This window comes from Aegilops tauschii, chromosome 3, assembly GCF_002575655.3.
Source record: "Aegilops tauschii subsp. strangulata cultivar AL8/78 chromosome 3, Aet v6.0, whole genome shotgun sequence".
NCBI classification, from domain to species: domain Eukaryota; kingdom Viridiplantae; phylum Streptophyta; class Magnoliopsida; order Poales; family Poaceae; genus Aegilops; species Aegilops tauschii.
Window position 1 is genome coordinate 527,435,538 of NC_053037.3, and position 72,089 is coordinate 527,507,626.

Here is a 72,089-nt window from a genome sequence, read left to right on the forward strand (position 1 = left end):
CACCGCCCTGGTGCTCTCGGCGCGGTGTGGTCAATGTGGTCAAGGAACGGCTTCCATCGGACGTGGACTGTACGTGGAGAGGCTGACAGCTGGGTCCACAGCCGCAACAAGGAAGTCCCTCCTTATTACGCGCAAAATAATTATTCCTCCACCTGACAGCGGGGACCCACTGGACGGGCCACCGTATTTTGCAAAAAAACGTTTCCCCTGACTGCTGGGACCCACCAGCTACATCTTCGCACGCAAGGAAGTGCGTCCGGGCAAAAAAAGATTCGCCCCCTGACTGCTGGGACCCACCGGGTACATCTTCGCACGCAAGGAAGTGCCTGACAGTCGGGACCCACCTGGTTGAAGCGTACGTAGCGTTGTCATTCTGGTCGCGAACGTGTATGTACATACTGGTCGGTGTAGAGGGGCGCACGTGTCGTAGTAGAGGCGCGCACGTAGCATGTACACGTACGTACAGCGGCCAGTGTGCAAGAAAGAAAATACGGCCACGTACGTACATACGGGCAGGGTCTCGAACGCCTACTCGCGCATACGTACGGCCAGGGCTCGTGTACATGGCTGGGTCGGAACGTAGAAACAGCATCGTCGTCGTGTTCATGGGGAGCCAATGGCTGGGTCGGAACGGAATGTGTCGTCGTGTTCATCGGGAGGGCTTGGATGGAACAGCCGATGGAAACGAGGCCTGGCGTACCGCATAACGGAGGAAACGACCTTGTGTTCAACCGGCCACGTTCGAAACGGGATCCTGTTCATCGGGAGGGGTCTGGCGTACCGCAAAAATGGAGGAAGCGGACCTCCTACGGTCGAAACGGGGGTCCTGTTGATCGAGAGGGGTGTGGCATACCGCAAAACAGAGAAAACAGACTTGTGTTGGAGCGCTATGGTTGAAACGGCGGTCCTGTTCATCGGGAGGGTTGTGGCGTACCACAAAACGGGACTCCACGGGATACTGTTCATCTCCACCGTTGACCCCCTCCAGCCTCCACGGGCTACTGTTCATCCACCGTCGACCTCCTCCAGCCTCCACCTGCGACTGTTCATCCACGGGCTCCTATTTATCTAGCCTCCACTGCGTGCTACTCCACCGGCTACTGTTCAACCAGCCCTCTCCACGGGCTCCTGTTCAACCACCCCTCCACGGACTACTGTTCATCCAGCCCTCCACCGTCTACTGTTCATCCAGCCCTCCACGGGGTGGTCCTATTCATCCTGCCCTCCACGGGGTCGTGTTCATCCAGCCCCAACCGGCTCGATCGATCGGGGTCCTGTTCATCCAGAGGCAACACCACGGGGTCCTGTTCATCCACCCCCACCGGGAACTGTTCATCCAACCCCCCCCCCCAGCAACGCTCACTGTTCATCTAGAGGCAGCATCGATCGGCTTCAGTTAGCAGCAGTAGCGAAGGAATCGCTCGATCGGGTTCAGTTAACAGCCATCGATCGATCGCTCGGGTTCAGTAACGCGTAGCCTGCAGTCCAATCGCTCGGGTTCAGTTAGAGCCCAACGCCTCGCTTGGGTTTAGTTAGAGCCCAATGCCTCGCACCCACGCGTGTGCGTGTATGAGAGAAACGCGTCTCGCTCGGCCCCGACCACCCACCGTAACCGGGAACACCCCGATATTTTCCTCGCCCTCGCTTCTACCACGGTTTTTCCGTCATGGACGGCCCAAAGAATGTCATGCAGTTGCGTCTCCGGCCCGCCCAGGACGAAAAGCCCATTTTCTGTCATGATTTTGTGTCATAGAAGTAGGACCCCACCACATCTATGATGATACTGGGTTTTGTAACAATTATCGTCATAGAAGTGTCATAAGTATGACATGAAAAAAATTCGTTCGGCCCAAAATGTCACGGATGTGTCTTTTTTTGTAGTGAACTTGAAGGGAATACAAATCCTACCTTTAGGTCCTCGTTGGGTTCTACACTCTTATTTGTCGAGAAAGGCTACAACTGATCCCCTATACTTGTGGGTTATCAAGACCTTTTTCTGGCGATTCACAAAAAAAGACCTTTTTCTGGCGCTGTTGCAAGGGAGCAATAGCGTGGGGTGAATATTCTCGTGTGTGCTTGTTTGATTTATCACTAAGTAGATTTTATTTGTTGTTCTAAGTTGTTCTCTATCTTTAGTTATGGGTATGGAACATGAAATACCAAAAAAAATAGGTGTACTTGCTACTCATGGAGATGGGGAACCTCCTAAAACCCTCGATGCTCATTATGTGAAAGATATTATGCACTACTTTAATAATCCTGAGAAAACCCCATTCAATTATATAATGGGAGACGCGTTGGATCAACGTGAATACTTTAGGGATTATCGCTTGACTAAAAAGGTAACTATTATGGGATCAAATTCATATGTTGCATTGGTATGCTCGGGAACTATGCTTAAGATATGATTATACTTGTTGCTCTAGGATGAAGGCTCCACACCTTCCCTTTTCATGTAAATTTAATGATAATCAAACATTGGCTTCTTATGCTAATGGTATTTATGATTACTATGATGTGGAATGAATAGAAGAATTTGTTGCTTTTAAGGGTGCTTATGAAATTGAATCTTTGTTTGAAAAGTATGAAGCTTTTGATGATGATGTTTATAGACCTGAAAATTTTGGTATACTTAAATATTGCTATGATAATTATGAATATAATGCCGATATTAATTCAATTATTGAGAAAGTCTCCGCTGTCCAAGAAGAGACTAATATTTTGCAGGAATCTATGGAAGAAGAAATTGAGGATACTGTGAGCTCATTAGATGAAAAAGATGATGAGGAGAGCGAAGAACAAAAGGAGGAAGAGCGGATCGATCACCTGTGCCCACCTTCTAATGAGAGTAACTCTTCAACTCATACATTGTTTAATTTCCCTTCGTGCTTACCGAAGGATGATTGCTATGATACCTTTGATTTGTTTGAAATATCCCTTTTTCATGAACTTGATGCTTGTTATGCTTGTGGCCATGATGTCAATATGAATTATGCTTATGGAGATGAACTTGCTATCGTTCCTTATGTTAAGAATGAAGTTTCTATTGCACCCACGCATGATAGTCCTATTATCTTTTTGAATTCTCCCAACTACACTATATCGAAGAAGTTTGCGCTTATTAAGGACTATATTGATGCGTTGTGTTCTACTATTGCACATGATGATTTTGATAAATATAATATGCATGTGCTTGCTGCTCCTACTTGCAATTATTATGAGAGAGGAACTACATCTCTGCCTCTATATTTCCAATACGATAAAATTGCAAGAAACTGTTTATACTATGCATTGGCCTTTACTTTGTGTGCATGAATTGTTCTTTTATGACATGCCGATGCATAGGAAGAGAGTTAGACTTTGTCATTACATGATATATGTTACTTTGTGCTCACTACTAAATTACAAATCATTGTTAATTAAAATTGGCTTTGATATCCCTTGGGATCCGGGTGGATCCATTACTTGATCACTATATGCCTAGCTTAATGGCTTTAAAGAAAGCGCTGCCAGGGAGACAACCCGTAAGTTTTAGAGAGTCATTTATTTCTATTGAGTGCTTTTATAAAGTTTAAAAACAAAAAATAAAGAGTGGAACCTAAAACTTTTTCAAAAAGAAAACTGAAAGTGAGAGAGACGAGCATTGTTAAAGTGGGAGCATGCCTTGAACTTTGTTCATGCCCATGGAAACATTGTGAATCTTAATTAAAGAAACTTTTCAACAAAAATAATTATCCCCTTTTATAAATCCATTGTATTATAAAAATAATGTGCCAAGATTTGCCTTTAGGATGATTAGATTGCTTGTTTGGTTTGTGCGGTACAAAAAACAGAAACTTTGGCTGCAGTGCGTTATTTTATGTTTTTTTACTGGAAAGTCAAACGCTTCTGAAACTTTTTGCACGGTACTTCTATACAAATTTTTTATCTTTTCCTAATTTTTCAGAATTGGTGGATTTATAGAAGTATGGTAGATGTTCAGATTGCTACAGACTGTCCTATTTAAGACAGATTCTGTTTTTGATGCATTGTTTTGCTAGTTTTGATGAAACTATCGATTTTATCGGTGGTATAAGCCATAGAGAAGTTAAAATACAGTAGATACAATGAAAAAACAAAATATGAATGGGTTTGCAACAGTACTTAAAGTGGTGATTTGTTTTATTATACTAACAGATCTCACGAGGGTTTTTGTTAAGTTTTGTGTGATTGCAGTTTTCAAGTTTTGGGTGAGATCACGATGGAAGAAGGAATAAGGAGCGGCAAGAGCCTAAGCTTGGGGATGCCCGAGGCACCCCAGGGTAATATTCCAGTACTCCCAAGCAACTAAGCTTGGGGATGCCCCGGAAGGCATTCCCTATTTCTTCTAACGATCATCGGTAATTTTACTTGGAGCTATATTTTTATTCGTCACATGATATGCGTAAATCTTGGAGCATCTTTTGTGTTCATTTTCCTTTTTTATTTTATGCACCATGCTGGTATGAGATAGTCTTTGGTTGATTTATAGAATGCTTCATGCACTTCACTTATATCTTTTGAGTGTGGCTTTATAGAACGCTTCATGTGCTTCAGTTATATCATTTGAAGTTTGGATTTCCTGTTTCCCTACACACAGAAAACCGCCTTATAGAATGCTCTTTTGCATCACTTATATTTGTTAGAGCGTGGGCATATCTTCTGTAGAAAGAATTAAACTCTCTAGCTTCACTTATATCTATTTAGAGAGTCAACAGGAATTGGTCATTCACATGGTTAGTCATAAAATCCTACATAAAACTTGTAGATCACTGAATATGATATGTTTGCTTCCTTGCAATAGTTTTGCGATATAAAGATGGTGATATTAGAGTCATGCTAGTGAGTAATTGTGGATTGGTAAGAATACTTGTGTTAAAGTTTGTGATTCCCGTAGCATGCACGTATGGTGAACCATTATGTAACGAAGTCGGAGCATGATTTATTTTTTGAGTGGCGGTCGGGGACGAGCGATGGTCTTTTCCGACTTCATCACATAACGGTTCACCATGCATGCATGCTACGGGAATCACAAACTTTAACACAAGTATTTCTCAAATTCACAACTACTTACTAGCATGACTCTAATATCACCATCTTCATATCTCAAAACAATCATAAGGAATCAAACTTCTCATAGTATTCAATGCACTTTATATGAAAGTTTTTATTATATTCCTCTTGGATGCCTATCATATTAGGACTAAATTTATAACCAAAGAAAATTACCATGCTGTTTAGAGACTCTCAAAATAATATAAGTGAAGCACGAGAGTTCATCAATTTCTATAAAATAAAACCACCACCGTGCTCTAAAAAGATATAAGTGAAGCACTAGAGCAATATTGCCTAGCTCAAAAGATATAAGCGAAGCACAAAGAGTATTCTAATAAATCATGATTCAAGCGTGTCTCTATCAAAAGGCGTGTACAGCAAGGATGATTGTGGCAAACTAAAAATCAAAGAATCAAATCATACAAGACGCTCCAAGCAAAACACATATCATGTGGTGAACAAAAATATAGCCTCAAGTGAAGTTACCAATAGACGAAGACGAAAGAGGGGATGCCTTCCGGGGCATCCCCAAGCTTAGGCTTTTGGTTGTCCTTGAATATTACCTTGGGGTGCCTTGGGCATCCCCAAGCTTAGGCTCTTGCCACTCTTTATTCCATAGTCCATCAAATCCTTACCCAAAACTTGAAAACTTCACAACACAAAACTCAACAGAAAATCTCATAAGCTCCGTTAGTATAAGAAAATAAATCACCATTTAGGTACTGTTGTGAACTCATTCTTTATTTATATTGGTGTAATATATATTGTATTCCAACTTTCCATGGTTCATACCCCCTCCCCCCAATACTAGCCATAGATTCATCAAAATAAGCAAACAACACATAGAAAACAAAATCTGTCAAAAATAGAACAGTCTGTAGAAATCTGTAACTCTCGAATACTTATGCAACTCCAAAAATTCCGACAAATTAGGACAATCTGGGCAATTTTTTTACCAATCCGGTGCAAAAAGAATCAGATCAAAAGCACGCTTTGGTGAATTATGAAAATTATTTTCCTGGGCACATAAGTTTCTGTTTCTCAGCAGGAACAAAACAACTATCACCGTAAGCTATCCCAAACGTCTTACTTGGCACAAACACTAATTAAAACACAAAACCACATCTAACCAGAGGCTAGATGAAATATTTATTGCAAAACAGAACCTAAAAAGAAAAAAGAAAAATAAAATCAGGTTGCCTCCCAACAAGCGCTATTGTTTAACGCCCTTAGCTAGGCATAAAACACGAATAGATCTAAGTATTATCATCTCCCCCTTTTGGGAAGCAAGTAGAAAGTTTGTTATCCATGGCATTTATCTTTCTATTTTGTGAAAGCACATGGCCATTGATGGTAGAAGAAAGATTAAGCACATTGCGAAAATTTGCATCTAAACTAGCCTTCATCTCCTTGATTATTTCATTTTGATAAAAACACATAATAGTGGTTGATTCAATATCCTTTTCCTTGGGGTGCCCAAATATGGTTTTCATCTTCTCATAAGTATCGATGGCATCCCCTCCAAGAAAACCATTTTGAAATTCAGAGTCCAAAACTTGCTTAAAAGAAGGAGGTAGGCCAATATAAAAGCTTTTTAAATAAATCTCGATCTGATATTGGGGCACATAGCTAGCTCGAATACACAACAGCCTATCCCAATCATCTTTCAAAGATTCTTCAAGCAAATAACGAAAAAATTTGGGATCATGTTCATCAAAATTGAAATCTTCCTTAACCACCCCGGTAAGTCTTTCCATAGCATCATTATTTATGAGGTCAGAAAGGACAGAGGGGTCATCCAAAGTACTTGAACCTGGGAGAAAACCCTTACCCTTCTAGAGTCGGCCATGGAGGTAAAGACAAACAGAAAATAGGCGAAGAAAAAGGCAAATCTTTTTGGAAACAGTTTTAGAAGTGGGGGAGAGGAAAACGAGAGGCGAATGGCAAATAATGTAATGCGAGGGATGAGATTTTATGATGGGTACTCGGTATGTCTTGGCTTGGCGTAGATCTCCCCGGCAACGGTGCCAGAAATTCTTCCTGCTACTTCTTGAGCTTGCGTTGGTTTTTCCCTTGAAGAGAAAATGGTGATGCAGCAAAGTAGAGTAAGTATTTCCCTCAGCTTTTGAGAACAAAGGTATCAATCCAGTAGGAGACAATGCGCAAGTCACCGAATACCTGCACAAACAAACACCAACTTGCAACCAACGCGATAAAGGGGTTGTCAATCCCTTCACGGTTATTTGCAAAGTGAGATCTGACAGAGATAGATAAATGGTAAAGTATTATTTTTGGTATTTTTGGTTTATGGAACGGAAAGTAAAAGATTGCAAAGGAAGTAAATCGGAAACTAAAATTGTAGACCGGAGATGGAAAATGGACCCGGGGGCTATAGGTTTCACTAGAGACTTCTCTCAAGATACAAAATATTACGGTGGGTGAACAAATTACTGTCGAGCAATAGATAGAAAAGCGCAAAGTTATGATGATATCTAAGGCAATGATCATGAATTTAGGCATCACGTCCGTATCAAGTAGACCGACTCCTGCCTGCATCTACTACTATTACTCCACACATCGACCGACTCCTGCCTGCATCTAGAGTATTAAGTTCATGAAGAATAGAATAACGCATTAAGTAAGATGACATGATGTAGCGGGATAAACTCAAGCAATATGATGAAAACCCCATCTTGTTATCCTCGATCGCAATAATACAATACGTGTCGGTTCCCCTTCTGTCACTGGGATCGAGCACCGCAAGACTGAACCCAAAGCTAAGCACTTCTCCCATTGCAAGAAAAAACAATCTAGTTGGCCAAACCAAATCGATAGTTCGGAGAGACTTGCAAAGATATCAAAATCATGCATATAAGAATTCAGAGAAGATTCAAATTATATTCATAGATAAGCTGATCATAAATCCACAATTCATCGAATCTCGGCAAACACACCGCAAAAGAGTATTACATCAAATAGATCTCCAAGAACATCGAGGAGAACATGGTATTGAGAATCAAAGAGAGAGAAGAAGACATCTAGCTACTAGCTATGGACCCGTAGGTCTGAGGTAAACTACTCACGCTTCACCGGAGAGGCATTGGTGTTGATGTAGAAGCCCTCCATGATCGAATCCCCCTCCGGCAGGACGCCAGAAAAGGCCCCTAGATGGGATCTCACGGGTACAGAAGGTTGCGGCGGTGGAAAAGTGTTTTCGTGGCTCTCGTGGTAGGTTTTAGGATATTAGAGAATATATATAGGCGGAAGAAATAGGTCGGTGGAGTCACGAGGGGCCCACAAGGGTGGGGGCGTGCCCTCCGTCCTTGTGGCTGCCTCGTGGCTTCTCTGACTTGCACTCCAAGTCCTCTGGATGTCTTCTGGTCCAAGAAAAATCATTGTGAAAGTTTTATTCCGTTTGGACTCCGTTTGATATTCCTTTTCTGCGAAACTCTAAAACAAGGAAAAAAACAGAAAATGGCATTGGGCTCTAGGTTAATAGGTTAGTCGCAAAAATAATATAAACTAGCATATTAATGCATATAAAACATCCAAAACGGATAATACAATAGCATGGAACAATCAAAAATTATAGATACGTTGGAAACATATCAAGCATCCCCAAGCTTAATTCCTGCTCGTCCTCGAGTAGGTAAATGATAAAAACAGAATTTTTGATGTGGAATGCTACCTAACATATTTACCATGTAATTTGCTTTATTGTGGCATGAATGTTCAGAGCCGTATGATTCAAAACAAATGTTTAATATTGACATAAAAACAATAATACTTCAAGCATACTAACAAGATAATTATGTCTTCTCAAAATAACATGGACCAAGAAAGCTTATCCCTACAAAATCATATAGTCTGGCTATACTCCATCTTCATCACACAAAATATTTAAATCATGCACAACCCCGATGACAAGCCAAGCAATAGTTTTATACTTTTGATGTTCTCAAACTTTTTCAACTTTCACGCTATACATGAGCGTGAGCCATGGACATAACACTATAGGTGGAATAGACGATGGTTGTGGAGAAGACAAAAAGGAGATAGTCTCACATCAACTAGGCGTATCAACGGGCTATGGAGATGCCCATTAATAGATATCAATGTGAGTGAGTAGGGATTGCCATGCAACGGATGCACTAGAGCTATAAGTTTATCAAAGCTCAAAAAAACTAAGTGGGTGTGCACCCAAATTGCTTGTTCACGAAGACATAGGGCAATTTGAGGAATCCCATCATTGGAATATACAAGCCAAGTTCTATAATGAAAAATTCCCACTAGTATATGAAAGTGATAACATAGGAGATTCTCTATCATGAAGATCATGGTGCTACTTTGAAGCACAAATGTGGTAAAAGGATAGTAGCATTGCCCCTTCTCTCTTTTCTCTCATTTATTTTTTTATTTTTTTATTTGGGCCTTCTCTCATTTTTTGGCCTCTTTTTATTCATCTGGAGTCTCATCCCGACTTGTGGGGGAATCATATATAGTCTCCATCATCCTTTCCTCACATGGGACAATGCTCTAATAATGAAGATCATCACACTTTTATTTACTTGCAACTCAATAATTACGACTCGATACTTAGAAAAAAAATATGATCTATATAGATGCCTCCGGCGGTGTACCGGGATGTGCAATGAATCAAGAGTGACATGTATGAAAGAATTATGAATGGTGGCTTTGCCACAAATACAATGTCGACTACATGATCATGCAAAGCAATATGACAATGATGGAGCATGTCATAACAAACGGAATGGTGGAAAGTTGCATGGCAATATATCTCGAGATGGCTATGGAAATGCCATAATAGGTAGGTATGATGGCTGTTTTGAGGAAGGTATATGGTGGGTTTATGGTACCGGCGAAAGTTGCGCGGCACAAGAGAGGCTAGCAGTGGTGGAAGGGTGAGAGTGCGTATAATCCATGGACTCAACATTAGTCATAAAGAACTCATATACTTATTGCAAAAATCTATTAGTTATCGAAACGAAGTACTACGCGCATGCTCCTAGGGGGATAGATTGGTAGGAAAAGACCATCGCTCCTCCCCGGACCGTCACTCATAAGGAAGACAATCAATAAATAAATCATGCTCCGACTTCATCACATAACGGTTCACCATGCGTGCATGCTACGGGAATCACAAACTTTAACACAAGTATTTCTCAAATTCACAACTACTTACTAGCATGAATCTAATATGACCATCTTCATATCTCAAAACAATCATAAGGAATCAATCTTCTCATGGTATTCAATGCACTTTATATGAAAGTTTTTATTATATTCCTCTTGGATGCCTATCATATTAGGACTAAATTTATAACCAAAGCAAATTACCATGTTGTTTAGAGACTCTCAAAATAATATAAGTGGAGCACGAGATTTCATCAATTTCTATAAAATAAAACCACCACCGTGCTCTAAAAAGATATAAGTGAAGCACTAGAGCAATATTGCCTAGCTCAAAAGATATAAGTGAAGCACAAAGAGTATTCTAATAAATCACGATTCACGCGTGTCTCTCTCAAAAGGTGTGTAAAGCAAGGATGACTGTGGCAAACTAAAAAGCAAAGAATCAAATCATACAAGACGCTCCAAGCAAAACACATATCATGTGGTGAATAAAAATACAGCCTCAAGTAAAGTTACCGATAGACGAAGACGAAAGAGGGGATGCCTTCCGGGGCATCCCCAAGCTTAGGCTTTTGGTTGTCTTGAATATTACCTTGGGGTGCCTTGGGCATTCCCAAGCTTAGTCTCTTGCCACTCTTTATTCCATAGTCCATCAAATCCTTACCCAAAACTTGAAAACTTCACAACACAAAACTCAACAGAAAATATCATAAGCTCCGTTAGTATAAGAAAATAAATCACCATTTAGGTACTGTTGTGAACTCATTCTTTATTTATATTGGTGTAATATCTACTGTATTCCAACTTTCCATGGTTCATACCCCCCGATACTAGTCATAGATTCATCAAAATAAGCAAACAACACATAGAAAACAGAATCTGTCAAAAATAGAACAGTCTAAAGAAATCTGTAACTCTCGAATACTTATGCAACTCCAAAAATTCCAAAAAAAATTAGGACAATCTGGGCATTTTTTTACCAATCCGGTGCAAAAAGAATCAGATCAAAAGCATGCTTCTAAGAATTATGAAAATTATTTTCCTGGGCGCATAAGTTTTTGTTTCTCAGCAGGAATAAAACAACTATCACCGTAAGCTATCCCAAAGGTCTTACTTGGCCAAACACTAATTAAAACACAAAACCACATCTAACCAGAGTCTAGATGAAATATTTATTGCAAAACAGAACCTAAAAAGCAAAAACAAAAATAAAATCGGGTTGCCTCCCAACAAACGCTATTGTTTAACGCCCTTAGCTAGGCATAAAACACGAATAGATCTAAGTATTATGATTTCCCCCTTTTGGGAAGCAAAGAGAAAGTTTATTATCCATGGCATTTATCTTTATATTTTGTGAAAGCACATGGCCATTGATGGTAGAAGAAAGATTAAGCACATTGCAAAAATTTGCATCTAAACTAGCCTTCATCTCTTTGATTATTTCATTTTGATAAAAACACATAATAGTGGTTGATTCAATATCCTTTTCCTTGGGGTGCCCAAATATGGTTTTCATCTTCTCATAAGTATCGATGGCATCCCCTCCAAGAAAACCATTTTCAAATATAGAGTCCAAAACTTGCTTAAACGAAGGAGGTAGACCAATATAAAAGCTTTTTAAATAAATCTCGATCTGATATTGGGGCACATAGCTAGCTCGAATCCTCAACAGCCTATCCCAAGCATCTTTCAAAGATTCATCAAGCAAATAACGAAAAAATCCGGGATCATCTTCATCAAAATTGAAATCTTCCTTAACCACCCCGGTAAGTCTTTCCATAGCATCATTATTTATGAGCTTAGAAAGGATAGAGGGGTCATCCAAAGTACTTGAACCTAGGAGACAACCCTTACCCTTCTAGAGTCGGCCATAGAGGTAAAGACGAACAGAAAAGAGGCGAAGAAAATGGCAAATCTTTTCGAAAATCATTTTAGAAGTGGGGGAGAGGAAAACGAGAGGCGAATGGAAAATAATGTAATGCAAGAGATGAGAGTTTATGATGGGTACTTGGTATGTCTTGGCTTGGCATAGATCTCCCAGGCAACGGCGCCAGAAATTCTTCCTGCTACTTCTTGAGCTTGCGTTGATTTTTCCCTTGCAGAGGAAAGGGTGATGCAGCAAAGTAAAGTAAGTATTTCCCTCTGCTTTTGAGAACCAAGGTATCAATCCAGTAGGAGACAACGCGCAAGTCACCGAATACCTGCACAAACAAACACCAACTTGCAACCAACGTGATAAAGGGGTTGTCAATCCCTTCATGGTTATTTGCAAAGTGAGATCTGACAGAGATAGATAAACGGTAAAGTAATATTTTTGGTATTTTTGGTTTATGGAACGGAAAGTAAAAGATTGCAAAGGAAGTAAATCGGAAACTCAAATTGTAGATCGGAGATGGAAAACAGACCCCGGGGGCCATAGGTTTCACTAGAGGCTTCTCTCAAGATAGAAAATATTACGGTGGGTGAACAAATTACTGCCGAGCAATTAATAGAAAAGCGCAAAGTTATGATGATATCTAAGGCAATGATCATGACTTTAGGAGCCCTCCGTGATCAAATCCCCCTCCGACAAGACGCCAGAAAAGGCGCCTAGATGGGATCTCACGGGCATAGAATGTTGTGGCGGTGGAAAAGTGTTTTCGTGGCCCTCCTGGTAGGTTTTGGGATATTTGAGAATATATAGGCAGAAGAAATAGGTCGGTGGCGTCACGAGGGGCCCACAAGAGTGGGGGCGCTCCCTACCCCCCTGGGCGCGCCCTCCGTCCTTATGGTTGCCTCGTGGCTTCTCTGACTTGCACTCCAAGTCCTCTGGATGTCTTCTGGTCCAAGAAAAATCATCGCGAAAGTTTCATTCCATTTGGACTCTGTTTGATATTCCTTTTCTGTGAAACTCTAAAACAAAGAAAAAACAGAAACTGGCACTGGACTCTAGGTTAATAGGTTAGTCCCAAAAATAATATAAAATAGCATATTAATGCATATAAAACATCCAAAACAGATAATATAATAGCATGGAACAATTAAAAAATTATAGATACGTTGGAGACATATCAAGGGCCCAGAGAATATCTCCTTATTAGAGGGGGAAATCCCTTCTTGGTCAACCATGTCTCGTGGCATGTCTCATGACTCACCCAAAAGCTACCTTTTATAACTACCCAGTTACGGAGTAGCGTTTGATAAACCCTGAGTGAGTCGATCTTCATCATGAGAACATGCGAGCACCTCAGGTCTAGGACATGGCATATACATCGTACTTGAGACTAACAGATGACAATACCTTACTTTGCCTCAAAGTTGGTCTGTCCGGCTCATTGATTTCCATCCCTGAGTCCAAACTATGGTTTAGCATCTCTATGCGCATGACTTGTGAAACATAGTCATCAACTAAATCATATACTAGCCAACAAGTCACATACTTATTGATACATATAATTGATGGTGTTAAAGGACAATAGAAATGACTCATGAATACATAGGGAAATATAATCATCACATGATCACCTCAAGGGCATATCTCCAACAAAAAGGATGATCCATCTTGTTTAGGTTGTGGGAGACACTTGGAGGTATGACAAGGGGAGGAAAAGGGTACACCGTTGAGAGGTTAGCACCGACCGGGTGAGGGCACTAGGACTATCAGTGTAGATCCTGGTAGATGCTTCGGTTGGGTATCGCGACTAGCCAGAAGAACTGGGAGGGAAATAGCAGACCGATTTTGTCCAGGTTTGGGCCCTCACGGTTGAGGTAATACCCTATCCTGCTTGTGTATATTGATTGGATGGGGTACAAAGAGTACGAGGTAGATCAAGATGATCATAGGTGTACCGAAGGGTAGAGAATAATGTGTGTCTATCAACTAGCCCTGCCTTGGCTCATAAAGGATGCCAAGGGCTAGGGTTTACAGAGTCCTAGTCAACCTATGGTAGTTGAGCAGTCCAACATTGGTTTGACCTCCTTGTCTTGCACGACAAGATTGTTGATTCATTCCTTCTGGAGGGCCCAAGGTCCGTACTAGAGTCCGGGGTTGTATATCAGCATAGCACTACTAGAACGTGAACAACGGCCAAATCATATTATCCCTAACGTGTGAATGGCCCATCTGTGCCTCCGGATCAGTGATGACACCTTAATGAGTGACCGTCTCAAAACCGTTGAGTGATGACAAGCAAGTATTGACTGGTGTCTCGTCATTGATGTCCAGGCCGACCGATCAATGATGACATATAGGAGTATTTGGTTTAGCAGCTTCGGGCTGCACTGCTAGCCGCTAGCAAGGCCTTAAGCTGCTAAAGCACAAGACTTGTACACCACACATACACAAGCACATCCACCTTCATTTTCATAAAGCATTGCATGTCATACATATTGGTGTCCACATGTTAGAGATATCCTAGTCACCAAACAAGTGAAACAAAAAATTATATATGCTTCTAAGAAAACAGTCGATGACAAAGAAATATTGGCGTCGACATTAATGAAATTCCTATCTTAGTGAGCAATTTTCACTCCGAGGAATCCAACAACTGACTTTTCACTTCTCCAATTTGTGGTTGCGAGAATGGAAAATTATGTCAACGAATCAAAGGGGAAGGGGAGGGGACGACTTCCCCAAAATTTTAACAAATATAAATTTTGTTTAAGAGTCAACAATGCATAATAAATAGCACCTTGATAAAAGTAGTGAATCTAGAGTAAGAGGCAAACTTACAATTGTTTCAAAAATCGCCAAGAAGGCCTAACTCAAACTGCGGTCATTGTTCAATTTGGCTGAAACATTTTGTGTAGTGCACCTAAATAGTATAACGTCCCCTATGCTACATTTTAGTAGCACTGCACAAAAAAATCTTACAAAAGAAGTGTTTTATGCATTACACGGAAAGGTCACAACAAGAACAATGTTTGTCCATAAGCATGTTTTGCACAAAAGATATAACGTGTTTATTTGCTATAGCTGATAGCCAAATACATAGTAATAAAAGTGATAGTACAAAGTGTACTATTAATGTGAAGACAAAAAACAAGTACAATGCAAAGTAGGTATTACTTGTCTGAGATATCATCCAAGCAATATCATATGCTAGTTTGTTTAAGCTATGTATGAAATCATGTGGACAAAATTACTAAAACATATATTTTTAGCTTTTTATCATTGGTGAAATGAATAAAACCTTCATACTCATGCCTTTCATCATCAGTGATATGAATAAAACATTCATGGCCATGCCTTTAAAGTTCTAGATCTAGCATTAATGTGCACAAATAACATGCTAACTTGTAGAATAAACTAACATACAAATTAATAGCACTACAATAATGACTCTCCACAAGATGCATAGCACACTTTTCATTTGAACGCTAATCGAAAGGATTAGAGCTCACTAATACGTCTCCAATGTATCTATAATTTTTGATTGTTCCATGCTATTATATTATCTGTTTTGGATGTTTTATATGCATTAATACGCTATTTTATATCATTTTTTGGGACTAACCTATTAACCTAGTGCCAAGTGTCAGTTGTTGTTTTTTCCTTGTTTTTGTCATTTACAGAAAATCAATACCAAATGGAATAAAACTTTAAGATGATTTTTCTTGGACCAGAAGACACCCACGAAGCTTCGGGAGGAGGCCAGAAGACCCACAAGGGAGGCCACAAGCCCTAGGGGCGCGCCCTCCAGGCTCGTGGGCCCCTCGTGGCTCTTCTAACCCTAATTCTAGCTCCATAAATACCAAAATATTCCGCGTACATCAGAAGCATCCACAAAAATACTTTTCCACCGTCGCAAGCTTCTGTTTTCATGAGATCCCATCTTGGGGCCTTTTCTGGCACTCTGCTAGAGGGCAATCCGATCACGGAGGGCCTCTACACCAACCTTGCTGCCCTTCCGACGATGTGTGAGTAGTTTACCACAAACCTACAGGTCCATAGCTAGTAGCTAGATGGCTTCTTCTCTCTCTTTGATCTTCAATACAATGTTCTCCTCGATGTGTTGGAGATCTATTCGATGTAATCTTCTTTTGCGGTGTGTTTGTTGAGATCTAATTAATTGTGGGTTTATGATCAGATTATCTATTAATATCATTTGAGTCTTCTCTGAACTCTTTTATGCATGATTAAGATAGCTTTGTATTTCTCTCTGATTTATTGATTTGGTTTGGCCAATTAGATTGATCTTTCTTGCAATGCGAGAGGTGCTTTGTGATGGGTTCAATCTTCTGGTGTCCTCACCCTGTGACAGTAGGGGTAGCGAGGCGCATATTTGTATTGTTGCTATTAAGGATAAAAAGATGGGGGTTTTACCATATGGATTGGATCTATCCCTCTATATCATGTCATCTTGCTTAAAGCGTTACTCTGTTCTTGTTAACTTAATACACTAGATGCATGCTGAATAGCGGTCGATGTGTGGAGTAATCGTAGTAGATGCAGGCAGGAGTCGGTCCACTTGTTACGGACGTGATGCCTATATTCATGATCATGCATTGCCTTGGATATCATCATAACTATGCGCTTTTCTATCAATTGCTCAACTGTAATTTGTTTCTTTCAAGAGAGAAGCCTCTAGTGAAACCAATAGCCCCCCGGGGTCTATTTCTATCATATTATTTTCAGATCTATAAAATCAAAAATACCTTGCTTCAATTTATTTATATTTACTTTATTTTACACTTTCACTTATCTTTTATACCTATCTCTATCAGATCTCACTCTTGCTAGTGACCGTGAAGGGATTGACAACCCCTTTTTCGCGTTGTGTGCAAGTGTTTGTTAGTTTGTGTAGGTGCATCTATTGGGGACTTGTGTGTTCCTCCTACTGGATTGATACCTTGGTTCTTAACTGAGGGAGATACTTATCTCTACTTTGCTGCATCACCCTTTCCTCTTCAAGGGAAAATCAATGCAAGCTCAAGAAGTAGCATGAAAAATTTCTGGCGCTGTTGCCGGGGAGGATCTACATCAAGCCTACCAGGTACCTATCATAAACTCTCATATCTTGCACTTACATTATTCGCCATTTGCCCCATTTTCCTCTCCCCCCACTTCTAAAACGTTCTCATAAAAACACAAAAATATTTGCCTTTTTATTTTCCTTCTTTTCGTTCATCTTTTCACTTGCCTTTTGTTTGCTTGTGTGCTAGATTGCTTGCTTTGTCACGATGTCTCAAGAAACTACCAAGTTGTGTGATTTTTCCAACACTAATAATAATGATTTTATTAGTACTCCGATTGCTCCCGCCACTAGTGCGGAATCTTATGAAATTAATGCCACTTTGTTGAATCTTGTTATGAAAGAACAATTGTCTGGTAGTCCTAATGAAGATGCTGCATCCCATCTAAATACTTTCGTTGAGTTATGTGATATGCAAAATAAAAAGATGTGGATAATGATATTGTTAAATTGAAGCTATTTCCGTTCTCACTACGAGATCGTGCTAAAACTTGGTATTCATCTTTGCCTAAAAATAGTATTGATTCATGGGATAAGTGTAAAGATGCTTTTATTTCCAATTATTTTCCTCCCGCTAAGATCATCTCCCTTAGGAGCGATATAATGAATTTTAAGCAACTTGATCATGGACATGTTGCACAATCTTGGGAGAGGATGAAATTGATGATAAGAAATTGCCCTACGCATGGTTTGAGTTTATGGATAATCATACAAAAATCTTGTGCTGGATTGAATTTTGCTTCTAAAAATCTTTTAGATTCCGCCGCAGGTGGTACTTTTATGGAAATCACATTAGGATAAGCTACTAAACTCCTAAATAATATTATGGCAAATTACTCTCAATGGCATACCAAAAGATCTTCTACTAGTAAAAAAAGTGCATGCGATTGAAGAAATTAATACTTTGAGTGGAAAGATGGATGAACTTATGAAATTGCTTGCTAATAAGAGTGCTTCTATTGATCCTAATGATATGCCTTTGTCTACTTTGATTGAGAATAATAATGAATCTGGATGTGAATTATGTTGGTACGAAGAATTTTGGTAATAACGCTTATAGTGGTAATTTTAATCCTAGGTCGTTTCCTAGTAATTCCTCTAATAATTATGGTAATTCCTACAAAAATTATTATGGAAATTATAATAACATACCCTCTGATCTTGAGAATAATATTAAGGATTTTATAAATTCCCAAAAGATTTTCAATACTATGGTAGAAGAAAAATTGCGTAAGATTGATGATTTGGCTAGAAACGTTGATAGAGTTTCTCATGAGGTTGATTCTTTCAAGATTAGATCTATGCCACCCAAGCATGATATTAATGAGTATTTAAAATCTATTCGAATCTCTATTAATCAAAGTAAAGAAAGAACTGCAAGGATGCGTGCTAAGAGAGATTGGTTTGAAAAAGCGTGTTCTTCTAGTTTTTGTGATAATAATGATGAAGATCTTAAAGTGATTGGTGTGACTCCTACTGAATATTTGTTTGCTAATATCAAACTTGATAAAGAAGGCACTGGAGATGAGTCGACTTCAGCTAGAAGGCGTCCCAATAATTTGGAGGGTGGTGATCTTAATGAAAAAATTGATAAAAGTGGGATTGGAGAGGTCAAAACTTTAAGTAGTGATGAACACACTCTTTTGGATTTCAAGGATTTTAATTATGATAATTGTTCTTTGATTGATTGTATTTCCTTGTTGCAATCCATGCTTAATTCACCTCATGCTTATAATCAAAATAAAGCTTTTACTAAACATATGATGATGCTATGATGAAATCTTTTGAAGAAAAACTTGAGTTGGAAGTTTCAATCCCTAGAAACCTTTGTGATGAATGGGAACCTACTATTAAAATTAATATTAAAGATTACGAGTGTTATGCTTTATGTGATTTGGGTGCTAGCGTTTCAACTATTCCAAAAACATTATGTTATGTGCTAGGTTTCCATAAACTTGATGATTGTTCTTTGAATTTGCATCTATCGGATTCCTCTATTAAGAAACCTATGGGAAGGATTAATGATGTTCTTATTGTTTCAAATAGTAATTATGTGCCCATATATTTTATTGTGCTTGATGTAGATTGCAATCCTACATGCCCTATTATTCTTGGTAGACCTTTCCTTAGAACGATTGCTGCAATTATTGATATGAAAGAAGGAAACATTAGATTTCAATTTCCATTAAAAAAGGGCATGGAACACTTCCCAAGAAAGAAAATTAAGTTGACATATGAATCTATTATGAGGGCTACTTATGGGTTGAATACCAAAGATGACAAGACCTAGATCTATGCAATATGCCTAGCTAGGGGCTTTAAACAATAGTGCTTGTTGGGAGGCAACCCAATTTTATTTTTTCTGTTTTTTGTTTTTCTTCTATTCTTGAATAAATATTCAATATTGCTTCTGTAATAATTGTGTTTTAGTGTTTTAATTAGGCTTTTTGGCAAGTAAGATCTTTGGGATAGTCTGTGGTGATAGTTGATTTGATTTTGCTAAAAACAGAAACTTTTGCATTCAGTTACAGAATTTTGAAAATTCACAGAAGCAATGAAAATTCTGAGATTTTTACACGGTATTGATATACAAATTGCCCAGGTTGTCCTAATTTTCATAATTTTACGAGTTACAGAAGTATACAAAGTTTTCAAATTGCTACAAACTATTCTGTTTTTCACAGATTCTGTTTTCTTTGTGTTGTTCTCTTATTCGATGAATCTATGGGTAGTATTGGGGGTATGAACCATTGAGAAGTTGGAATACAGTAGATATAACAACAATATAAATTTAGAATGAGTTCACAACAGTACCTAAGTGGTGATTTGCTTTTATTATACTAACGGAGCTCACGAGTTTTTTGCTGGATTTTGTGTTGTGAAGTTTTCAAGTTTTGAGTAAAATTTTGATGGACTACGGAATAAGGAGTAGCAAGAGCCTAAGCTTGGGGATGACTAAGGGACCCCAAGGTAATATTCAAGGAGAACCAAGCTCTAAGCTTGGGGATGCCCCGGATGGCGTCCCCTCTTTTGTCTTCAATCCATCGGTAAAATTTCTTGAGGCTATATTTTTATTCACCACATGATATTTATTTTGCTTGGAGCGTCTTGTGATATATGAGTCTTTGCATTATTTTATTTTTAGTTTGCCACAATTATCCTTGTTGTTCACACCTTTTGAGAGGGACACACATTAATCGTGAATTTATTAGAATACTCTATATGCTTCACTTATATCTTTTGAGCTAGGTAGTTGCTCTAGTGCTTCACTTATAACTTTTTAGAGCACGGCGGTGGTTTTATTTTGAAGAAATTGATGAACTCTCATGATTCACTTATATTATTTTGAGAGTCTTAAAAATGGTATGGAAATTTTCTTAGGTTATGAATTTGGTCCTAATATGATGGGTATTCAAGAGGGATATAATAAAAACTTTCATGAAGATCACTGAATATATGGGAAGTTTGATTCCTTGCAATTGTTTTGAGATATAAAGATGGTGATATTAGTCATGCTAGTTGGTAATTGTGGGTTAATAGAAATACTTGTCCACGTATGGTCTCTAGTTATGCGATTAAGTTGGAGCATGATTTATTTTTGATTGTCTTCCTTATGACTGGCGGTCGGGGACGAGTGATGGTCTTTTCCTACCAATCTATCCCCCTTGGAGCATGCGTATTAGTACTTTGTTTCGAGGGTTAATAAAAATTTTTGATAAGTATGTGAGTTCTTTATGATTAATGTTGAGTCCATGGATTATACGCACTCACCCTTCCACCTTTCCTAGCCACTCTAGTACGGCGTAACTTTCGCCGGTACTTTAAGCCACATTATACCTTTCCTCAAAACAGCCACCATACCTACCTATTATGGCATTTCCATAGCCATTCTGAGATATATTTCCATGCAACTTCCACCGTTCCGTTTTACTATGACACACACCATCATTGTCGTATTGCTTTTCATGATCATACATGAGGCATTCATATAGAGTCGTATTCTTGTTCTAAGTATCGAGTTGTAAGTAAATAAAAGTGTGATGATCATCATTATTAGAGCATTGTCTCATGTGAGGAAAGTATGATGGAGACTATGATTCCCCCACAAGTCGGGACGAGACTCCGGACTTAAAATAAAAAAAAGAGGCCAAAGATCCCAAAATAAAAATAATAAATAAATAAAGAGGCCAAAGAGCCCAAAAGAAAAAATGAGAGAAAATGAGAGAAGGGGCAATGTTACTATCCTTTTTCCACACTTGTGCTTCAAAGTAGCACCATGTTCTTCAGGATAGAGAATTTCCTATGTTGTCACTTCCATATATTGCTAGGGGAAATTTTTATTATAGAACTTGGCTTGTATATTCCAATGATGGGCTTCCTCAAATTGCCCTAGGTCTTCGAGAGTAAGCAAGTTGGATGACACCCACTTAGTTTTCTTTTGAGCTTTCATACACTTATAGCTCTAGTGCATCTGTTGCATGGCAATCCCTACTCACTCGCATCGATATCAATTGATAGGCATCTCCATAGCCTATTCATTTGCATAGTTGATGTGAGACTTTCTCCTTTTTGTCTTCTCCACACAACCTCCACCATCATATTCTATTCCACCTATAGTGCTATATCCATGGCTCACGCTCATGTAATGCATGCAGGTTGAAAAAGCTTTAGAACATTAAAAGTATGAAACAATTGCTTGGCTTGTCATCGGGGTTGTGCATGATAAATACTTTGAGTGATGAAGATAGAGCATGACAATATTATATGATTTTGTAGGGATGACTTTCTTTAGCCATGATTTTTTGAAAAGTTATGATTGCTTTATTAGTATGCTTGAAGTATTATTGTTTTTATGTCAATATTAAACTTTTGTTTTGGCTCTTATGGATCTGAGTATTCATACCACAATAAGAAAGATTACTTGATAAACATGTTAGGTAGCATTCCACATCAAAAATTCTGTTTTTATCATTTACCTACTCGAGGACGAGTAGGAATTAAGCTTGCGGATGTTTGATACGTCCCCAATGTTTCTATAATTTTTTATTGTTTCATGCTATTATATTATCCATCTTGGATGTTTTATATGCATTAATATACTATTTTATATCATTTTTCAGGACTACCCTATTAACCTAGTGCCAAGTGCCAGTTGCTGTTTTTTCCTTGTTTTTGTCCATTACAGAAAATCAATACCAAATAGAGTCCAAACAAAATAAAACTTTACGATGATTTTTCTTGGACCAGAAGACACCCACGAAGCTTCGGGAGGAGGCCAGAAGACGCACGAGGAGGCCACAAGCCCTAGGGGCGCTCCCCCCAGGCTTCTGGGCCCCTCGTGGCTCTTCTAACCCTAATTCCAGCTCCATAAATACCCAAATATTCCCCGTACATCAGAATCGTCCACAAAAATACTTTCCCACCGCCGCAAGCTTCTGTTCTCGTGAGATCACATCTTGGGGCCTTTTCTGGCACTCTGCCGGAGGGGGATGCGGTCACGGAGGGCCTCTACACCAACCTTGCCGCCCTTCCGATGGTGTCTGAGTGGTTACCACAGACCTACGGTCCATAGCTAGTAGCTAGATGGATTACTCTCTCTCTCTCTCTTTGATCTTCAATACAATGTTCTCCTCGATGTTCTTGGAGATCTATTCGATATAATCTTCTTTTGCGGTGTGTTTGTTGAGACCCAATGAATTGTGGGTTTATGATCAGTTATATATGAATATTATTTGAGTCTTCTCTGAACTCTTTTATGCATGATCAAGGTAGCTTTGTATTTCTCTCCGATTTATTGACTTGGTTTGGCCAACTAGATTGATCTTTATTGCAATGGGAGAGGTGCTTTATGATGGGTTCAATTTTGCGGTGTCCTCACCCAGTGAAAGTAGGGGTAGCGAGGCACGTATTTGTATTGTTGCCATTAAGGATAAAAAGATGGGGTTTTTACCATATTGATCTGATCTATGCCTCTACATCGTGTCATGTTGCTTAAAGCGTTACTCCATTTTTGTTAACTTAATACACTAGATGCATACTGGATAGCGGTCGATGTGTGGAGTAATAGTAGTAGATGCAGCCAGGAGTCGGTCTACTTGTTACGGACGTGATGCCTATATTCATTATCATTGCCTTGGATATCATCATAACTATGTGTTTTTCTATCAATTGCTCAACAGTAATTTGTTTATCCACCGTATGTTTCTTTCAAGAGAGAAGCCTCTAGTGAAACCTATGGCCCCCGGGTCTATTTCTATCATATTATTTTCAGATCTATAAAATCAAAAACACAAAAATACCTTGCTGCAATTTATTTATCTTTACTTTATTTTACACTTTTACTTATCTTTTATACCTATCTTTATCAGATCTGACTCTTGCTAGTGACCGTGAAGGGATTGACAACCCCTTTTTCGCGTTGTGTGCAAGTGTTTGTTAGTTTGTGCAGGTGCATCTATTGGGGACTTGTGTGTTTCTCCTACTGGATTGATACATTGGTTCTTAACTGAGGGAAATACTTATCTCCACTTTGCTGCATCACCCTTTACTCTTCAAGGGAAAAATCAACGCAAGCTCAAGAAGTAGCACTCACCATTGTGGTCGCGGGTGAATAATGATGAAGCACATGACAAGTCTATGACCACGCACACACATGCGCGGGAGACCCGACTTCTGACTACGGGACGGGATGCAACTTCCTATCAGACGGACGATGGTGTCGTACGATGATCGATCCGCGTCTTGCACTGCATGATGTTGATCGTGGCGTCGGACTCTCTCCGACCAACGGAGCCGGGAGAGAGTGGAAGTAGAAGAGGAGAGAATATATGTGGACCGGAATGGTGATGGCCAGGAGAGAGTGGTGCCAAGAACAGTGAAGAGAGGGTGGTACCGGGACGGGTAGTTAGGGTTTCCATTATGGAGGGGCAATGAAGGTTGATTATAACACGCCACGAACAATGCAATACTGACCGACAGGAAAAGCGAAGAGTCTGATTTAAATGAACTACATAAACGAGTCATATATACCGGCCGATGTCGGTTAGTGATTACCTTTGGTCTTTTTTTATCATCGTGACAAGCTATTACCGATCGGCCAATATTAGACATGTCTGTGATAACCATTTTGCCGAGCCCAAAAGTTGATATCACCGGCACCATAGTAGAGGCCGGCCAGTGTTTATGCACGTCACTAACGCGTGGTCAGTGGGCTGTAGTATGTCGATCTAAAGTAGTATAGGGCCACCCTACTCCTGTTCTCTGTAGATGCACAAGGGGGGCATGGCACCGTCATAACACAATCTAATTCTGTCTTTTTTCGGGTGATAACACAATCTAATTCATTAGCAAAGACTAGCTACCAAAATGTCACTAAAACTTTCTACAAAGAGGAATATTTCCGATCTATTAATCTTTCAACAACCTAGTCTTTAAGTCATTCCTTCTATGTTTATCAAAAAAATGGCAAAAGAAATCTCAATACTCCTTTACTCGAGCGCCACTAGTAGCTCCGGTGACAGACATGTACCACATCAAAAGTTTATATTTTCTTTGGCGCTTCGGTAGGAGCAGAACCAATTATACTACTCATTATGGGATCCAAAATCTACAGCCAGACAAATTCATCAGCACAAGCTCTAAGATAACGTATTAACATGAGAGGTACTATGTTAGGAGGACGGTGGTATTCTCAGCCCATCAGGGTTTAAGTCCTAAATTTACCAGTGCTCACATTTTTCTCGATTTATTGTAGGCCTTCCGGCGACGTGCGTTCAGTGGGAAGAGACGTTCCCGACGACTACGAAGACGTCTGTGGTGACTTTGTCAATCTCAAGACGATGTGCCGGCTCAGTTTTTTTGAAGTTCTCGTAGGGATAAAGTGTGTGTGCGTTCATAGGGAGTGTTTGTGCATATGTATGAGCGTCTGCATTTTGTATTGTGTTTGAACAAAAAATTAAGAGGTAATAAATGTTTTACTACTCCCTCTATGCCATAATATAACAACATTTTTTACATATATTATGGAACGGAGGGAGTAGTTATTAGTAACAAGACATGTATAGGATTCGTGGGGCCCCGTGAAGAAAAGCAAACTCCTTTCAAACTTGTCGATGTCCGAAGATTGCTGACCAACGAAAGTGATTACTTCTTTTTGATTTATGTGGAGCACTTGTTGTGAAGTACCCCTGATAACTATAAAAAATTAAATAATAGGTATAAAAAACAGGTCCCACCGAGACTTGAACTCGGGTTACTGGATTCAGAGTCCAATGTCCTAACCACTAGACCATGGAACCTTTGGTGAATTCTTTTCACAGGAAAACTATACTATATGCGATATAGTCCCCACAGAATTCCACCCGCTTCACCATTGTGTGATATAGGTAATATCCAAGGGAATATTCTATTCTGTACGCAAGCACATCTGATCACAGTGAACAATAAATAAACAACAAGAAAAAATTTAAATAACTGAATTTTTTGGCATGGAAGATGCTCGAGTGCGTGATGTTTGGGTAAATTTTCATCGTGTTCAGACAATCTGAGAAGCTCTTGGAAAAAAAGGAACAATACAAACAGTGCATAAACAGTAAACTTTCTCACAAACCGTGTTTTGTTTTTCCGAGAGCTACTCAGATATCCAAACACGATGAAATTTGGCACGGACATCATGCACTCAAACATCTTCCATGCAAAAAAATATATTTTCTTTTTCTTATTTGAATTTTACTGTTCATGCGAGGCGGGAGATGAGCTCGGTCCAAATTCAAATCCAAGTTTCTACTTTGTAGCCAAATCCTAACGGCGGTCTAACATAAGCACCTGCCTTCTCGGGTTCACCCAGAATGAGGTTTACTAGGTCTAAGCCTAATTTGCACAATAGTACCCCACTTATAATATTTCATTGTAGACATTCTTTGTTGAAAGTGCATCTTCATTATACCTTAGCTTTTATTTTGGTTTTGATGATTTATGACAATACCATCCCAGGGGATCAAAGCCATCAATGAGTTCTTCTACGGAGTAGGAATAATTTTCTTAATAAACCACAAAGGGATCACTATGGGCGACCCATTTGCCGCTCCATGCTTCCTATTGTTTCTTCATCAGTTTTCTAGTGATTTTTTCGGTTTTACACGTTTTAGTTGGTTTGTTAGTTTCCCATAAAAGATGAAATACTTATTTATTTTAAAAACTCACTTTTTGTGAATATTTTCCTAAAAATAGTGAGCATTTTTTTAAATGTGAATATTTTTCAAAGCTTTTTGTGAGCAGTTTTGAAAATTGTAAATAATTATGTAAAAATTATTTATTTTTTTACTTTTTAGATATTTGATTTTAAAACATTTTGGGATTTTTTATATGAATGATTTTAAAATTTTGGGAACAATTTTTTTAAAGAGAAGTGATAAAAAGGGACAAGAAATAAATAAAAAGTGAAGCAATAAAACCGATAGAGAAAACAACAAAAAAAGAAACTAAAAATACGTCATAAACCTTCAAAAACCGGAAAGAAAAAAACATACCATGAACCTTCCCGAAACTGGTAACCAAGTTATCCCCTAACCCATGCGTTTTTTAGGGGAAACACACTCACTTTATTGTTCAAATAAAAGGTTTACAGGAATTATATTAGGGTCATGCGGGTTCAAAAACCACACATGGTGACCCTGAGGTAGAGAAATAGTGTGTTTTGTTAAGTTATGAGCTTCAACATTAGAACGACGCCCTTCATGAACAAATGAGCAAGAAACAAAAGATAAAGCTCGATGGTTGATCTCGTGGAGGATTGTTGTGTTTGTTCCTGAAGATCCCTTCACTAACCACGTTTTTGCAATCTGTTACCTTGCGCGAGCACGCACGCGCGTGACTTTGCTAGGAGCTAAAATGGACCAGGCTTATGTACCGCATTGAGCCAAAATTTGTTTTAGAATTTTTTTATTTCATAGATTTTTTATTCGATTTAGAAACATTAAAATAATACGCAATTTTAAAAATGTACGAGGAATTTTAATGAATAGCCATGTACTTTAATATTAACAAAAGAAAAGGAAATTCCACTAAATTCTGGAAATGGTTATAAATTTTAAAGTATATTCGTAAATTTCAAAAAAAAATCAAATTTTAAGAAAATGATTACAAAATTTGAACAAAACTAATCATACTTTTTAAAATATTTTCTATAAAGGGCGTTTTTATTAACTCAAAATGTAGCATCGAGCGGATACAAAGCATAAAGAGCGATACCCGGTCTCTGCATAGCTAAGATGCACACAGCCATCAAACAGAAAGTCTGACAAAGAATATAAAAGCGACAAAGTTGCAACAGTAAAGCCATATGGGGCCGAAACTATGCCTATGTCGACGAAGGTGGACCGATTAGGAGATTATGCTGCCACCCATGTTGGGTAAAAACCTCCCTGGCCACCCGCTCCAACCGCATACACACCGCCTTGAACAGCGATTGGTACTCCGTTCAGTGCAGAGTAGACCACGTACGAAGCCAGTGCATATAACGGTAAATAACCTGCAGAGGAGAAGAGATTTTGCCATTAAAAACACAATCATTTCTACATAGCCAAAGCGACCATAGTAAGGCAGACGCTCCCACTCGTATTAGCGTACTAAAAGTATTTGGTATTCCATCAAGCCAGTGACCATATATATTGGTAACATTTGTCGGTGGATACAAATTTGACGCTATTTGGATGACTGACCATGTAGAACGCGCAAACTTGCATTGAAAGAAGAGATGTTTGATTGTCTCGTCATGAGTACAAAAACTACATTTCTTCCTTCCTTTCCAATTGCGTCGAGCGAGGTTGTCTTTAGTTAGCACAACTCCTCTCCGAAGATACCACATGAAAACCTTAACTTTTAGTGGCATCTTTGATTTCAAGATTTTTTTATTATTGTCCACTGAAATCTCTGTGTGCGAGAGTGCATGATACATAGAGTCCACTATGAAGGATCCAGATGTAGTAAGATTCCAGCGAAACACATTCCGCCCTTGCGTCAAGTTAATCGAATCCAAACGGGATAGAAGATGTTGCCATGACACAAGACGGGGCCCAACCAAATCCCTCTGAAATGATATATCTGGTGGGGAAGAGCTCATCACATGCGCAAGAGTATCATTCTTATCGCGTACAATGCGGTACAAGGCTGGGTACTGTTCTCGAAGAGTGGTATTTCCTAGCCACTTGTCCTTCCAGAAACGTATCTCCGAGCCGTTCTTTATCGCGAAGGATCCGAAACGGAAAAGATGTTTCTTTACCGCCATCAAACTAGCCCAAAAATGTGAGTCACCGGCTTCCAATATGCCTGGGACAACGCCTTTTGGCATAAATACTTGTGCGCAACAGAGTTTGCCAAACACCATCCTCGATAAGTAGATTGAACAACCATTTACTGAGTAAGGCATCATTCTTGACCTGGAGGTCCTGAACACCTAAGCCTCCTTGGTCTTTCGGTCGGCAAACAACGCTCCATTTGGTTAGTCTATATTTTCTTTCTTTTCACTATCTCCTTGCCAAAAAAATCTGGATCTGAAGTAATCCAGTCTTTGCAGAACCCCTTTGCGTAGTTCGAAAAATGAGAGCATGTAGATAACCATGTTGGTGAGGACAGAATTGATCAAAACTAGTCCTCCTCCAATGGAGAGCAATTTTCCTTTCCAACTGCTCAACCGTTTTGAAGGAAATATGCCCTAGAGGCAATAATAAAGTTATTATTTATTTCCTTATTTCATGATAAATGTTTATTATTCATGCTAGAATTGTATTAACCGGAAACATAATACATGTGTGAGTACATAGACAAACAGAGTGTCACTAGTATGCCTCTACTTGACTAGCTCGTTGATCAAAGATGGTTATGTTTCCTAACCATAGACATGAGTTGTCATTTGATTGACGGGATCACATCATTAGGAGAATTATGTGATTGACTTGACCCATTCCGTTAGCTTAGCACACGATCGTTTAGTATTCTGCTATTGCTTTCTTCATGACTTATACATGTTCCTATGACTATGAGATTATGCAACTCCCGTTTACCGGAGGAACACTTTGTGTGCTACCAAACGTCACAACGTAACTGGGTGATTATAAAGGTGCTCTACAGGTGCTTCCAAAGGTACTTGTTGGGTTGGCGTATTTCGAGATTAGGATTTGTCACTCTGATTGTCGGAGAGGTATCTCTGGGCCCACTCAGTAATGCACATCACTATAAGCCTTGCAAGCATTGTAACTAATGAGTTAGTTGCGGGATGATGTATTACGGAACGAGTAAAGAGACTTGCCGGTAACGAGATTGAACTAGGCATTGAGATACCGACGATCGAATATGAGCATCCAGGTTCCGCTATTGGTTATTGACCGGAGACGTGTCTCGGTCATGTCTACATAGTTCTCGAACCCGTAGGGTACGCACGCTTAAAGTTCCGATGACAGTTATATTATGAGTTTATATGTTTTGATGTGCCGAAGGTTATTCGGAGTCCCGGATGTGATCACGGACATGACGAGGAGTCTCGAAATGGTTGAGACATGAAGATTGATATATTGGAAGCCTATGTTTGGATATCGGAAGTGTTCCGGGTGAAATCGGAATTTTACCGGAGTACCGGGAGGTTACCGGAACCCCCCGGGGGCTTAATGGGCCATAGTGGGCCTTAGTGGAAGAGAGGAGAGGCGGCCAGAGCAGGGCCGCGCGCCCCTCCCCCCTAGTCCGAATAGGACAAGGAGAGGGGGACGGCGCCCCCCCCCTTTCCTTCCTCTCTCCCTCCTCTTTCCCCCTCCACTCCTAGTCCAACAAGGAAAAGGGAGGGAGTCCTACTCCCGGTGGGAGTAGGACTCCTCCTGGCGCGCCCCTTCTGGCCGGCCGCACCTCTCCCCCTTGCTCCTTTATATACGGGGGCAGGGGCACCCCATAGACACAACAATTGATCATTGATCTTTTAGCCGTGTGCGGTGCCCCCCTCCACCATAGTCCACCTCGATAATACTGTAGCGGTGCTTAGGCGAAGCCCTGCGTCGGTAGAACATCATCATCGTCACCACGCCGTCATGCTGAAAAAACTCTCCCTCAACACTCGGCTGGATCGGAGTTCGAGGGACGTCATCGGGCTGAACGTGTGCTGAACTCGGAGGTGTCGTGCGTTCGGTACTTGATCGGTCGGATCGTGAAGACATGACAACATCAACCGCGTTGTGCTAACGCTTCCGCTTTCGGTCTACGAGGGTACGTGGACAACACTCTCACCTCTCGTTGCTATGCATCACCATGATCTTGCGTGTGCGTAGGAAATTTTTTGAAATTACTACGTTCCCCAACAGTGGCATCCGAGCCTGGTTTATGCGTAGATGTTATATGCACGAGTAGAACACAGGTGAGTTGTGGGCGATATAAGTCATACTGCTTACCAGCATGTCATACTTTGGTTCGGCGGTATTGTTGGATGAAGCGGCCCGGACCGACATTACGCGTACGCTTACGCGAGATTGGTTTTACCGCCGTGCTATGCACACAGGTGACTAGCGGGTGTCAGTTTCTCCAACTTTAGTTGAACCGAGTGTGGCTACGCCCGGTCCTTGTGAAGGTTAAAATAGCACCAACTTGACAAACTATCGTTGTGGTTTTGATGCGTAGGTAAGAACGGTTCTTGCTCAGCCCATAGCAGCCACGTAAAACTTGCAACAACAAAGTAGAGGACGTCTAACTTGTTTTTGCAGGGCATGTTGTGATGTGATATGGTCAAGACATGATGCTAAATTTTATTGTATGAGATGATCATGCTTTGTAACCGAGTTATCGGCAACTGGCAGGAGCCATATGGTTGTCGCTTTATTGTATGCAATGCAATCGCCCTGTAATTGCTTTACTTTATCACTAAGCGGTAGCGATAGTCGTAGAAGCAATAGTTGGCGAGACGACAACGATACTACGATGGAGATCAAGGTGTCGCGCCGGTGACGATGGTGATCATGACGGTGCTTCGGAGATGGAGATCACAAGCACAAGATGATGATGGCCATATCATATCACTTATATTGATTGCATGTGATGTTTATCTTTTATGCATCTTATCTTGCTTTGATTGACGGTAGCATTATAAGATGATCCCTCACTAAATTATCAAAGTATAAGTGTTCTCCCTGAGTATGCACCGTTGCGAAAGTTCTTCGTGCTGAGACACGACGTGATGATCGGGTGTGATAGGCTCTACGTTCAAATACAACGGGTGCAAAACAGTTGCACACGCGGAATACTCAGGTTAAGCTTGACGAGCCTAGCATATAACAGATATGGCCTCGGAACACGGAGACCGAAAGGTCAAGCGTGAATCATATAGTAGATATGATCAACATAGTGATGTTCACCGTTGAAACTACTCCATCTCACGTGATGATCGGACATGGTTTAGTTGATATGGATCACGTGATCACTTAGAGGATTAGAGGGATGTCTATCTAAGTGGGAGTTCTTAAGTAATATGATTAATTAAACTTAAATTTATCATGAACTTAGTCCCGATAGTATTTTGCAAATTATGTTGTAGATCAATAGCTCGCGTTGTTGCTTCTCTGTATTTATTTTTGATATGTTCCTAGAGAAAAATTATGTTGAAAGATGTTAGTAGCAAAGATGCGGATTGGATCCGTGATCTGAGGATTATCCTCATTGCTGCACAGAAGAATTATGTCCTTGATGCACCGCTAGGTGATAGACCTATTGCGGGAGCAGATGCAGACGTTATGAACGTTTGGCTAGCTCAGTATGATGACTACTTGATAGTTTAGTGCACCATGCTTAACGGCTTAGAATCGGGACTTCAAAGACGTTTTGAACGTCATGGACCATATGAGATGTTCCAGGAGTTGAAGTTAATATTTCAAGCAAATACCCGAGTTGAGAGATATGAAGTCTCCAACAAGTTCTATAGCTAAAAGATGGAGGAGAATAGCTCAAGCAGTGAGCATGTGCTCAGATTGTCTGGGTACTACAATCGCTTGAATCAAGTGGGAGTTAATCTTCCAGATAAAATAGTGATTGACAGAATTCTCTAGTCACCATCACCAAGTTAGTAGAACTTCGTGATGAACTATAGTATGCAAGGGATGACGAAAGTAATTCCCGAGCTCTTCGCGATGCTGAAATCGACGAAGGTAGAAATCAAGAAAGAGCATCAAGTGTTGATGGTTAACAAGACCACTAGTTTCAAGAAAAGGGCAAAGGGATAGAAGGGGAACTTCAAGAAGAACGGCAAGCAAGTTGCTGCTCAAGTGAAGAAGCCCAAGTCTGGACCTAAGCCTGAGACTAAGTGCTTCTACTGTAAAGAGACTGGTCACTGGAAGCGGAACTGCCCCAAGTATTTGGTGGATAATAAGGATGGCAAAAGTGAACAAAGGTATATCTGATATACAGATTATTGATGTGTATTTTACTAGTGTTCGTAGCAGCCCCTCGGTATTTGATACAGGTTCAGTTGCTAAAGAGTAGTAACTCGAAACGTGAGTTGCATAATGAACAGAAACTAGTTAAGGACGAAGTGACGATGTGTATTGGAAGTGGTTCCAAGATTGATATGATCATCATCGCACACTCCCTATACTTTCGGGATTAGTTTTGAACCTAAATAAGTGTTATTTGGTGTTTGCGTTGAGCATGAATATGATTTGATCATGTTTATTGTAATACGGTTATTCATTTAAGTTAGAGAATAATTGTTGTTCTGTTTACATGAATAAAACCTTATATGGTTACACACCCAATGAAAATGGTTCGTTGGATCTCGATCATAGTTATACACATATTCATAATATTGAAGCCAAAAGATGCAAAGTTAATAATGATAGTGCAACTTATTTGTGGCACTGCCGTTTAGGTCATATTGGTGTAAAGCGCATGAAGAAACTCCATGCTGATGGGCTTTTGGAATCACTTGATTATGAATCACTTGATGCTTGCGAACCATGCCTTATGGGCAAGATGACTAAGACTCCGTTCTCCGGAACAATGGAGCGAGCAACTGACTTATTCGGAAATAATACATACTGATGTATGCGATCCGATGAGTGTTGAGGCTCGCGGCGGGTATCATTATTTTCTGACCTTCACAGATGATTTGAGAAGATATGGGTATATCTACTTGATGAAACATAAGTCTGAAACATTTGAAAAGTTCAAAGAATTTCAGAATGAAGCGGAAAATCATCGTGACAAGAAAATAAGGTTTCTACGATCTGATCGCGGAGACAAATATTTGAGTTACGAGTTTGGTCTTCAATTAAAACAATGTGGAATAGTTTCACAAATTCGTGCCACCTGGAACACCACAGCTTAATGGTGTGTCCGAACGTCATAACCGTACTTTATTGGATATAGTGCAATCTATGATGTTTCTTACCGATTTACCACTACAGTTTTGGGGTTATGCATTAGAGACAGCTGCATTCACGTAAAAAAGGGGCACCATCTAAATCCGTTTGAGACGACACCGTATGAACTGTGGTTTGGCAAGAAACCAAAGTTGTCGTTTCTTAAAGTTTGGGGTTGCGATGCTTATGTGAAAAGTTTCGTCCTGATAAGCTCAAACCCAAATCGGAAAAGTGCGTCTTCAAAGGATACCCAAAAGTTACTGTTGGGTACACCTTCTATCACAGATCCAAAGGCAAGATATTCATTGCTAAGAATGGATCCTTTCTAGAGAAGGAGTTTCTCTCGAAAGAAGTGAGTGGGAGGAAAGTAGGACTTGATGAGGTAACTGTACCTTCTCCCGAATTGGAAAGTAGTTCATCACTGAAATCAGTTCCAGTGATGCTTACACCAATTAGTGAGGAAGTTAATGATGATGATCATGAAGCTTCGGATCAAGTTACTACCGAACCTCGTAGGTCAACCAGAGTGAGATCCGCACCAGAGTGGTACGGTAATCCTGTTCTGGAGGTCATGTTACTTGACCATGACGAACCTATGAACTATGAGGAAGGGATGGTGAGCCCAGATTCCGCAAAATGGCTTGAGGCCATGAAATCTGAGATGGGATCCATGTATGAGAACAAAGTGTGGACTTTGGTTGACTTGCCCGATGATCGGCAAGCCATAGAAAATAAATGGATCTTCAAGAGGAAGACGGACGCTGATAGTAGTGTTACTATCTACAAAGCTAGACTTGTCGAAAAAGGTTTTTGACAAAGTTCAAGGTGTTGACTACGATGAGATTTTCTCACTCGCAGCGATGCTTAAGTCTGTCCGAATCATGTTAGCAATTGCCGCATTTTATTAAATATGGCGAATGGATAAACAAAACGGCATTCCTTAATTGATTTATTAAAGAAGAGTTGTATATGATGCAACCAGAAGGTTTTGTCAATCCTAAAGGTGCTAACAAAATATGCAAGCTCCAGCGATCCATTTATGGACTGGTGCAAGCATCTCGGAGTTGGAATATACGCTTTGATAAGTTGATCAAAGCATATAGTTTTATACAGACTTGCGGTGAAGCCTGTATTTACAAGAAAGTGAGTGGGAGCACTACAGCATTTCTGATAAGTATATGTGAATGACATATTGTTGATCGGAAATAATGTAGAATTATTCTGCAAAGCATAAAGGAGTATTTGAAAGTAGTTTTTCAAAGAAGGACCTCGGTGAAGCTGCTTACATATTGAGCATCAAGATCTATAGAGATAGATCAAGACGCTTGATAAGTTTTTTCAATGAGTACATACCTTGACAAGATTTTGAAGTAGTTCAAAATGGAACAGTCAAAGAAAGAGTTTCTTGCCTGTGTTACAAGGTGTGAAATTGAGTAAGACTCGAAGCCCGACCACGGCAGAAGATAGAAAGAGAATGAAAGTCATTCCCTATGCCTTGGCCATAGGTTCTATAAAGTACGCCATGTTGTGTACCAGATCTATTGTATACCCTACACTGATTTTGGCAAGGGAGTACAATAGTGATCTAGGAGTAGATCACTGGAAAGCGGTCAAAATTATCCTTAGTGGAATAAGGATATGTTTCTCGATTATGGAGGTGACAAAAAGGTTCGTCGTAAAGGGTTATGTCGATGCAAATTTTGACACTGATCCAGATGACTCTAAGTCTCAATCTGGATACATATTGAAAGTGAGAGCAATTAGCTAGAGTAGCTCCGTGCAGAGCATTGTTGACATAGAAATTTACAAAATACATACGGATCTGAATGTGGCAGACCCGTTGACTAAAACTTCTCTCACAAGCAAAACATGATCACACCTTAGTACTCTTTGGGTGTTAATCACATAGCGATGTGAACTAGATTATTGACTCTAGTAAACCCTTTGGGTGTTGGTCACATGACGATGTGAACTATGGGTGTTAATCACATGGTGATGTGAACTATTGGTATTAAATCACATGGTGATGCGAACTAGATTATTGACTCTAGTGCAAGTGGGAGACTGAAGAAAATATGCCCTAGAGGCAATAATAAAGTTATTATTTATTTCCTTATTTCATGATAAATGTTTATTATTCATGCTAGAATTGTATTAACCGGAAACATAATACATGTGTGAGTACATAGACAAACAGAGTGTCACTAGTATGCCTCTACTTGACTAGCTCGTTGATCAAAGATGGTTATGTTTCCTAACCATAGACATGAGTTGTCATTTGATTAACGGGATCACATCATTAGGAGAATGATGTGATTGACTTGACCCATTCCGTTAGCTTAGCACACGATCGTTTAGTATTCTGCTATTGCTTTCTTCATGACTTATACATGTTCCTATGACTATGAGATTATGCAACTCCCGTTTACCGGAGGAACACTTTGTGTGCTACCAAACATCACAATGTAACTGGGTGATTATAAAGGTGCTCTACAGGTGCTTCCAAAGGTACTTGTTGGGTTGGCGTATTTCGATATTAGGATTTGTCACTCCGATTGTCGGAGAGGTATCTCTGGGCCCACTCAGTAATGCACATCACTATAAGCCTTGCAAGCATTGTAACTAATGAGTTAGTTGCGGGATGATGTATTACGGAACGAGTAAAGAGACTTGCCGGTAATGAGATTGAACTAGGTATTGAGATACCGATGATCGAATCTCGGGCAAGTAACATACCGATGACAAAGGGAGCAACGTATGTTGTTATGCGGTCTGACCGATAAAGATCTTCGTAGAATATGTGGGAGCCAATATGAGCATCCAGGTTCCGCTATTGGTTATTGACCGGAGACGTGTCTCGGTCATGTCTACATAGTTCTCGAACCCGTAGGGTCCGCACGCTTAAAGTTCCGATGACAGTTATATTATGAGTTTATATGTTTTGATGTGCCTAAGGTTGTTCGGAGTCCCGGATGTGATCACGGACATGACGAGGAGTCTCGAAATGGTCGAGACATGAAGATTGATATATTGGAAGCCTATGTTTGGATATCGGAAGTGTTCCGGGTGAAATCAGAATTTTACCGGAGTACCGGGAGGTTACCGGAACCCCCGGGGGCTTAATGGGCCATAATGGGCCTTAGTGGAAGAGAGGAGAGGCGGCCAGGGCAGGGCCGCGCGCCCCTCCCCCCTAGTCCAAATAGGACAAGGAGAGGGGGGTGGCGCCCCCCCCCCCTTTCCTTCCTCTCTCCCTCCTCTTTCCCCCTCCACTCCTAGTCCAACAAGGAAAAGGGAGGGAGTCCTACTCCCGGTGGGAGTAGGACTCCTCCTGGCGCGCCCCTTCTGGCCGGCCGCACCTCTCCCCCTTGCTCCTTTATATACGGGGGCAGGGGGCACCCCATAGACACAACAATTGATCATTGATCTTTTAGCCGTGTGCGGTGCCCCCCTCCACCATAGTCCACCTCGATAATACTGTAGCGGTGCTTAGGCGAAGCCCTGCATCGGTAGAACATCATCATCGTCACCACGCCGTCGTGCTGACGAAACTCTCCCTCAACACTCAGCTGGATCGGAGTTCGAGGGACGTCATCGGGCTAAACGTGTGCTGAACTCGGAGGTGCCGTGCGTTCGGTACTTGATCGGTCGGATCGTGAAGATGTACGACTACATCAACCGCGTTGTGCTAACGCTTCCGCTTTCGGTCTACGAGGGTACGTGGGCAACACTCTCACCTCTCGTTGCTATGCATCACCATGATCTTGCGTGTGCGTAGGAATTTTTTTGAAATTACTACGTTCCCCAACACGTTTCTCCAATCGCTCTTCAACATGTTTCCACTCCGCATTAGTGAGATGTCGATAATGAATTGGAATTCTCAAATATTTAATCGGGAATTGGCCTTGTGCACAGCCAAACAAGTCAGCATATTGTGCAGCCGTCTCCTAGGCTTCTTCAAAACATAATAATTCACTTTTATGGAAGTTGATTTTCAAGCCTAACATTCGCTCAAAAGCTAAAAGCAGAAGTTTGAGATTTCTCGCCTTATCAAGGTCATGTTCCATAAAAAGAATTGTATCATCGGCATATTGCAAGATAGAGAGTCCTCCATCAATAAGATGTGGCACTACTCCTGCAATTTGACCATCCTGTTTGGCGCATTTGATCAAAGTAGCCAGCATGTCAGCGACAATGTTAAATAACATTGGAGACACTGAGTCACCTTGACGTAATCCTTTTTTCGTCTGAAAGTAATGGCCTGCATCATCATTGACTTTGATAGCCACACTGCCTCGAGTAACGAAATTTTGGATCCACTCACGCCATTTATCGAAGAAACCTTTCATTCTCAGGGTCTGCTATAGAAACGACCATTTGACTTTATCATATGCCCTTTCAAAGTCAATTTTCAATATTAACCCACTCATGTTCTTTCGGTGCATCTCGTGAACGGTCTCATGAAGGATAACTACTCCATCAAGTATATTTCTTCCTTGCATGAAAGCCGTTTGGGATGGCCAAACAACATGGTCAGCAACCACATTGAGCCTATTAGTCGCTACTTTGGTGCATATTTTGAATCTGACATTAAGGAGGCATATCAGTCTGTATTGTTAGATTCGTACAGCCTCCTTTGTCTTGGCAACAAAACAATCTCTCCAAAATTTAGCCTGGTTAGGTCAAGTTGGCCGGCATGAAGAAAATTGAACAACTCCATTAGGTCAGTCTTGATGACATCCCAGAAGTTCTGATAGAACTCTGCGGGGAAGTCATCAGGTCCTGGAGCTTTATTGTGTTCCATTTGAAACACCGCAGCTCTCACATACTCTTCAGAGAAAGGTGTTGTCAGGATATCATTCTCTTCGGTCGTGACTTGTGGAATATCATCTATTCGGGTATCATCGAGGCTGAAGTTCCCTTCATCTGGAGCCCCAAATAGAGACTTGTAGTATTTTGTTATATAACGCTTAAGCTCTTCCTGGCCTTCGATCCGTCCCTCGTCCTATTGGAGGCTAAAAATACACTTTTTCGGTTGCCCATTGGCAACCAATTGGAAATAACATGTATTGTTATCTCCCTCCAGAATAAATTGGGCCTCGGGTCTTCGGTACCACTTGAGTTCCTCTTCTCGCAATAGACGTGCCATTTGCTCATTGGATTGATTTTTTATGTCAATCTCGTGTTGAGACAAAGTGCAAGTCTTTGCGATTTTGTCGAGGTCATCAATAATAGTGGAAAGATGCTGCTTTTCTTTTTTATATATACCACTGGTGTGTTTCATACTTTTGAAAAAATAACAGAGAAAGGGAAAGCAAACACAATAAAAGAAAGAATGTACAAAATAAAAGGGAAAGGAATAAATAAACAAAAGGAAAATGCAGAAGAGAAAAAATGAAGACCCGGCGGTCCAACATGGATTGAGTTGATCCAATAGGTGTCGGGTGTGCTTTTGCTTACTACCAATCTGCCTTTCTCACAAGGTTAGCACGCAGGCCCAATATATAACTCGACTGATCGGTTATGGGAAGCTACTTTTGCCCGGTTCGACCGATCTTAGAAGTTTGTGTGCGGGTTTCTTTCTTTGTTTATTGCTATATCTTTTTCTCTTTGGTTTGATTTCTTCGTTTATTCTTTCAAACAAAATCAAATACATGTCGACATTGTTTAATATGTATTGTATATTTTAAGTATAAATGCACAGTAGTTTTTGGATACATGTTGAAATTTTCCAATACATAATGAACATTTTTATCAAATACAAGTTTGAATACATGCAAAATATTTTTCAAATACTACTTCCGTCCCATATCTTGTCATTCAAACGGATGTATCTAGCACTGAAATTTTGACTCCCCGTTACGTCCGACAGAGTCAGGCGTAACGGAAGCCGTCACTTCAGAGTTGCGCCAGGATCAGTTAAGGAGAACAGTATCATGTACAAGACGGTGCAGCTGCCATGAGTAGGCAAGCTTTTATTACATTGACACCTCAAGTGTCGACTAAGCCTAAGCGACCATGACGATAGATCGTCATCCTTCTAAACCAACCATGGAGGGCATCTACTCTTCATAGCCTTGATTGTCGACTTCCTCATAAACATACTCCACTATAACCGAAGTCATTAAGATGACCAGATTCATCGTAAGTACCATTCTCTATCACCTCAGAGTTCTCATAACTCTCTTGTTCTGAAAAACAACATAAGTGCAGTTGAGTACGTATAAAATACGTACTCCGCAAGTCGCCGGGAAAAGTGGATGCAAGAGTCTTTAAAGAGGAATAACTTTACCGGCCACGGCTACAACCACCGAGCCATTAGCTCAAAATACTTTGTAGGTAAAAATATTTTCCCTTAACCCATTTTGTTGAAAACCAAATTTTATTTATAAAATCTACTGGCGACAGAGCGACGTGGGATCTTACATCCTGTGTCAGAGGAAAACCCACACGACGCACTTCCAAACCCGGAAGCTGGGAGTGATATCACATTTACTCTGATCAGAGGTGTACTGCTTTACCCATAGCATCACCTGGTCCAAGTCGTCCATGCGCTACCCGTGCACACGACTAGACCAAGGAACCAAAACCTTTAACCAGCCCGTACACTACCTCTGCTTTTCCACCTTGCCTTATTAAAGGCCCGCGGGTCGAGACCCCTGACTGGCGGTCCCGCCCTAGGGTGACTGTACCTACCCGGCTACAGCCACCTTCTCACCCATGCAGAGGCAGCTACTTGGCATGGGTAGTTGGTTCAGCCCGTCCCATTCCAGGTCTATGGTCAGTGCGGTTTGCGCCGCTTTTGAAGTAAGCGCCAGTTGGTTGTGTCCTAATGTTATACCCTATGTAGAGGAGCCCGCCATCCAAGCCGACCCTCCCTGGGTTGCTTTCATCAACATGAGCTCCCCTACCCACCAAATATTTATTTATATTGTAACCCTACCCGGGTCACAACTACTTAATACAGATGCTTCACCTGATCTGGTCCAATTGCCAAATCAGTGGATCCACCTGATCCAAATTTCATTTTATTTATGAAAAATATTTATTTTAAAATCTTATGCAAAATTTTGGAAATGACCCATAGCCCAGAAAACATTTATCAAGACATGGTCAAGGAGATGACGACTTGCCGGATAGTGCTTCGACCAACTCGGAACCATCGGGCGTGGCTCCTATGGATCCGAGATCGGCTCCTGATAATTATTTCACAACCATGTTTATATTTCCTAATTTAAAATCTAAAGATCCAGCAACACGGCCATGTTGGGCAAGCCATAATTAATTAACTAGGTTGTGATACGTCCTAGTGTTTCATTGAGAGATAAAATGCATCAAACCATCCAAATCAGAGTAGCATGCACGTATGCCATCCAGTCTAGAGAGTAAAAAAATGATAAGTAAAAAGGAAACAGTAGCCTGCACTACTAGTACTTTACTCGTTGAACCCAGCTCGTTCCTCTCCTCGTCTTCTCTGCTATCCCAAGAACAGAACCAGCCACCCACCTCTCTCTCTCTCCCCAAGAACAGAGCATGGCCGCCGCCGCCTCGATCTGCCCCGTCCGGGCATCTCCGGCGACACGGTGGACACCTACAGATTCTCCTCGTCTCCCTCTACCATTTCCCCCTATTTATTTTATCCGCCGCCGCCAAAAACGTCGCCACCACTCAATCCTAGCGCCGCCTGATTCAGGTCCGGTGGGCTTGCCACCGGCTGCAGCGGCAACGACGTCTCCATGCCTACATCCTTCCCCAGCGCAGCCACACGCACGAGGCGTGCAGCCACGGGCGTCGGGCGTGTGCGGCTTCACCGGCGCTGCTCGGTCGCATGGCTCTGCTGTTAACGGTGTGGACTAGCCACATCCTACTGCTACTACTGGTAAGTACTAATTCTGATTCCTTCTCCATAAGTGTTCCAAATTTCACATCGAGTGCCTGCTAGATGTCAACGTGGGTGTGCATATAGTGTTCATTTTATCTCAGGCCCTACTATTGCCCACTCAGCCATATTGCCTTCTTTCTCTTTGTTTATCTCAAGGCCATGAGATTAATCAAGATTTAATCTATGGCGTGGTCATGGTATTGCTACTGATTAGATCTAAATGTTGTTCCTAACTAGTGCTACTCATCCTTGAACACCATATAGAAGCAAATAGTGGCAGTGAAACTCCAAAATTAATTACTTGTGAGTAGATTATAAACATCAATCACTCAATTTTTGCTACAGATTGGCAGGGATTAATAATTAGAACAAGGTAGTATACACAGGAAGATTGATCTTTTGGATACACACATACATGTCTTAGCAAGTTACTAGTACTTAGGATTTGATTCTTGGCATGTTAGATCTAGTACAAGCCATAGATGTCATTCACAGAAACTTTTACAAGCTTTTGCAATTGATCTAATTAGTTTTGATTAACTTGGGTGTTTACGCAAACATTTTGTTCTTTTTACAGCAAGATAAATAGATCAAGGTGAATAGATGCTCATGGACTGATTCAAACCGAGGTGAAGATAGACAAGAAGTCAAGCAAGAAGGGCTAACACAACAAGGTACTTGATTAGTACCTGATGGCGCATGCGACCCACAGGGCTTCACCGCAGTGAAGGACAGCAGTGTGGCAAAAGGTGAAAAGGCAAGTGGTGGTGGTACTCCAGTGTATGTGTGTGTGTGAGGTGGAATGGACCACAGTGAAAGGAATGGCTCCTATTTATAGTGGGGTTAGTAGCTATGTCGGTTTGGAGAGGCATTACATCTGGCATGCATGCGTGGTTAGGCTTGCATGCATGCCTCCACTTGTGTCTCTTGTAGGCTGTACTAGGGACAAGTGTAATTTACTTGACTGGCCATTAGTTGGCATTTACTTTATGTGGAAAAAAAATGAGACCAAGATCTGATTATAAATTTGTAGAATACATGGAGGTTTGGAAAATATTTTGTTTGTGCATGGTCAAATGCTATTTGCTATAATAAAAATTAAATGTCAGGTGTTTCCATTATTTTAATTAATGTTTGGGCAACGCCGTTGAAATTATTGTTATCTAATTTTGACGGTTCTTAGAGACATACGTCTAGATACATTCTTTTCACCGACAACTAATATGGGACGGAGGGGTACATGGTAAACCTTTTACGAGTGGTAAGAAACTTTTTTTCAACACTGCATGAACAATTTTTTACATTTTACTAATTATTATTTTCGCAATTTCATGATTATATTTTTGAAAACGAGAACATTTTTTACATTGTATAATTCTTCACAAATCTGATAAACTTATTTTTTGAACACGTGAGCTTTGTTCTTGAATGGTACAAAATATTTGTTTTCTAAATTGTGCAAATATTTTGTTTCGTTGTCTGAACACTTTTTAAAAATGTGACGAACATTTTTTTGGAACACATGCACATTTTTTATTATTTTTGAAATGATATAAACAATTTTCTAAAGTTGCACGGACATTCACCCTACAGGAAAATTATTAACATGTGTGGTGAATGCTTTTAAATGTTTAGTAAATTAGTTTCTGAAATATAATATTTAAAATATTTCTAAAACATAAACGAAAATTAAAGTTTTTTCTAGCAAAAACGAAACTTAAACGGAAATGGAAAAACGAGCAACCAAAATTAAGCAACGGGTCTCGCCCACTAGAAGAACGTGCCATCAGATGAGCGCACGATCTCTCTCGTAAGGGGGCTCCTATTTCGTGCAGTATGCGCCAGGAGGCCGACGCTCGCACACCCCCTCTCCTCCCGCGAGCCCATTTGGGTTGGCCAATGAGCGGCAGTGCGGCGCCCCATATTTTCTTGTTTCGTTTACTTGGGTTTTTTCTTCCGTTTTTGTTTGTTCTTCTTTAAATATTTTGGGATTTAGAAATGTTCCAAAATTTAAAAAATGCAAATTCTTAAAAACTTAATGGAGCCAAAAAATGTTCCTGAATTCGAGTAATGTTCAAGAATTTGAAAAATGCTCGCGATTTTAAAAAATGTTCGTTAATTTGGATATTGATGCACATTTTGTCAACAGATGAACACATTTTGAATTTGGTGAACAATTTTTCAACTTGATGAACAAATTCTCAATTCAAAGAATATTTTTTTAAATTGGGTGAAAGATTTGAAAAATGGATGAACATTTTCTGAATTTTATGAACATTTCAAAATTTATGGCGAACAAATTTTGAATACGATGAACTATTTTTATTTTTTGAACTTGGTGAACAAATTCTCATTTCAAGAAAAGTTTTTTGAAAGATGGATGAACTTTGATGAATATTTTCTTAAATCATGGTGAACAATGTTTTAATACGATGAAGAATTTTTCGATTTCATGAATGTTTTTGAATTACGTGAACATTTTTTTAGTTCCATGAACAAAAATATGCTCACGGTTTTAAAAAAATATTCAGGAAAACGAGAAAAAGAAACAAACAATAAAAAAAGGAAATGGAGAAGAAAATAAAAGTAACAAAAGAAAAGAAACTGACACAAAATGAAAAAGAAAAAAACAAAATTGAAAAAGGAGAAAAAAATTAGAAGAGAAAAAAAAACAGGTTTGGGAAGGTTTTAAATCCTTCCCAAAACCGTATGTGATCTACCTGGGCTGGCCCACTTATACACAGCGGGGCCGGGGGGGGGGGGGTGGTACGCCCGCAGTTTCTTCGTGGCGACCTACCTCCGAATAGGAGTTGCGCTCTCGCAAAGCGAAACAAAGTGCTTCCCCAATGTGCCGCACAGATGTTATCGAAATCACTAAAGTGGTGCACTGCATGTGAGTCCCTTGTCGCAACCTCCGAGTTTTCCCTAAACCATCTCTCCCCCGTTGATAACCCTAGGCCCTCGAAGAGATGGTGCAAACTGAACGTCGATGGTGCCTTCATGGAAGCGAACGTGACATGAGTTGTTGGTATGATTCCTCGTAACTCCAAGGGAGAAGTGATCTTTGGATCTCGCCATTACTTACATCATGTGCGAGCGTGATGGAGGCAGAACTCGCTGCTTGTCGCGAAGGGATCTCACTTACACTTGAGTGGAGCACACTACCTTTCATCTTGCAGACGAACTGCACCACTGCTGTGAGCATGCTTACGGGCATAAAAGTTGATAGATCACCAGCTGCGGCAATTGTGGAGGAAGCAAAACATCTACTGAGCTTGGGATGGCAATCAGAAATAACACATGTTAGGAGAGGCTTGAACTATGTTAGCCATGCACTTGCGCAACTAAGGAGGGAGCCTCGGACAGCGGTTTGGCTGCGCCATGCCCCTGAGGAAATCTTAACCTTATGTAAGCTAGATTGTAATGCTCCTCGTTGATGAATGAAGTTCTACTTTCACAATGAAAAAAGCACAATTGTGCCTCTCGTGGAAATAATTTTGTGCCTCACGAGAAGCAAATCTGTGCCTATGGCGAAGACGGAAAAAATCATATTTCTACGAAAAAATATTGTAATTGTTTATGTCAAAAACTTGCGGAAAAAACCGGGCAAAACCCGAAGAAATGGGAAAAGTATCTAAAATCTGAAAACACGTGCATAAAAATAAAAATAAAAAATTTCCGAGGAAACGCCCAAAACGTGACAACATGGTTGGCGCGCTCTCAGCCCCCCAAAAATGACCCTTGAGGAGTTCCTGCAAGGCGTACCACTCAATTACTTGCTCTCAATTAATAAAGTACGACGAGATTTCTCAAAAACAAACTGCGATGAAGGCCGACCCAGTCTGTAGTTGTCGCGTTGGTTTTCCTTTTGTTTTATTTACCGGTTTTTAATTATTTTGCCTTGGTTTTCTTCTTTATTTTTTTCTTTTCTGACTTGTTTTTTTAATTTACCTACGTTTTCTTTGTCACTTTCTTTGCTTTTTATTTTTTTTAAATATCACATGTCTATTTTTTTCATACACATTATACAATTTTCGTATACATCAAGAATATTTTTAGATTTATTTACAAAACCCATGATTAATATTTTTTCATTTTTTTTATGTCTACTACTTCACATACATATTATGCTTTTTTAATACATCTACCACATTTTTACACGTATTTCATATTATTAAATACATGATTAATTTTTTGAATAAATTTTTTGAATACATGAAAGAAAAATTGCAAAAACATGTTTTTTTAATGACACACTTTTTTGAAACAATGCTAACATATTTTAAGTTCTTTAATCATTTTTTTATAGAAAAATACAAATTTGTTTTTGCAACGCATAAACATTTCTAAAGGCGTAGAGTACATTTTTTTAGTACAAATTTTTTTTGTAATAGTTGAGCAAACATTCTTTTTACACAGCATGAAGATTTTTTTAGTGTGAGTGATAGGACTTTAAAAAATTACTAAATTGTTTTTTAATATTTTTATTTTGTATTTTTTAAGGTATAAGTAAATAAAAAATAGATAAAGAAATAACATGTGTGACATCAGCATAAGGAAAATGTATGGTTAAGGAGTCAGCCCACTATTCTTAAACCGTTTTCATTATTGGATTTCTCACGTTGAGATCTTCAAAACTAAATCCTAGATTTTGGCAAAGTTTTTCACAAAAAGACAGACGAAAAACCCGAACGGGGAGCACTTATTTTTTTCTTTTTCGGAAGCCGTTTCCGAGAGGCACGACCATACCTCTCGCGAAAGCAAATCCGTACCTCTCACAAAAGAAAACAATAGAAAAAACGTGTTTTTTCTGTTTCCGAGAGGCACGGCCGTGCCTCTCACGGGAGAAAAATAAAAGAGAAAACGTGTTTCCTTTTTCGTTTCCGATAGCCACGACCATGCCTCTTATAGAAGCAAAACTATGTCTCTCGCGGAAGCAAAACTGAACCTTTCACGAAAAAAAAAACACATTTTTTTCATTTCCGAAAGACACGGCCTCTCACGGAAGAAAAACCATGCCTCTTACGGCTTTAGATGAACGGGTCTAGACCATGTCCATGTATCATAAAAAAATTCAGATAAACATCCCCGGCCCAGCCGTCCCGACCTTCCGCAACGGCTCTCGAAACGAACCCTCTGTCCGGCGTCGCCCCGTCGCGGCCTCCAACACTTGTGCTGGAAGCGTCGGCGCGGTGACGCAGCAGAAGGGCAGGTTGCGACGCCGACCACGGAGGCCCGGCCCGGGGCGTCCTTTCTCTCCTCGTCCCCTTGTTTCTTTCTTTCTCTCCCCGGTCAAACCTCAAAAGTCGGCACCCTCGCTGACAGATGCACGGCGCACGGACGCGTGCCAGGCGTGCGTGGCCATGCCGCAGGGCGCTCTCGCCGGCCAAGGGGCTCGGGCGCCGAGCCGGTCCGGGCATGGCATGCCTTCTCTCACAAAAGGGCCGGCAGCTGCCTGCCGGGAAGATGGCCACACTCGATGGTCGCACCGCCCTCCTATTCGGAAACCAGGTGTGCGGGTGCAGCCCAACCCGTTCGTTGTCACAGCAGTAGTACTGCTAGTCGCATGGAAGATGGAACCCTTTTTATTTTTTGCGGGGACGCCAGCTTGGCCTTGAGCTCAGCTACAGTGTGTTCAGATCTGGAAGCAATTTAAAAGAAACCTACTAGCAGTACGGCCATCGCCATGGGATCACAGCTCCAACTAGGGCAAGCCATACCATCAGTACCAGTGCTTTCATAGGTGGACGTAGGGCGTTTCCATGCTGTCGGAAAAGCGAGCACGTTGAGCGGCCTCAACAAAGATCTCTCGCAGCTGGAACGAACCCAGCGGAGCACGGCGAAATAATGGATCCTCGCAATGATGGGGCGACGTCCCTCCATGGCACCACTGGCACGGGAGGCAGCTCACCCAACTCTCCATGCGCCCCATGTGTGCCCTCCTCTTCCACATCTGCCCGCACCCAGCACCAGCAGCACGCCATTTCAATGCCGCCCCGTTAGGTGGCGCCGCTGAGCTCAATGCACGCACACACACATGCAACCAAACCAACCCCACAGCCGACCGAGGTTTGTTGCACAACATGTCAAACACAAATGAACAATTTCAGATGACACTCCCCATACGCCGCGACCCGAATCGCCGAGCAGTTGAACCAACCCAAATTCCATTACCCATGGTGCCAAAAAGGAGCGGCGGCGTCCGCCGGTCAGCAATCTAAACCTTGCATCACCCCAGACCAACGCCACCGGAGCCAACAGTTCAACAACCACCATACACACATTACATTACAAAAAGCTAACTACCACTGCACCAACACAGCCAGCCATAGACAAGTCCTGCCCGGAAAAGTTTACCTACAAGCGACGAATTATTACCCATCCATGATGAAACCAAAAAATCGTTAGCCGTCGCGGTTGGAGCAGCAGCAGCAGCAGCGAGAGCGCGCCCGAGGCATCGGCAGCAAACAAAATGTATAGCTGTTGGGAACGAAAGGCCTAGGAGCAGCATGCATGGCTACCTTTACAAAGCTGTCGCTATTGTGTATTGTATGGAATGGAGGAGACTGGGGGGGTCTGCTGTATCATCATCTGGTATGCTAAAATTTCGCGGGGGAGGATATCTACACAGCATCTCACGAGCTCGACAGGGTCGCGGCGGGCAGCGCCGGCGTCGGGGCCTTCTTCGTCGCGTTGTTGGGGGCCTCGCCCCAGTGCCACAGCATGCTCTCCCAGAAGCAGAACTTCTCGAAGCAAATCTTGAGCCTCTTGTCGGTGATGTTCCGCTTCCAGTGCCCGTCGGTGAAGTTGGCCTTCTCCGCCTGCCTCCGCTCCCACTCCAGCCCTGCCTTCAGCCTCGACCTCAGGAGGCAGTAGCTCTGGAGCTTCTTGGGCATCTTGTCATGCACCTTCCACCACCGGGTGTGCGCGATGTCACTGGCAAACTCCCGCAGTATCGGAACGTTCCAGTTGCAGTCATAGTCCCGGAAGCATAGCCATGGCTTGCGGCCCAGGTAGTGGAGGACGTAGAGGATCGGTGGGTTGGCACCGAACAGCTGGGTCTTCTTCGCCTTCACCTCCTCTTCATCACCCTCCCAGAAATGCTTCAGGAAATTCATGTGCTTTGGAATCCGATGCCACCATGTGAATATCTCGTTCAAGTATCCCTGATCACCACCATTGTAAGATGTGATCTCGTTGATGTGATTCATTAACAGCTGGAATGTGCAGTTTGAAGGTTCGATAACCATGACACCAGAGTTGAAGAGTGTTGCATTGTTGCCAGTTGCACTGATTTCCGGCATTGTAAACAGGAAATCAATGTTCCTCAGGATGAGCAGATCAGCATCTATGAATATGATCTTGTCATAATCCGTGAGCTGCCACAACCGGAATTTGCTGTAGTTCCACTCATTGTAAGCATCACGCTCAGCCTTTGGGTTCCGTATCCTCTCGATTATTCTCACCTTCCAACCCGCAGATTCAAGGCCCTTCCGGTGATGGTCACTTATGGTGTCGTCGACAAGAATAACAAAGTCCCTTGTTGATCCTGCTTGACGAATGCTTTGAGCTGCTGCAATTGCACCACAGACATACTCACTTGCTGAATGCAGTATGGTAGCATATGCTTCTCTGCGTCGGTCTACCGAGTAAAGTCTTGCTGTAAGAGAAAGGATTTGGTGTCACTCATCAGAAAAATCCAAGTAATACAGGGACAACAATAAAAGACGTAAAAGCAAATTTTCAATTATGACAATATTCGAACAGAAGGTGGTGATGTTCCTATATGTTAAAGCAGAGAGATTGCTATATATTTCAACTGCCACAGATGGATAGCTCTTCCAGGCATTGTGGGTATTCAAATTAGCAAATCAACAGATGAGTAGATGACAAACATTTGCAAAAGGTAATGAGGAATAATTAGCATATTTCTATGCAGAGACATTGAAAACAGCAGAGATAGTAATCAACTTACATTTTGCTTTGAGTGGAACAGCAAGCTCACAAGATCCAATCGGAAGTCTAAGCTTCTCCTTTAATGCCTTCGAGTCAGGCTTGTATAGCCAAGCATTGCCTTCATGTTTCTTAAGATTCTTGCAAGAGAAGAGATTCGGAAGAGGGAAGCACTCCGTCACAAACATCACATGTACCCCACGGTTGCCTCTTGCGGCGGTCACGGCCAATTTTGCTGCTGACAACTGCAGATGCAACCGGGCAACATCTCTGGACCACCCGCCAACTCGGGTACAGGGAAGCTTCACAGCAATAACATCAAAGTGTGTCCCTCTTGGGAAATTAGGCTCTGGAAGCGATGGACAAGATGGTATCTCTGTTTCTTCCTCCTCATCAATCCATTCAGGGTACAGTGTCTGCCAGGTAATGCTTTCATTAGCATGCTCCAACCTTATGATCGAAAACTCACTTTCTGGGAGCAATTGCGTCCAAGACCCAAACTCAGTGCTGTTAAAATTCAAGAGTCCGACCTTGAGCTTCTGCTCACCACCATTCAGACTTTCGATAGTTTTATACACATCATCCCACTGAACGGGCATAGTAGATACATATCGCGGATCAGGGATAGTCTTATCCCATATCCATCCAACATTAACAAACCTGCAAAGCACATGAACACGATGAGCTTCAGGGCAATATGCAGCTTACCATATACAGATAAAAACTTATCATAGTGGAAAGTAATGTTCTACGTGTAGTACTAGCTGTTACAACAAGATACTCTTCATACATATATACTTACCGAGAATTGGACTGCAACTGATGCTCGTACACAGACGGAGTGTATAGAAGTGTCAGAAATGCAGCAGACATGATAGCGAAGAGCAAAAGTTGCAAGGATCGGAACTTGCAGCCGGAGCTTTTCTCTAGAACAAATACATCAAACTTTTCAACCTCTTTGAAACTTTTACTTTTCTGGGTCCTTCTTTTAGCTGTGTCATCACTGCAACAGAGGAGATAGTCAAGAGACAGCAAGTCAGTAACGGAACAGCGAAGTACTAATTCTGGCCAAGAGAAAGTCGGAACTCAGAAGCTATCTCTACAATAAAAAGTCTTACTATATTGGTATAAACATTTTTTTGGTACTAATGCCATGAGAGCAGTAGAGTTCTGCTCCTGACTTTCATTTTGTTATGCAGGAGGATGATTTGTTTCCGTTTTACTTTTGTCAATATCACACTTTGTAGATGCTAGACACTCAACAGGCACTGGGAACTTTGGCTAGGCAGATGAAACAAAAACTCTGCCTAAGATTTATAGGGATATATAGGAGAATTTCTGAAGAAGTGTTATTTCCCAATATAAACAGATTATATTAAAATACTACTTGTTAGTCCAAAACCAAAACTCTGAAATAGGCACTTCTGAAGAAGCAGGTATGATTTCCCAAAGTAACCAGCTTATATTAATATTATTTTTATCTGAAGTACAAGGAAGGAAGTGATCCAACTTGGTTCCGAAGGTCCCCATCAGAACAACCACTTGTACCAAAATAACAAGAAAATAAGCCTACAAGCAAGCCACACCCTGGTGCTTTCCTTTCCTCGCCCCATTGCTTTGCTTACAACCACAAAGATAGCTTTCATAGTGCTTTCCTAGGGTGATGGTGTCTGGTTTTTCTTGGAGGCTGCACTATATATGCTTATGCTCAGAAGGTTCAGAAGACTAGCCTCCATGGGCGGCTAACATGCATTGCAACACTAAAACTAAAGTGCTCGCACCACTTTTAACAGGAGAAACTGCAGCGTCTCATATTGGGAAGTGATCACACACTAAAGTGATTTGCCTATCGAGGAGAAAAAGGCTAAGGGGAACAAAAGTACACACGTTTCTCCGCACCGAAAATTAAAAAAGATGAAGCAAATGAAAACCAGCGCACTCATCTATTCCTCCGGGCCTCTGCTTTATTAGTCACATCTTTTAGAAAAGGAGAGCACCACTAATCACAGAGATTCCCGGACGGTACCTAACCAAACCCCCCATGTTTCTTGGTCTCGAATCGACAGCACGCTCCGATTAGCAAATTTTAATACCGGCAAACACGCGAAGAAAAGCTGTCACTCTCCATTTCGCAATTTTAATACCGTCAAACACGCGAAGAAAAGCCGCACGGATGAGCAATCCCAGGTGTAGATATGAAAACTTTGTAGTAGCGTCAATGCCGTTAACATCACAAAGACTGATGACAGGCGACCAAGGTTGCCGAATTCACTCCGTTCGCCGCGCACCGAAGAGTCAAACACAACCCCGAAAACCTGGCATTTTCTAGACGAAATGATCCCCAATTGTCACCCTCAGGCCACCGGCATGAAGGGACTGTACCGGAGCTGACCTACTCAACGCGCCCACTGCGGAGTGCACATGGAACCAATGCATCAGTAGGAGATTTTAATAGGGTTTCGGTGACAAGGAGCGGTCTCCGGGGCCAAATCCGCAGTGAGGAACACATGAGCACCGACACCTGGCCCCACCATAGTAACAAAAAAACTGGTGCTGGGTTACCAAAACTATCAGCATCTCCTAAATATGGGATCGAAACCACCGCCAGAAATGCAGGGCAGATCCCTGGCCGGTAATAAGAACAAAATCAGGTTAAAAAGTGGGGGCAAGAACCGGCAGATTCATGGCAGTTCGGGCATCTCAGCAACGGAAAAGAGGGCGCATTCTCGCCGCATCTCTAACGGGAAGTGGTACATATGGATGTATGGGTGGATGCCATAAAGGCGCTGCAACCACCAACGGCGCCACCTACAAGATCAGGGAAGTTAAGGAGGAGGGAGGAGGGCGCCATGGACGGACGGACGAACGGCAGCGGAGAGGAAAGAACGGCATCTTGTGCAGGGTACCATGGCGGTACGGGATTACTACGCCGTGGTAATCGCCACGGAGACGGCTTGGTTAGCACATGGCGGCACATGGCAGAGCGCATCTGCAGGTTAGGTTAGCACGCAAGCGGCATCTCCTCGAGTATCACCAGCTAAAAAAGGTACGGGCGTACAGAAAAGTGGGTATTTTTCTCTCTGGGTCGAGTCGAGGGGTGGGTTCTGCTCTGGGGAGGGAGATCTTACGCTGCTCCGGCCGGCCGGTACCGCGCCTCCAGGGAGCCCATGGGGGCTCGCTTTCAGTCTGTGTGCTTGAAGCCTCCTCTGAGCTGAGCTTGCAGCCTGCCTGCCTGCCTCTCCGGCCTCAGGCCGACCGCGCAGTCGCTGCCCCGGTTGCGCTGCTTCTCATCTGAAACCAGAACGGCAGAACACGATAAGGAGTTCACCTAGTCAAATAATGCTTCGCAGGAAAGCGCAAAGGGGATATGCAGATGAACAGACAAGCATGTGGGGATGAACAGTGGCGCGGGGGAGAAAACAAGAGCAGAAAAATACAGTGAATATCGGAGAGCAATGCGAAATAAAGCGGCAAACCAAATCTGACAGCCCCAACCAACCCAGAGCGCCATGGCTCAAAGCATCTGAGAAAGAAAAAGAAAAAAGCAAGGAGAAAAGTGCAAATCTGCTCGGGGGAGAGCGAGCAAGAACCAGCGACCAAATCGGGCAAATGGGGCGACCCAACGGAACAGCCAAGAACAGATCAGGCGGCGCCCGGCCGAAAGAGAAAACGCATCCGGCCAAAAGGCCGGGCAAGCCAAGAACAGCACGAGCAGGGGAGCCCCAGGGATGCCTACCCGGAGCGCAGCGTAGGAGGAGGAAGCGGCGGCAGCAATGGCGGAGACAGCAGGAGAAGAAGAGGACGGACGGACGCGGTCGGTGGCGGTGGCTGTGCGCTTGTGCGGCTCCGGCTGCCCCTCTCTACAAAAGCTCTCAGAGGGGGGAAGCAGGGAGAGAGAGTTTTATAGAGAGAGAGAGAAGGGGAGAGGAGCCGTGCAGGCAGGAAGCTTAGCGCACAAAAGGGGGGAAGCAGGAGCGGGTTAAGCAAAGCGGACTGGAAACGGGCAGTGGGTTCACCCCGGGGAAAAAAATGTAATCTTTGCCTGCCGGCCGGCCGTTCCTCGGGTCCCCGGCGTGCACGGCAAGGGGCGAAATCTCGCAGGGGGAGGGGAGGGACCAGGAGGGGTTGGGCGATTTGGGGAGGGGAGGGGCGGTCGCCGTCGGTGAGAATTGTTACCCTAAAAAGAGGGAGATAATGATGGGGTCCGGGGGAAACTAGGAAGGGGTTAGATTGGGCTCGAGGATACCCGGATCACAACCAAGTCGGCGGTTATGTGCTGCCAAAAATAACAACAAGTTCAATTAAAAAAAAATCTTTTATCAGTTATTAGTATACCCTAGGGCATTTTCGGTGCAACGAGGTGAGATGCATCTAAAACATGCCAAACAAAATGCAACCTATAATAGGACCCTAATTAATGAATACCTAATTAATGAATAACAGACGCCTCATGATAAGCTATGCATGACTTATTATAATCACAAGACTCCGGATAAGTTTCGAAGATACAACGGTAGGATACAAACCCGTATAAGGCGTATCTACACACAAATTTAATGCACCATAAGATCAATGCACCATCGAAGCGAAAGATATACATATTCGGAGAGCAAAAAATATATACAATGCACCAAGAATGTCCAAATGAGGTACTAATAAGTTGACGCGGGGACTCCGAATGCATATTCTTCCACTAAAATGCGATCATGTTTTTGCACATATTTTTACAAGTGTTTAGATCGGGTGGCGTGATTATTACTTTTATCGACGTTGGGTGGACTCATAAGAAAATCCAGTAAACATGCATCCATTGAATACATGTTGCGGTATGGGAAAAACTGAAAAGGGTTTAAATTGGCCTTGAGAGTTGTCTGAGTTGTTAGAACGACGGTGGTGTTTTTCTTCGTCTCGAAGAGAACGGCGGTGATTTAAGAGCTGCCAAAAATAACAACAAATCTAGTACAATAGCTTTAAGTGTATACCTTACTTAGGGCACTTCGATGAAGACAAGGTCGATTGTATCTAAAACATGTCAAACAAGATACCTACCTACAATTGGACACCTCGTTAATGAACAAGAGAAGCCTTATCGTAATGTATGTTGGGGAACGTAGCAGAAATTCAAAATTTTCTACGCATCACCAAGATTAATCTATGGAGTTTACTAGCAACGAGAGGGAAGGAGTGCATCTACATACCCTTGTAGATCGCGAGCGGAAGCGTTCAAGAGAACGGGGTTGATGGAGTCGTACTCGTCGTGATCCAAATCACCGATGATCCTAGCGCCGAACGGACGGCACCTCCACGTTCAACACACGTACAGAGCAGCGACGTCTCCTCCTTCTTGATCCAGCAAGGGGGGAGGAGAGGTTGATGGAGATCCAGCAGCACGACGGCGTGGTGGTGGAAGTAGCGGGATTCCAACAGGGCTTCGCCAAGCGCTGCGGGAGGAGGGAGATGTGTCACGGGAGGGAGAGGGAGGCGCCAGGGCTTAGGTATTGCTGCCCTCCCTCCCCCCCCCACTATATATAGGGCCAAGGGAGAGGGGGGGCGCAGCCTTGGCCCTTCCTCCAAGGAAGGGTGCGGCCAGAGAGGAGTCCATCCTCCCCAAGGCACCTCGGAGGTGCCTTCCCCCTTTAGGACTCTCCCTTTCCCTTATCTCTTGGCGCATGGGCCTCTTGGGGCTGGTGCCCTTGGCCCATATAGGCCAAGGCGCACACCCCTACAGCCCATGTGGCCCCCCGGGGCTGGTGGACCTCCTTGGTGGACCCCCGGACCCCTTTCGGCACTCCCGGTACAATACCGATAAAGTGCGAAACTTTTCCGACGACCAAAATAATACTTCACATATATAAATCTTTACCTCCGGACCATTTCGGAACTCCTCGTGACGTCCGAGATCTCATCCGGGACTCCGAACAACTTTTGGGTTACCGCATACTAATATCTCTATAACCCTAGCGTCACCGAACCTTAAGTGTGTAGACCCTACGGGTTCGGGAGACACGCAGACATGATCGAGACGACTCTCCGGTCAATAACCAACAGCGGGATCTGGATACCCATGTTGGCTCCCACATGCTCCTCGATGATCTCATCGGATGAACCACGATGTCGAGGATTCAATCAATCCCGTATACAATTCCCTTTGTCAATCGGTATGTTACTTGCCCGAGATTCAATCATCGGTATCCGATACCTTGTTCAATCTCGTTACCGGCAAGTCTCTTTACTCGTTCCGTAACACATCATCCCGTGATCAACTCCTTGGTCATATTGTGCACATTATGATGATGTCCTACCGAGTGGGCCCAGAGATACCTCTCCGTTTACACGGAGTGACAAATCCCAGTCTCGATTCGTGCCAACCCAACAGACACTTTCGGAGATACCTGTAGTGCACCTTTATAGCCACCCAGTTACGTTGTGACGTTTGGTACACCCAAAGCATTCCTACGGTATCCGGGAGTTGCACAATCTCATGGTCTAAGGAAATGATACTTGACATTAGAAAAGCTCTTAGCAAACGAACTACACGATCTTGTGCTAGGCTTAGGATTGGGTCTTGTCCATCACATCATTCTCCTAATGATGTGATCCCGTTATCAACGACATCCATTGTCCATGGTCAGGAAACCGTAACCATCTATTGATCAACGAGCTAGTCAACTAGAGGCTTACTAGGGACATGGTGTTGTCTATGTATCCACACATGTATCTGAGTTTCCTATCAATACAATTCTAGCATGGATAATAAACGATTATCATGAACAAGGAAATATAATAATAACCAATTTATTATTGCCTCTAGGGCATATTTCCAACAGTCTCCCACTTGCACTAGAGTCAATAATCTAGTTCACATCACCATGTGATTAACACTCACAGGTCACATCACCATGTGACCAACATCCAAAGAGTTTACTAGAGTCAATCTAGTTCACATCACTACGTGATTAACACTCAATGAGTTCTGGTTTGATCATGTTATGCTTATGAGAGAGGTTATTAGTCAACGGGTCTGAACCTTTCAGATCCGTGTGTGCTTTACGAATATCTATGTCATCTTGTGGATGCTACCACACGCTACTTGGAGCCATTTGAAATAACTGCTCTACTATACGAATCCGGTCTACTACTCAGAGTCATCCGGATTAGTGTCAAAGTTCCCATCGACGTAACCCTTTACGACGAACTCCTTTTCACCTCCATAATCGAGAAAATTCCTTAGTCCACTAGATACTAAGGATAAGTTCGACCGCTGTCATGTGATCCATTCCCGGATCACTATTGTACCCCTTGACCAACTCATGGCAAGGCACACTTCATGTGCGGTACACAGCATAGCATACTGTAGAGCCTACGTCTAAAGCATAGGGGACGACCTTCGTCCTTTCTCTCTCTTCTGCTGTGGTCAGGTCTTGAGTCTTACTCAATACTCACACCTTGTAACACAGCTAAGAACTCCTTCTTTGCCGATCTATTTTGAACTCTTTCAAAATCATGTCAAGGTGTGCGTTCTTTGAAAGTATCATCAGGCGTCTTGATCTATCTCTATAGATCTTGATGCCCAATATGTAAGCAGCTTTATCCAGGTCTTCCTTTGAAAAACTCCTTTCAAACAACCCTTTATGCTTTCCAGAAATTTTACATCATTTCGGATCAACAATATGTCATTCACATATACTTATCAGAAATGTTGTAGCGCTCCCACTCACTTTATTGTAAATACAAGTTTCTAACAAACTTTGTATAAACCCAAAAACTTTGATCACTCCATCAAAGCGTATATTCTGACTCCGAGATGCTTGCTCTAGTCCATGGAAGGATCGCTAGAGCTAGCATACCTTTTAGCATCCTTAGGATCGACAAAACCTTTCTGATTGTATCACATACAACCTTTCCTTACGAAAACTGGTAAGGAAACTTGTTTTTGACATCCATCTGCCAGATTTCATAAATGCAGCTAATGCTAACATGATTCCGACGGACTTAAGCATCGCTACGGAAGAGAAAATCTCATCGTAGTCAACTCCTTGAACTTGTGAAAATACTCTTTGCCACAAGTCGAGCTTCATAGACTGTAACATTACCGTCCACGTCCGTCTTCTTCTTAAAGATCCATTTATCTCAGTGGCTTGCCGATCATCGGGAAAGTTCACCAAAGTCCATGCTTTGTTCTGATACATGGATTCTATCTCGGATTTCATGGCCTCGAGCCATTCGTCGGAATCCGGGCCCACCATCGCTTCTCCACAGCTCATAGGTTCATCGTTGTCCAACAACATGACTTCCAAGACAGGATTACGCATTACTCTGAAGTAGTATGCATCCTCGTCGTCCTACGAGGTTTGGTAGTGACTTGATCCGAAGTTTCATGATCACTATCATAAGCTTCCACTTCAATTGGTGTAGGTGCCACAGGAACAACTTCCTGTGCCCTGCTACACACTAGTTGAAGTTATGGTTCAATAACCTCATCAAGTCTTCACCATCCTCCCACTCAATTCTTTCGAGAGAAACTTTTCCTCGAGAAAGGACTCATTTCTAGAAGCAATTACTTTTGCTTCCAGATCTGAAATAGAAGGTATACCCAACTGTTTTGGGTTTTCTATGAAGATGCATTTATCCGCTTTGGGTTCGAGCTTATCAGCTTGAAACTTTTTCACATAAGCATCGCAGCCCCAAACTTTTAAGAAACGACAACTTAGGTTTCTCTAAACGGTGTCATCTCAACGGAATTGTGTGGTGCCCCTTTTAAAGTGAATGCGGTTATCTCTAATGCCTAACCCATAAGCGATAGTGGTAATTCGATAAGAGACATCATGGCATGCACCATATCCAATAGGGTGCAGTTATGATATTCGGACACACCATCACACTGTGGTGTTCAGGCGGTATTAATTGTGAAACACTTTCTACAATGTCTTAATTGTGTGCCAAACTCGTAACTCAGATACTCATCTCTATGATCATATCACAGACATTTTATCCTCTTGTCACGACGATCTTCAACTTTACTCTGAAATTACTTGAACCTTTCAATAATTCAGACTTGTGTTTCATCAAGTAAATACACTCAGCATCTACTCAAATCATCTGTGAAGTAAGAACATAACGATATCCACTGCATGCCTCAGCACTCATTAGACTGCATACATCAAAATGTATTACTTCCAATAAGTTGCTCTCTTGTTCCATCTTACTGAAAACGAGGCCTTTCAGTCATCTTGCCCATGTGGTATGATTTGCATGTCTCAAGTGATTCAAAATCAAGTGAGTCCAAACGATCCATCTGCATGGAGTTTCTTCATACCAATAGACATGGTTCGCATGTCTCAATCTTTTCAAAAACGAGTGAGTCCAAAGATCCATCTACATGGAGCTTCTTCATGCGTTCTATACCAATATGACTCAAATGGCAGTGCCACAAGTATGTGGTAATATCATTACTATTTTATATTTTTTGGCACGAACATGTGTATCACTGCGATCGAGATTCATTTTGGTGCAAGACCATTGAAGGTATTATTCAAATAAACAGAGTAACCATTATTCTCCTTAAATGAATAACCGTATTGCGATAAACATAATCCAATCATGTTTGTGCTCAACGCAAACACCAAATAACAATTATTTAGGTTTAACACCAATCTCGATGGTAGAGTGAGCATGCGATGCTTGATCACATCAACCTTGGAAACACTTCCAACACATATCGTCATCTCACCTTTAGCTAGTCTCCGTTTATTCCGCAGCTTTTATTTCGAGTTACTAACACTTAGCAACCGAACCGGTATCTAATACCCTGGTGCTGCTAGGAGTACTAGTAAAGTACACATTCATATAATGTATATCCAATATACTTCTGTCGACCTTGCCTGCCTTCTCATCTAAGTATCTAGGGTAGTCCTGCTTCAGTGACCGTTCCCCTCATTACAGAAGCACTTAGTCTCGGGTTTGGGTTTAACCTTGGGATTCATCACTAGAGCAGCAAATGATTTGCTGTTTCATGAAGTATCCCTTTTGCCCTTGCCCTTCTAGAAACTAGTGGTTTTACTAACCATCAACAATTGATGATCCTTCTTGATTTCTACTTTCGCGGTGTCAAACATCGCGAGTTGCTCAAGGATCATCATGTCTATCCCTGATATGTTATAGTTCATCACGAAGCTCTAATAGCTTGGTGGCAGTGACTATGGAGAACCATCACTTTCTCATCTGGAAGATTAACTCCCACTCGATTCAAGTGATTGTAGTACTCAGACAATCTGAGCACATGCTCAACGATTGAGCTTTTCTCCCTTAGTTTGCAGGCTTAAGAAACTTGTCAGAGGTCTCATACCTCTTGACGTGGGCATTAGTCTGAAATCCCAATTTCAGTCTTTGGAACATCTCATATGTTCTGCGACGTTTCAAAACTGTCTTGTCGCCACAATTCTAAACCGTTAGCATTACGCACTGAACTATCACGTAGTCATCAAAACGTGTATGTCAGATGTTCCGCAACATCTACAGACGACGCTGAGGTTCAGCACACTGAGCGGTGCATTAAGGACATAAGCCTTCTGTGCGGCAATGAGGACAATCCTCAGTTTACGGACCCAGTCCGCATAATTGCTACTATTAACTTTCAACTAAATTTTCTCTAGGAACATATCTTAAACAGTAGAACTAAAGCGTAAACTATGACATAATTTGCAAAGACCTTTTGACTATGTTCATGATAATTAAGTTCATCTGATTATTTAATGAACTCCCACTCAGATAGACATCCCTCTAGTCATCTAAGTGATACATGATCCGAGTCAAACTAGGCCGTGTCCGATCATCACGTGAGACGGACTAGTCATCATCGGTGAACATCTCCATGTTGATCGTATCTACTATACGACTCATGTTCGACCTTTCAATCTCTTGTGTTCCGAGGCCATGTCTGTACATGCTAGGCTCGTCAAGTCAACCTAAGTGTTTCGCATGTGTTCCGAGGCCATGTCTGTACATGCTAGGCTCGTCAACACCCGTTGTATTCGAACGTTAGAATCTATCACACCTGATCATCACGTGGTGCTTCGAAACAACGAACCTTCGCAACGGTGCACAGTTAGGGGGAACACGTCTCTTGAAATTTTAGTGAGGGATCATCTCATTTATGCTACCGTCGTTCTAAGCAAATAAGATGTAAACATGACAAACATCACATGCAAATCATAAAGTGACGTGATATGGCCAATATCATCCTGCGCCTTTGATCTCCATCTTCGAGGCGCGGCATGATCACCTTCGTCACCGGCATGACACCATGATCTCCATCATTGTGTCTTCATGAAGTTGTCTCGCCAACTATTACTTCTACTACTATGGCTAACGGTTAGCAATAAAGTAAAGTAATTACATGGCGTTTTCATTGACACGCAGGTCATACAATAAATTAAGACAACTCCTATGGCTCCTGCCGGTTGTCATACTCATCGACATGCAAGTCGTGATTCCTATTACAAGAACATGATCAATCTCATACATCACATATATAATTCATCACATCCTTTTGGCCATATCACATCACATAGCATACCCTGCAAAAACAAGTTAGACGTCCTCTAATTGTTGTTGCATGTTTTACGTGGCTGCTATGGGATTCTAGCAAGAACGTTTCTTACCTACGCAAAAGCCACAACGTGATATGCCAATTTCTATTTACCCTTCATAAGGACCCTTTTCATCGAATCCGATCCGACTAAAGTGGGAGAGACAGACACCCGCTAGCCACCTTATGCAACTAGTGCATGTCAGTCGGTGGAACCTGTCTCACGTAAGTGTACGTGTAAGGTCGGTCCGGGCCGCTTCATCCCACGATGCCGCCGAATCAAGATAAGACTAGTAACGGCAAGTAAATTGACAAAATCGACGCCCACAACTACTTTGTGTTCTACTCGTGCATAGAAACTACGCATAGACCTAGCTCATGATGCCACTGTTGGGGAACGTAGCAGAAATTCAAAATTTTCTACGCATCACCAAGATCAATCTATGGAGTTTACTAGCAACAAGAGGGAAGGAGTGCATCTACATACCCTTGTAGATCGCGAGCGGAAGCGTTCAAGAGAACGGGGTTGATGGAGTCGTACTCGTCGTGATCCAAATCACCGATGATCCTAGCGCCGAACGGACGGCACCTCCGCGTTCAACACACGTACAGAGCAGCGACGTCTCCTCCTTCTTGATCCAGCAAGGGGGGAGGAGAGGTTGATGGAGATCCAGCAGCACGACGGCGTGGTGGTGGAAGTAGCGGGATTCCAACAGGGCTTCGCCAAGCGCTGCGGGAGGAGGGAGATGTGTCACGGGAGGGAGAGGGAGGCGCCAGGGCTTAGGTATTGCTGCCCTCCCTCCCCCCCCCCACTATATATAGGGCCAAGGGAGAGGGGGGCGCAGCCTTGGCCCTTCCTCCAAGGAAGGGTGCGGCCAGGGAGGAGTCCATCCTCCCCAAGGCACCTCGGAGGTGCCTTCCCCCTTTAGGACTCTCCCTTTCCCTTATCTCTTGGCGCATGGGCCTTTTGGGGCTGGTGCCCTTGGCCCATATAGGCCAAGGCGCACACCCCTACAGCCCATGTGGCCCCTCGGGGCTGGTGGACCCCCTTGGTGGACCCCCGGACCCCTTTCGGCACTCCCGGTACAATACCGATAAAGTGCGAAACTTTTCCGGCGACCAAAATAAGACTTCCCATATATAAATCTTTACCTCCGAACCATTCCGGAACTCCTCGTGACGTCCGGGATCTCATCCGGGACTCCGAACAACTTTTGGGTTACCGCATACTAATATCTCTATAACCCTAGCGTCACCGAACCTTAAGTGTGTAGACCCTACGGGTTCGGGAGACACGCAGACATGACCGAGACGACTCTCCGGTCAATAACCAACAGCGGGATATGGATACCCATGTTGGCTCCCACATGCTCCTCGATGATCTCATCGGATGAACCACGATGTCGAGGATTCAATCAATCCCGTATACAATTCCCTTTGTCAATCGGTATGTTACTTGCCCGAGATTCGATCGTCGGTATCCCGATACCTTGTTCAATCTCGTTACCGGCAAGTCTCTTTACTCGTTCCGTAACACATCATCCCGTGATCAACTCCTTGGTCATATTGTGCACATTATGATGATGTCCTACCGAGTGGGCCCAGAGATACCTCTCTGTTTACACGGAGTGACAAATCCCAGTCTCGATTCGTGCCAACCCAACAGACACTTTCGGAGATACCTGTAGTGCACCTTTATAGCCACCCAGTTACGTTGTGACGTTTGGTACACCCAAAGCATTCCTACGGTATCCGGGAGTTGCACAATCTCATGGTCTAAGGAAATGATACTTGACATTAGAAAAGCTCTTAGCAAACGAACTACACGATCTTGTGCTAGGCTTAGGATTGGGTCTTGTCCATCACATCATTCTCCTAATGATGTGATCCCGTTATCAACGACATCCAATGTCCATGGTCAGGAAACCGTAACCATCTATTGATCAACGAGCTAGTCAACTAGAGGCTTACTAGGGACATGGTGTTGTCTATGTATCCACACATGTATCTGGGTTTCCTATCAATACAATTCTAGCATGGATAATAAACGATTATCATGAACAAGGAAATATAATAATAACCAATTTATTACTGCCTCTAGGGCATATTTCCAACAATGTATACATGACTTAACATAATCGCAAGGCCCTAGATAAGTTTTGAACATACACCGGTAAGATTTAAACTTGAAGGGAGCGTGTATCTAGACATACTATCTTTTTAGTAATTATCTAGACATAATTTTGATGCATAAGATGCACCATAAGATACAATGCACCAAGAACGTCCTCATGTGGTAATAAGACCTGTATTTGGCCCCTAATTAACTAATAACAGATGCATAACATATGCATGACTTATAATAATCACAAGGCCCGGATAAGTTTTGAAGATATAACGGTAAGATACAAAGCAGTAGAGGGTGTATCTAGACACAAACTTAATGCATAATAAGATGCAACATAGGATGCAATGCACCATGAATGTCCCTATAAGGTACTAATTAGTTGACGCGTGAACTCAGTATGCATATTGTTGCACTAAAATGCGGTGATGTTTTTCCACATGTGTTTTTTTACAGTTGTTTAGATTGGGTGGAGTAGTAAGGAAATCCAATAAACATGCGTCCATTCAATGTTGGGGATATCGCTTATTGGGAACTTATTGGTCGACCCATGATAAGGGAAAAATCGGCCAGTTTATCGGCATATCGGCCAATTTATCGCCATATCGGCTGATTTATCAACCGATTTATCTTACCGGTCAGACAATGGTAAGCGATAAATCGGCCAATTTATCAAAATATCGGAAGATATCTTGAACAGAGCGTCCATTTAACATATGTTGGGGTCTAGATTGAACTCCAAGGGGATAAAAAATGGCCTAGAGAGTTATTGGATTATTAGAGCGGCGCTGGTGTTTTCTTTCTTTCGAAGAGAACGGTGGTGATTTAAGAGATGCCCAAAATAACAGCAAATATAGTATAGTAGCTTTTAGTATATACCTTAAATAGGGCCCTTCAATGGTGGCAAGGTCGGTTGTATCTAAAACATGCCAAACAAGATACCGACCTACAATTGGATGCCTCATTAATAAATATCTAAGAGATAATGTATACATGTCTTACCATAATCACAAGGCCATAGGTAAGTTTTGAACATACACTAATAGTAACATACAAACTTGAAGAGAGTGTATCTAGACAAATTTTAATGGTTAATATGCACCATAAGATACAAGACACCGAACATGTCCTTATGAGGTAACAGTTGATTGTGGGAACTTCGAATGCAACTTTTCGGATAAGAAATTGACCATGGGAACTTCAAATGCATAATGGCGCAATAAAATGTAGCCATGTTTTTTGCACCTGTTTTCACGAGTGTTTTATGTTAGGTGGGGTGATTTCTTTTACTGACAATGGGTGGAAACATGAGTAGTTCAAATAATTCCACATCCATTTAATATAGATTGTACCTCATCCATTTCAAGAAGAAACACATGTTAGCTTCAACTTGTATACCAAGGAGGAGATTGATACGAGTTTGAGTCTCCAATCGCCTCTTTGCCATGCTTGCCTAGTTGCACTTTGTCCTCTCATGCAACAAAAACTGGCGGAGAAAATGAAACAAAAAAGGAGAAACATTTCGTTCGTGATAGAAGCGAAGACAGTAATCGCAAAGGGAGGTTAACATATGAAAGCACCCTTTCTCTTCAGGGTGACAGCACATACATGGCAATTTAGTCCAAAACGACGTTACACCGGGAATACATGGTGAGTCATAAAAATAGGTAAAAAGCTAATATGTGTTCTTTTTAAAATAGAATAGTATTGACATGAGAAAAATAGAGACAGATCAAATGATTTCTTCTCGGAGTAAGATAATGGGACTCTATATACGCTGCATGAATATGTAAGAAGATGATGTAAAACACATGGCGTGTTACGGAGGCGGTATGTAACCCGTGGCAAAATGAAAAAAAGGTATGTACATTGGCTTTTATTATAAGGACTTTGTGGATTAAAAAGACACACGGGACGCGTTGTATACCACCCAAAAATGGTTGTATTTGTGCAAGAATGGAAATGTATGTGATGCGCATCGTGGGTTTTTCGCACCGTTTGCGGAAGGGCGCTTATAGGCGCCGGCGCACCGGCCGAGCATTTCGGCCGGTCCAGCCCAGGCCATCGGATATGAGCCACGCAGCCGTTGGATCCAGGCAAAAAAAAAACAGATCGCCCCCAACTTCTTCTTCCTTGGGCAGTCGGCCTGGATCCGCATCTCCCGCTCGGGGAGCACGGCACCGCGCCTCCTGTCTCCTCTGGTGGTCGTCCCCGTCGTCAGTCCCCACCCTCGTCGGTCTTCCTCGTCGCCGGCCGGACCCCGCCCTCGCCGGCCGTTCTCGTCGCCGGTCCCCCACCCTCCCGGCCTCGTTGTCGCCTCGACCCATGCAACAGCTCCACCTGCGGGTGCAGCTCTTGACGACGACGGTTGTAGCTCCGCCGCCCTCGCCATTGATGCTCGCTGCAGGAAAATACGTCGACGCCGGCCGCGAGTCAATCAACGCCATTTGAATGGATGTAGCAAAAAAATTCACCGGTAGTAGCAAAATCAAACTACGGGTGCAGCAAAAACGTCGTCGCCGCCTTCGCGAGGTCGCAGCTCCGCCTTACATGGTTGTATCAAAAAACTCCAACGGTAGTAGCAAAATCCTGCTGCGGTTGCAGCAAAAAAATATGAATGTATCAAAAAACTCCAACGGTAGTAGCAAAATCCTGCTGCGGTTGCAGCAAAAAAACATGGATGTAGCAAAAACCTCCAACGGTAGTAGCAAAATCCTGCTACGGTTGCAGCAAAAAAATTATTGTCGTCCTCGCGAGGTCGCAGCTCTGCCTGATGGATGTAGCAAAAAGCTTTGCCGGTAGTAGCAAAATCCAACAACGGTTGCAGCTTCCCCTTGTTGTGCAGTGCCATTGAAGCTTCCTATGTCTATGGTTGAAGCTTTTTTCAACGGCTGTTGAAGCTTTTCTAGGTGACGGTTGCAACACTTGTATACACGGGAGGATCCGGGCATGGCTGCAGGCAGCCATGGCGGCCGGCGAGGGAGCGTCTGGCGGCCGGCGATGGAGGTCGTGGTCGCCCAGTCGCAGCTGGGGGGAGGGGGAAGGGGGGGAGGGGATGCGCCCGCGTGAAGGCTTGAGGTAGGGGATGGATCTGGACATGGCGGCAAGCAGCCATGGCAGTCGGCGAGGGGAGCCTGGCCGCCGGCGATGGAGGTCGCGATGGCCCAGTCGCAGCTCAGGAAAAGGGGAAGGGATGGGGAAGGGGTGGGGAGGAAGGGGCAGAAGAAGAGAGCGGCGCGCGCCCTGTGAAGGAGACGCGAGGAAGAGGGAGACCGGCTCAATGTTTCCGCCGGTGCCCCGGCCCCAAACGTTTTCCTTTGCGGAATGGCTAATCTTTTTTTTTTTACAGATATCTTCTCCTTTTTTCGAAACCACGCCCTATTCTTTCCTAACTAATCGGCAACACGTATCGTACTTGTGTCGGCGCCCCTTTCACGGAACGCGCAGAGTAATAACCGAGGAGAATCACGAACGGAACTCTCAACCTCTTCCACCGCGCATACGCATATGCACGCTGTAAGCAGATTTGATTTACGCGCGAGTACGCGAATTAAAGAAAGCCGTTGGCTTTGACCTACTTTGACCACACCGCACTTGGATGAGCTTGACGTGTCTTGTGGTCACACTGCACCGGCACTCGCAATGCCGTGTGAAGCCATGCCTGACTTAAAGCAGATCCAAACGACCGCCACCAACGCGCTGGATCAAATCGGAGACGCGTAATAACCTAATGGCCACCAGGAACCTTCCTAGCAGTTGGAGTGGCTAATGGCAAGCCGTACGGGGTAGGGTTTGTTGTTCTCCTAGGAGTACAAAAATACTACTCCTACTTACTGTCGATCTACAACGTGAGCGAGCTTTTGTTGCTGTTGGTGGTATCTTCGACCAACCGTTTGACCAAAAAAGGGGCGCCACTGTTTGGCCATCCTAGATCTGCAGTTGAACCGTGCCCCTCCCGTACAAAAATGTGCCCGCCGTTCCGTTTTCTTGGCCACCGCTGTGCCCGGACGCGGGCCGACAGTTAACTAGCGGCTGCACTGTCATTAGGGTTACTGCCAGCGTTAGATCAGATCAGCTGCAAATGGATATTCCTGGCGACGTCCGGAACTCGCATGTGTCTGACAGGGGAAAACGCTGCCACCACCGTCATCACCATCCTCTCGGGTAGGAAGGAAGTAGATGGAGATGCTAGAAGAGAACGGGGCAGCAAAAATCAATTCGATTCGAGCTGTGGGGGTGGGGGAGCGTCGTCCTTGGATTGAAACGTGATGATGGCGTGCAGTGTCTCGCTGTCCCTCGGAGGGCCGTGTGTCGGACACCCCATCCCCTCATTCCAGCACCGAGCATTCACTCCTCGTCTTACGTTCTAGGGGTAGGTCTCCCCCTAATCTGTCCGGTGAGAAAACGAGCCCCGCCACCTCCGGAAGAAGTTGGAAAATTGGCGGTACTGGGCGTACGTCCACGCATGCGTGGGTTTTCACCGGTTTTGGGTGGGTGCGGCCCCGTCCCGTCGAGAGCGAGACCACGCGGCGGTGTGCGGCCACCTGGCTGGCTGGCGCGAGGCGATTCAATTCACATTCCTGGCGGTGCGGTACTGTAGCAGGGTGCCTAGCCGGACCAGCCGAGGCCAATAATTTTGGCCACCGGAGACCGACTTATGACTTATCCTCCTTCTCCCTGGTCAGTTTTTATTAGGTGGCGACTTGGGTTCGGGAGAATTGTTTTTTTTTTGAAACCGGGTTCGGGAGAATTGTTGGCCGGCTCACCCGACCGCGGCTGCGCCAACCCGCTCACGGGTTCTCGGCGCCATCTCCGGCTCCCCGCGCGTGGCGGACGCGGCGCCCGTCCGTGCGTGGACACGTACGTCGGCAGAGAGAATCGCTCGCGTGACGCGACGCGCTCTCCCGCTCCCGCGTGTGGCGTTTCGATTGTCCATCCGAAAGGCCTCGGCGTTACTGCTCACCAGCTCGCCTTCATCCGCTAGTTGGAGCTGGAAGAAACGCTCGTCTGAAACTGAAACTCAAGCTGGGACGCATGTCGATCCGCTCCGAGCGGCTTTCACGGGACAGACGCTAGCGCCTAGCGAGATATTACTTGTACTGCTAGATCGATCGATGTTGTCTCGGCGAGGTCCTTCCGTCCAGTGGCATGCATGCCGCCCCAGCTAGCAGCGGTTGTCAAGCACGGGCTGACGGGCGCTTTCACATGCCCGCGTCGCGTCGCATAGGAACGCAGGCAAAAGGCAGCTAGCGAGGTAGGTCGGGCTTTTTGGGTCGGAGCCAGCACATCGTTCTCTTCATTGGGTGCTCCAGCACCGGAATTCTTCGCCGGTGGGAATGGAATGGACGGACCTGCGAGACTGGGAGTGGAGGGTGGCTTGTGCCGCGCCATCAATGGCGGTAACGCGCGCCTAGCTAGCTAGCCATCTCCAACTGATGCTCTAGTCCATTAAATTCCGCCTTGCTTGTCCGATAGCGACTTCCGTTACCTATATCCTGGAGTATATATGCCAACCGTACACGTAAAGCGTAGTACTTCGTTAAGCTCTGCATGGATATGGGATGGATGGACCAGTAACGGTGCCTGAAAAGAGCAGCGGTGGTGTAAAAACTTGTGTGCAAATCTCTCTCTTTTCCTGCCTCGAGTGAGTGAATCCGCGGCTTTTCCTTTGGCTCCGTCGGGCTGCCCAAAGCGAAGAGAAAGGCGAAAGGAAAGCTTAACGTACGCAATCCCTTCCTTGGGTGAACGAACGTCTCCACGCCTTTAACGTACCACGCACCGACTAATCTCGATCTGCCCTTTCCCGCTCACCACCTTCGCTTTCCCCGTGACTCCGGCCGCTGCCTACTTCTGATCTGGTCCGAGGTGGAAGATGGTGAAAGAAAAGCAAGATTTTACCGTTGCTCCGCGAATTCCGGCTTCCGGAATGACACCTGGCCGGTACAATGATTATCATTTGGCAAACATTGGTAGTAGGCTAGTAGCCCACACATCATCGCCTAACTCGTGAAACGAATGCTCTTGCACGTTGGTGGTGACGAAAAGGGCAGCGATGGAATGAATAATCCTGCAAGTTATTGTGCGCCATATTGCAGGTGGCGGTTGGGCCGGCCTTTCTTTCTTTCTTAACTCCCCGGAGAAGACGAGCTCGGCCCGGAGCAGGGGAAAGCGACTGGACCGGAGCGGTGGAGAGCCACGGACGGGCATGCAGCTCGGCGGAATTTGTGATGATGGCCTCTCTCTGTCGTTGGCGTTTTTAAACAACCCAACGCTCCACACTTGCTTCCAGTGTACAGACGTGGCGGCATCTGGAGCAAGCTTTCGGCCAGGTGTTTGATTAACTCGACGGCCAAAAGGGTACCCACCGCCACTGAGCACCCGGTTAGGCATGCATGCCGTTGTTTAGTTAACTCGAGTGCAAGCAGTGCTAGCTCCATCTGAGAGAGAGAATCATCATTAATTCATAATGCCGCCGTGTGCGTGATGCATCTCAAGATCCGCATGACCCAGCAGCTGTGCCTGCGCTGGCCATGGACGTTGCCTGTCCAGTTTTGTGCGGTCACGTTCTTCTACATTTGTGCTCGATCGCGCACCAGCTGTGCTGCTGCTGCTACCCCACAACCACAAATACTCCTCCCCTCTCCTCTCCTGGGAATTTATTCTTGTTCTTGGTTAGCAGCATTTCACAAAGCAGCCATGCATGCATGCCCACTGAACTTTGGCGCTAAATGGCATGTGGTGTGTCGTGTGCGCCCGGTCTCGCTCAAAGCGAGCGAGGGTCCTCACTGCAGTGCGAGTGCGGCGGCTGGGGGTTCGTTATCTCGTTGCACCAATAGTGGCAACGCCACTCGCTCTCCAGACTCCAGTCGAGCACATTTACGCCGGTGCCGCCTGGGTGGTTGCCTGTCTGGCCGATAGATATCTCTGCCTGCGCGCGCCCGCGTGCATGCCCCGTCATGCCCGGTTTTAAATGTGCCCTCGCCGCAAGAATCAATCGGGGTACGGCCGAGGGGGAGCAGGCCCACCCGGCAGGCCCTTTCCACCAGCACCACGTCGACGACGCTGTAATAATCCGTCACGGCATGCATGCATGCATGCATGCAACGACGCGGGAGACGTGTGGGAGCCAGAGGGCCGATCGGATGCGGTCGGGGCATCGATCGATCAGGGGGACCATGCACGCCTTGCTGGGCTCGTGAGACAAAACTCGCAGGGTGGTAGCCTTTTGGCTTCGGTAGAAAAAGGAAAAAGGAAAAGGACGACGGAGATTCAGCTTCACGGCTCGGAGGAGCCAGTGAGAGAGGGACACACACGCATGGCACGATGCAGGAGTAGATGTAGATGCAGATGTAGCCACCCTGGGGGTGAAAAATAAATTCGGATCTGTTGAAAGCGAGGTGGCCGCGGCGCTGTCTTTGTCCACTCTTTTGGTTGCGCCGGGCCGGGATCTCTCGTGCGCGGGGCGTGTGTATTTTATTCATCGATCGGTCGATCGAAGAGGGGCGGTGAGTGAGCAATGCAACTTCTTTCTTATCCTTCCTTCATGTGGTGCGCGCAGACGGCGACGTCGACGTGCGTCTCTCATCTTGTGACCTGTCTGCGCATGTATATTTCGATCTTGTATGTTCCGTGTGTAGCTTCCCTCCCGGACAAATCACATTGTCCCAAGTGATGTACAGTACTACAAAGCTAGATGCAAAGTATATCGTGGTCCTTATCTTGTGCTTCTTCCTTTCCCATTTTTGAATGAACGGATAGCTCTCCTCCTGCCTTGCGAGCGTAGGGGAAGCCCCCGGAGGCCTTATCAAGATATTGACGAATCAAGACCACATGTCAGGGGTTTTGCTTTCCATGTCCATGATCATCCGTATATGTGCTGCTAAAAACGTTGGGACACGAGGCATCTTTGGGCAGGTTACAATTCGGTTGGCATTTGCCCACTGAAGCACTCGGTAATTCGATTTGTACAAATAGCTACCGGTTCGGTGAAGTTTTGGAATGTTGACTGTTGACATCAGATTTTTGCATGGACAAAAACTCAATTAATATGGCCTTAAATGAAGAAGATATGGACATGAAAAATCTTCGTCTCGTCAAAACGGTCGATATTGATATACAAATCGTTTTAATCCGAGGTCGTATGCAACCTGTAGAGCCAAGATTACATCAGGGAGAGAAGCTAAGGACAAACCGAGTTGATTTGACTCGGTGAGACGGAATGGATGTCGGAAAATTTGCCACGAGGCACCGGGTGCACTCGGTCCCACGAGTGAAGCCACTCGGAATTTCCGAGTGGAATACATAACAGTACAGAAGCTTGGCCATGTTTACTCGGTGAGACCAAACCAAACCACTCGGAGGCTCCAAGTGGATCCGAAAAATTGCCAAAGATTCTTGTCCGAGTGGGTTTTTGATGTTTTGAACGGAATTTTTAGTCTTTTTCTTCTACGGAAAGTCCAGCCGCATCCTAAATAGATGAGAGGTGACAGCTGATTGAACAACAGACAATCACAAAACACATCTACGACTTTTTTATCAACGTTTTGTCTCTCCCTTACTTTTGCTTCCTCGTTCTTCGTCATTCTTTATGTTGGAGAGCGGCGAACCCCGGGGCTCTAGGGGCGTTTGGACTGACCTAGGGCAGCTCATAGTCGCCGCACTCCCTGACGGAGTCCCTCCTGGGTGTGTGGAGTTTCGGGTCTCAAAAGTTCTCACCGACTGTCATGCGAATCGCACTTCGAGTGAGGCTCCTTCAACATGAGCTGCAGTGCATCATCCCCGGCGTCGAGGGTACACAGTGACGTCTTTGTGTGCGAACACATTTTTTTGCGACTCCACTGAGGACTAAAGATCAATCATCATCACCATCATCATCATCATCCATCCGACCGGCAGCGACAAGTTTCCCAATCCCGCAGAGATTGACACTGATAACATCATCAAGCCCAATCTTGAGGAATTATCGGCGGAACATCGCAAAGCT

At 43.1% G+C, this 72,089-nt stretch overlaps 1 protein-coding gene, 1 long non-coding RNA gene and 1 other non-coding gene across 3 annotated transcripts; 1 reads left to right on the top strand and 2 right to left on the bottom strand.

Annotated features, from left to right (window-relative positions):
- Positions 1–25,405: 25,405 nt before the first annotated feature.
- TRNAQ-CUG (transfer RNA glutamine (anticodon CUG)) lies at positions 25,406–25,477 on the bottom strand. The gene has a single exon. It is a non-coding gene; the product is annotated as a tRNA-Gln (tRNA).
- Positions 25,478–40,411: 14,934 nt separating this feature from the next.
- LOC120976915 (uncharacterized) lies at positions 40,412–42,495 on the top strand. The gene is made up of 2 exons (XR_005773578.3): positions 40,412–41,438; positions 42,019–42,495. It is a non-coding gene; the product is annotated as an uncharacterized lncRNA (long non-coding RNA).
- Positions 42,496–47,591: 5,096 nt separating this feature from the next.
- LOC109747364 (UDP-glucuronate:xylan alpha-glucuronosyltransferase 1) lies at positions 47,592–53,411 on the bottom strand. Its single transcript, XM_020306440.3, has 5 exons — positions 53,131–53,411; positions 52,523–52,685; positions 50,197–50,397; positions 49,417–50,054; positions 47,592–49,101 (listed from the first exon to the last, which is right to left on the bottom strand). Exons 2-5 carry the CDS (start codon positions 52,561–52,563, stop codon positions 48,077–48,079), a joined length of 1,905 nt encoding a protein of 634 aa, XP_020162029.1. The 5' UTR covers positions 52,564–52,685; positions 53,131–53,411; the 3' UTR covers positions 47,592–48,076.
- Positions 53,412–72,089: the final 18,678 nt, after the last annotated feature.

Excerpts from the sequence above, each read along its gene's own strand:
- LOC109747364 (XM_020306440.3), bottom strand. The coding sequence starts at position 52,563 with ATGGGCTCCCTGGAGGCGCGGTACCGGCCGGCCGGAGCAGC. Across the intron at positions 50,398-52,522 it reads TACCGGCCGGCCGGAGCAGC|TGATGACACAGCTAAAAGAA; the intron begins GTAAGATCTCCC and ends CCTCTGTTGCAG. Across the intron at positions 50,055-50,196 it reads CAGTTGCAGTCCAATTCTCG|GTTTGTTAATGTTGGATGGA; the intron begins GTAAGTATATAT and ends TGTGCTTTGCAG.